The 72,089-nt window shown below is 32.5% G+C and overlaps 1 protein-coding gene and 2 long non-coding RNA genes across 3 annotated transcripts in view; 1 reads left to right on the top strand and 2 right to left on the bottom strand.

Moving 5' to 3' along the window:
* The window catches only part of LOC143052121 (uncharacterized), a 16,930-nt gene extending 14,833 nt beyond the window's left edge, over positions 1-2,097 (top strand). The window contains exon 2 of the long non-coding RNA XR_012970994.1: positions 1-2,097. This exon is cut by the window's left edge and continues 560 nt beyond it. This is a non-coding gene — a long non-coding RNA (uncharacterized LOC143052121).
* Positions 2,098-32,323: 30,226 nt separating this feature from the next.
* Positions 32,324-53,350, bottom strand: LOC143051127 (uncharacterized). The gene is made up of 3 exons (XM_076224140.1): positions 52,908-53,350; positions 34,311-34,541; positions 32,324-33,190 (listed from the first exon to the last, which is right to left on the bottom strand). Exons 1-3 carry the CDS (start codon positions 53,086-53,088, stop codon positions 32,517-32,519), a joined length of 1,086 nt encoding a protein of 361 aa, XP_076080255.1. The 5' UTR covers positions 53,089-53,350; the 3' UTR covers positions 32,324-32,516.
* A 3,690-nt stretch (positions 53,351-57,040) lies between these two features.
* On the bottom strand, positions 57,041-60,747 carry LOC143052120 (uncharacterized). Its single transcript, XR_012970993.1, has 3 exons — positions 60,631-60,747; positions 58,111-58,207; positions 57,041-57,600 (listed from the first exon to the last, which is right to left on the bottom strand). It is a non-coding gene; the product is annotated as an uncharacterized LOC143052120 (long non-coding RNA).
* Between the last annotated feature and the right edge of the window lie 11,342 nt (positions 60,748-72,089).

Below are 72,089 nucleotides of genomic sequence, written 5' to 3'. Positions count from 1 at the left end.
AACTAAGTTTTACACAGCTACAGAAGGGCATGTTTTAGAGGTTGAAAAAAAAGCCAAATCATATTTGTTAAAGCCAGTAGAAGATGTATACACAGTACACGAAGCCTCGAAAATCGTACATGGATACATTGATGAAAAGGAACTAACAGATAACAGAATCGACGAGCTGATGGAAATTGTTGAACCCTTTATTTATGGAAGGACACCTTTGTATACATCAATTGAGGAGGCAACGAATCTTTTTTTACGGGATAAGTATAAAGAACATAAGAAACTTTTGTTCGTCCTATCAGATGGGGATCCGACCGATAAAGGTGAACTTCCGAGAGCCTTGTCTAAATTCAAAAATCTAGATATAACAATTGTTACTTGTTTCATTACGAGATCAAACGATCTTACACCGCTTACTCTTTTCTGTGAAGAAAGTCCACGGTGGGATAATGGTGCAAAATTCTTGTACCGATTAAGCTCAATTATTCCTACAGATCGATTGTACCGTTCAATATTTGTAAAGCGTGGATGGAAAATTGATAGCTTTAACAATGAAACAAGATTATTCTTACAAGTAAATCACCCAGACAACATCCACGACGCTTGCGATTTAGCGAAATCCGTTGTTTGTTCTCAGGATGCACTTTCAGATCTCTTGGTGAACGTTTCACTAGATGTATATATCAATAAAAGTACCAAGGAGTTAGCAGCAGGGAACCAAGGAGATGATGAGACTTGCTATGCGTTTGTTGCGGCTACAGTAATTCATCTATCGATGTATCGAATCTTAGGAAGAGAGGGCGGCTACCCAGATTTTAAAACCATTCTGCGTGATATCATACAGTGTTATGGAACCAAGGCAGCAAGTACATTGCGTGTTTTGAAGGAAGTATGTCCAAAATACCGTTTGCAATGCCGACATATAGAAATTGAAGGTGCATTAAAAGCAATAACAGAAAAACGACCAGTTGTTGCTACTTTCGGGGTTACAGGTGATGAGCATCAAATGTTTTGCGATTTCTTTAACGAAAACCCTATGGGTAATCTTTCAAAAGAGGACATTGACATTACAACAAGAGACCCAATGATCAAGTCTTCCGAACTCAGTGGACATGCTGTTGTCCTTACCAGTTTTAACGCAGAAAGCCTCCGGTTTATGTCATCTTGGGGTGAGAAATGGGGAGATAATGGTTTCTTTAGAGTCGAAAATGCTGATGTTCTGAATATGCGATTTATTGATGTATTCTGGGATTCCAACAACCTTACTCCCGGCGAGAAAGCTTATTACAAGGAACATGGGAAAAGAAAAGCCCATGAGATGATCGAAAAATATATCGGGTTACAGAAGGCAGAATATGAATGTCCTTTATGTAAAGTCGTATCCCTTGTCACCGAGTTTACCGGATCGATACTAGAAGCAATGTGTCCGGAATGCGAAGGAAAATTCCGATGTGATAATATCGGAAACATTCTTGCAATGAATATTTATCTAACATCACTAGCTGCAAAACCTGCTGCATGTAAGAAATGACGCATTCTTAAACCTTTCTGAATTAATATTTACTCAATAATATTGTGCTAAAAGTTAGATTTTCTAAGGGTAACCCGAATAATCTTTTTTATTTAGCTTCAGGAGATGCACTTCTTATATAACATATCGTGTAGTTGTAAATCTGACACGTGTTCAATATGTTTATATCACGTGATGATTAATATAGTTATTTGAGTGGATAACCCAATTTGCTAATTATCCTCATTATTTAAAGGCAATTTAAAATCATAAACGACAAATTCTTATTACTCTATACAACTTATGTGTAATCTACATTATTATATCATTTAAACATAGTACAAAAAATTAATGAAATCATTCCCCAAACTCATATCCCAGTGTTAAGATTAACATTCAAAATAGTCTTTTATGAAGTGAATCTTAATCTCAAATCCAATTTAAATAATTCTTTGGAATATTCGTTAAAGCGTCAGCCCAATTTTCCGATTGTGATCATAATGAGTACATTGTATTTATGATATATTTAACATTATAAGTTATTTTGCTGTATTGAAATTTTATATCCGCATAATCAATAAATAAATTAAAATGTTTTCTACCAGTACACGAAAACTGAATGTTAACTAACTATACTAATCGTATTACATAACACCAAACAAATATCGGCATCATATCCTCTTTTCGTGTTTTTCTGGTGTATTTGTCTAATTTTGAAAACCAGATATGATTACTGGTAGATGTTGCAGGTGTTGTTGTGTCGTTTTTTTGCTGTCTTAATAATTTATTCCAAATCTCCATTTGTTTTCTCTGAAAGATTAAAATAGGGGGGAATCAAGAACGAAGTTTTCGGCAGAAAATACTTAACAAATCTCATGATTGTATAAAAATTTAACAAATTGTTGTTTAAAGAATCACATTCCGACGGATATAACAATAGACGTAAAAATGTGCTGCATACACATGTCACATCTCGGACATTTAACAAGATGCAAAACGAAATACACAGTTCAAGCGTTTATTATGTTTTATCACAAAGTATTCACACATCATTCAACCTCCGTCTATCTTCAAAATTGCACCACCTGCAAGAAAAAAATGTTACTGTTATGAAAAGTATCACATTTGTTGGTTTCCAATTCTATAATAGAATCATTAATATATAATGAAATAGCAAGTTCGGGTTGATAGTGTTTAAATGTTTTTTTGTATTTATATTGAAGTTTATTCACAGTCAAAGTTTACCATTACTGCAATAACGTTTTAAAATGCCTATTGGGATCAGCAAATGCTCTAAATACATAAACTTATGTATCACTAGCCTGTCAACACTGAGGTTGTGAGTTAGAGAATTTTTCTATGATTTATAACTTCTGTTATCATCTTCGTGCTTAACTGACCCATACAATGACAAAGTGTAAAATAATATAACAGTGTTATATTATTAGGAAATATAAATTTCACTAGCTAAAAGTCGAGGGACTAAAAGATAGGTAAAACATTATATATCGTTATCTGCTCGATTAAATACATGATGATTATGGTCACAGTCTTATTCAACAGTTACCGGTTACAAGAATGACAAAAGACAGTGGTTTAAATCATAGTAAAATACTCTTCTGTTTACATCATGAGTACCAGGTATGATATGGAGTTGTTTGGTTGAGCGAAACAGCTACATTCAAGAAGGTTTAATACATTTTGAGTCCATGTCGATTTTGTTTGTTTGGTCATGTCAAGTACATTCGACGTCAAACTGTATTGATATCTATACTACTAAAATAACGAGGTACAATCCGTTATCCGGCAAGACGGACAAACGACGAATCAAGGAATTCCACTGTATATACTAGTATAAAACTAAACTAGGACAAGTTTTAAAAATTATTCCATTCCAGGCCGTTTTGTTTTCCACATAATTATTATTACCAATTATTTACATGTTGAATCCGATACCGATACCAATAGTTTATGTCACAAATAGTTTTCAGTTATAGTACAAAAATAAGGACGGGTTCAAACAGAAAGAATTTGAAAGCATAGAAAACTGTGGGTCTTGTTATTTCCATGACGTTATCAGATGACATTACCAATACAAAGTGTCCATGCTTAAAATAAGGTGTAAGTACTTTAATTCATTCATGGACACGATATATCGCATGTTCTATGTGGTTACATGGAGACCTGAGTGTATTGATATAAGCACTGTGAAGACTGGACATTTATAATACATACCATCAAACAGATTAAAGTACCAAGATAATAGTTCAAATATGGTACTATCGAAGCAGTATCTGCTCCACTCCCTGTAGTTGTTGATATTTTTTCGTTTGAAGATTTTGTTGTTCCTGCAGTTGAACTAGGTGTTGTTGGTTTTTTTGTGCTGACAGAAGGTAAACTAGGTACTGTTGTGTTTGGTTTGGTTGAAATTGTTATTGTTGTGTTTTTTGTGCTAGCTGATGTTGATGTATTATCTTCTGTCGAATTTGATGAAGATGATACTGTTATTGTAGGAGGACTTGTAGTAGAAAGTTGTCTTTTCTTTCTTCCCTCTGCTAATAGAAAGATAAAAAGAATTACTATATTTACCAAACATGATTTGGAAAGTATTTATTATTTGTAACAGTGCCCGAAATATGTATTTGTCTTGAACATGACATCAACCATGCTTCTAATGTGCACATTTTTCAAAATATTTGAAATTTGCCACTGTACTACACGCATAAATAAACAGAAGTCAAAAGTAATGCGTGCATTTGTTACATGTTTCTATGGAGTGTTGTTACAAATTCAGTGATATCCTTTACGGACATTGGCTACTCTGTTTTTAAAATAACAAGTTTTTAAAGACTTTTAAAAATTGATACTGAATATATATATGACTGAATAAATGGTCAACGATTAATTTTACAGGGCGATGGCTCATGTAATATGATTCTGTACACTACAAAATATAATATATAACAAGTCAAAAAGGGTACAACATCACCATTAAATAACTATGAAATGAACAAATATTAGATATTTCGGATACCAGATATCCTTCTCCAATAATAGCACGATGTCAAATGAATCATGTCAGTATATTCAAATTAAGACACTATCAAAATCTTGAAAGTATATACAATTTAAGCGGACACCACAGACTCTGGTACAATTTTAAAATTTCCATACACGGCGCAAAGATTACAAAGATATGCCAAATAAAAATGGTTATTTGCGATGTGAACTGGCACAACTCTAAATTGCCAAAGGTTGTGACAGTTTAGATGTTATAACTGCATGGAGGGCAGTTCTCAAACAAAAAAATCAAAAATGCCCCAACCGATCCAGGTTGGTATAATATCTCAAATTTGACAACGGTAGGGTAATTGCAACAGAAACTACATATTTAAGCCTCCCAAACGAATAGCAGTTTAATAATGGTTAGAAAAATAAGTTTTATCTAATAAGGTGAAATAATTGAACGTACTTATACATCCATCCCAAATGAATGGAGCCCTGTAATTTAAACTGTTTTTTTTTTAAATATTCAAACTGTGAAGTCAGTACGGAAGACGGAGTTACTGGAAACAAGTGATGACAGGAAAATGAGTGACTCATTCTATGTTTTTTTTTTCATTTATGCTCTCTTGGAAAACTGTTCTCAACTTTCTTATCCAAAATCTTTCCCGAGCGACTCTGTCGACCTTCGACCAACCCTCGTTGTGGTCTATGATTGTGATGGTAAGGTTTTTGAGATCAGCTCGGGCTTGCAAGTGTAGTCACTTCGTTGACCATTTATGCGTTTGTTGAATGGTTACTCTGTCTCGCCAACATACTGCATGCCACATCGACACTGAGGGAGGTATACAACATTCTGGGTTTTGCAAGTTACATTGCAAAATATAGTGTACACAGACCCAGTCGAGTGGCAAGTACATGTTTGAGTATTTAGTATTTATTGACAAGTCAGACAACGTCTGTTACCACATGACTTGCACCATCCTGCAATTGAACAGCTTTTTTTTAAGGAACGTCAGCTCTTACAAATAAGTCTTTCAGATTTGCTGGTCTCTGAAACGGTAAGACAGGAGGATTGGGAAAGATCTTGGATAATTTAGGGTGTTTGGCAATAATTGGCCAATTGGCACGGATCAAACGTGAAAGGTTAGTAAAGCCTTGATTGTATGTTAGAACAAACGGGACTATTTTGCTGCGCCTCTTCTGTTTTTTACTGTAAGAGGTCATTGCCGCTGTTATTGTTAGCGCGCAAACCCCTTATCTATGTCCAATTTTTTGTAGCCTCGTTTTGTCAAAAATCCGCGAGGTTCCTGTAATCGTTTCGTGACATCCTCCTCAGAGGAGCAAATCCGCTTTACTCTGAGAGCTTGACTGTACGGTATACTTTTTGTACAGTGTTTGTGGTGACAGCTTTGGGGAGAAAGGTACTGATGTTTATCTGTGGGTTTACAGTAGAGGTCTGTTGATATGACACCGTCCTTTATAGATGTGGTTGTGTCTAAGAAAGATATTTTAGAGTCTGAAATTTCATACGTTAATTTAATTGAATGATGGGCGTTGTTTGCATGTCTGATGAAATCATCCAGTTTTTGTTGGAATTCAATCCATTTCATGTCAACATCATCAATGAAATGGAACCAAGACAGAGGTTTGGATGAAGATGCTGCAATAATTTGTTTTTCTAATTTGCCCATGAAAATATTGGCGTAAGACGGTGCCATTTTTGTCCCCATCGCTGTCCCGTTTATTTGAAAGTAATGATCACCGTTAAAGGTGAAATTGTTGCATTGCAGGACCAGAGTCAGCAGCTGGACTAAACATTCAGTAGGTGGTTCTAAAATGTTGCGAAAGTCCCATATTTCCCAGCAAAATTGTATGCCGTCATCATGAGGTATGTTGGTATACAATGAGGTGACATCTAAAGTGACAAGGAGGGTTTCCGGAGGAAGAGGGTTCATGGAATTCATTTTACGAAGATAATCTGTAGTGTCTTTAAAGTGGGAAGGAAGATTTTCTACATGAGATCTTAAATGAAAATCGACGAATTCCGAGATTTTCTCAGTCGAATGGCCGTTTGCGGATACAATGGGTCTACCAGGGTTGTTAACCTTGTGTATTTTGGGAAGGCGATACAATCGACCAGGCTTGGCATTCTCTGGTTTTAAATAACCAATTGTATCCTCATCTATGTGACCGTCATCGTACATGGTTTGTAACGCAGTGATAATTATGGAACTAAACTCGGAAGTAGGGTCATAGTCTAGCTTCTTATAAAATCTCTCATCAGAGAGCTGACGCACTGCTTCCGCGATGTAGTTACCTTTGTCCATTATCACAATGGGACTGTCCTTGTCTGCTGGTTTTATCACAATATCATCTCGGTTTCTCAGCGATTTTATGGTTTTTTCTCGTCAGGAGAGGTGTTATAAAATGACGAGTACTTGTTGCTAGCTAGATGAACAACATCCGATTTGATTTTGTCGATAACATCTTCCAGTGTAGCAAATTTAATAGGTTTTGAAATCCATTCTTTTTAAAATGCGGAATTCTGACTTCTTCCTCCGAGTCAGGCGTGTCTGAGTCTTCCTCATTATCCACCTCTTTATCCTTGTTACCAAAATATTCTTTGAATCTGAGGGTTATATATATATACATATCACCGAACCACAAAAATATTGAAAAGGAGGAAAACAAACTCATCATAGATACCAGGATTAATTTTTGTATTGACGCCAGACGTGAAATGATTCTTTCTAGACTGTATTTTTTTAACATTGAAACTTCTTTTCTTTTATAAAGTAGTAAAACATAATGAGGATTTAAAAAGATTTTCAAACATGGCGCTTAAAATTTTTAACTAACTATATAAGTAAATAGTTATGGACGATTTTATCAAATATCGTATAAATGCAACATTTATTGCCAAAAAAATCAAACTGTATAAGCATTATGCTTGAAATTTATTAACAAATAGGATATTGATAATTCTGCTGAAAATGCAAGAAAATGGCATTTCAAATATTTGTTGTCATAAGTTGTGTTACATGTATGTGTAATATACAATAACATATTGTGCAAATAAAAAAAAACATGTGCATTAATTGAAACATACCATTTCCTCTTGGAGCATGAACACCATTCACTATACACATATGTACCGTACATAACAAGACTATATAATATGATGTTTTCTGTAAGTATAATATTTGCATATATAAGCATGAACTAAATTCGGTGTAAGGTATATGTCAAACATGCCAAAGCCACAAAGAACGATGAAGAGAATAAAAAAAAATTAAGACATCTAGAGGCCAACACAAGAGCATCATATAACTTATTTTTTTTTTATCATAACGATAATTAATACTGTTTGAACTATAATATAAGCCTTCCCTTAAGAAGCATATGTACAAGCGCTATGTTTGAGACGGATGGAATTATAAATACGTTTTGTCTTTCAGATGAATTACATTTAATTTTAAGTGTCCTTAGTTGCATTTTTTTTCTCTCAAAAAACAATTATAAATTGTGATTTGAAATATGAGACGTAAATTGTATGCCTATCTAGTAGAATAATAGCGATAATTAACTTTCACATACTAATGAATAATGCTTACCATTATGACATTAAAATCAACAAAAACTCAATTCATTGTATTTAACGTTTTTACCCTATTTATATCATGCCGTTTGATTTCTCAAGTATGAAAATGATACAGCATTCTTCGTGTGTGATTATCACAACTTAACAAAACAATAGTAGTATAAGTCAGATAAACATCACCTTAATACTATCTTTATCCAAAAGGATATTGTTTAATTTAGTTAAGTCACACCACTGCTTAGATAGTAATGAATAATATAACAAATCAATTTTGTAACGACATGTGGATTATTTATATGATTAAATAATTAAATAATCGTGCGATTGCGGGAGATATCATGTGTGTCTGATTTATATATGCACGGTAAAATTTCAAACTTGCATAGTGTTTGCATGGTTTTGTCAATTAATTTAACTAAATTGAAATGAATGTTTATTCTAGTATTTACATGGTCAAAATAATAATGAATTATTGTCCTGATCCATAATTTTGCACGAACATTTGGTGATTTACTGGCATGAAAATGTTGACCGAATTCTTTTCGCGTGGACAAAACAATTTTCAACAATTTCATGTTAACCCTTTCCTGTTTGTTACTGTTTATGTCGTCATCGTATAGATTTACTAGATTAAATGATTGGGTTTTGATTACTTAACGTCCAATGACAATTAACTGTTACACTTGTATTACATTTTAAAAGAAAGCTAGGGTTTTCCCAAACTATTGCACGAAATGCATTACATACATCTTGTGTTCCATCTTTTTCGTATCTGAGAACCAGTCCCCTTCGTCTATGTATTCAAAGTAATTTTGTAACATGACTTATGTTTTATATACATTACATCAATAAAGGAAATGTTCTTACAATTTACAACATTAATTATTAAGGTTGTCCATCTTCCAACTGAGATATTCTATATATTTCTACAGATATGCATGCAAGTAGATTATTAAAGACATTTTGAACTAATGAAAATATTTTTTTAGATTCAGAATTGATAGAAGTATTTAAATAGATATCTAGTATTAAACTCAAACTATTAAACTCAAACAAGGTTTAATAAGTTAAACATGAATCGCGTCAATTTCCCTGAACTATATTGAATTGTTTGGAGGTAAACTGGAGCCTGCCTCTAGGTGTGGGATTGTCATGCTGCATTGAAGTCCCATTGATGACCTTTGTGTGTTGTCTGCTCTTTGATCGGATAAAAAATAGATATAGGAAGATGCGGTGTGAGTGCCAATAACTCTTCATCCAAATAACAATTTATAAAAGTAAACCATAATAGGTCAATGTACGGCCTTCAACACGGAGCATTGGCTCACACCGAACAAAAAGCTATAACGGGCCCCAAAATTACCAGTGTAAACCCATGCAAACGGGAAAACCAACGGTCTAATCTATATAAAAAAGAAGAAACGAGAAACACGTATAAATAACATCAACAAATGACAACTTCTGTACATCAGATTCCTGACTTAGGACAGGTGCAACCATTTGCATCGGGATTAAACGTTTTAATGGTACAAAACCTTCTCCCTGTTTCTGAAACAATAGCATAACATCACAACATAGAAAACCACACGATAAAATATCAATTGGAAGGCTTAACTTAATCAAAAAACGTAAATTAACATACCAGGGTTTTCGATATCACAAACTGGTCAAAACATTTACTAAATTTTATCACCGGTATAAGGAAATAATTCGTAAATATAACTCAACATGCAGACATCTTATACGTTCAGGTATTTCACATCCAAAATTTTATGGAAATATTCTTTATAAAGCACAAAAATGTCAGTATTCTCCTCAGAAACTAACAAAACCTTTAAATAGACTTATTAAAAGGGGATATAGTTACGATACTGTTGTCAGGTCATTAAAGATTGCATATTTTGGCTTTAACATTGATTCACTGATAGGGTCTTTGCATCGGAACTAAACACATTTATTTCTAAAAAAACAGTTGTTGGCATGACACGGGTTATGTTCTTCTCATATATTTTATGATAGTATGATACTAAACCCCTAACGGGAGGGATTGTACCTGATATTCATATGATGAAGACATAATCTTTCAATCAGTTTAATTGAGGTCTGGAGCTGGCATGTCAGTTAACTGCTAGTAGTCTGTTGTTATTTATGTATTATTGTCATTTTATTTATTTTCTTTTGTTACATCTTTTGACATCAGACTCGGACTTCTCTTGAACTGAATTTTAATGTGCGTATTGTTATTCTTTTACTTTTCTACATTGGCTAGAGGTATAGGGGGAGGGTTGAGATCTCATAAACATGTTTAACCCCGCCGCAATTTTGCGCCTGTCCCAAGTCAGGAGCCTCTGGCCTTTGTTAGTCTTGTATGATTTTAAATTTTAGTTTCTTGTGTATAATTCGGAGTTTAGTATGACGTCCATTATCACTGTACTATTATGCATATTTTAGGGGCCAGCTGAAGGACACCTACGGGTGCGGGAATTCTCGCTACATTGAAGACCCATTGGTTGCCTTCGGCTGTTGTTTGCTCTATGGTCGGGTGGTTGTCGCTTTGACATATTCACCATTTCCTTTCTCAATTTTATGAACGGATAAAAAAGACAGTTTTATATCTAGCTTGTAAGAAGTTGTTTAGTTTCTAAATGTGACACTCTAATTATAATCTTCAAATGGTCATATTACAAAATGCAAAGGTTAAGTATGATCCATAGTTTTGCAAATATAATGTGCGTAATGGCAGAAAATGCAAAACGAACATGAAGACAGCTTGAAAAATGTTGTATCTGATTAACATTTACTGCAGGTTTACTTATCTCTTGGTTATTCATTCTCATTTGAATACTTAAGGTGATTCTGATATCCGCATTGTACATACAAAAACTATTTGCCTATATACCAAAGGGGGACATATGTAGTAAAAAAAGCGTACACAATGGCCAAAAAAACACTTGTGGTGCAATATTGGCTTACACAAATGTTTTATTTAAGAATATGCACAGTTAGAGCAGCATTGACAATTAAGGAGGTTCGCTACTGAAATTCAAAATAACAAGAAAGTTTTCCTGTTGTATTTTTTTAAAACTCCTTTCATATTGGAGTGGAAAAATGAAAAAAAAAAGTATAGGTCAATGCGCTTTATTTTTCGTAAGGATGGCATTTATGGTCACTCATAATGTCAGTATTGCAAAATCCGGTATTTTCAAGGAATTGGAACATCTGCATTGAATTTTTAATTATAACAACGATTCATACAAATGTAAATATATTTTATTTTAATATCAATAAAAATATACCTTTATTTTATTTTCTACAAAAATTGTGCATTCAAGGCATATAGTCAATGTGTTTTTCCCGTAATAAAAAAAATAAACAAAAAAGTACGGGAAAGAGAATGACATCCAAATGAAACCTTTGATTTAACCTTTACAAAATAACAAGAAATTTTCAAAACAATTTAGAAACTATTCACAAGACTTTATTCTAAGATATTATTAGTAGAAAAGTATAGGTCTATGTGCAAAATTTTGAATTAGGGCTGAAAAAAGTTCAAAATTCCATGAAAAACAACGGGAAATTTAAATTTAGACATTTTCCATAACATATATGTCAATTTACCAAATACTTTTATCTTTTTTAACCAAATTATTTGTTTTAAATCTAGATCACTACATACTTGGCATAACAAAGACCTTTTTTTCATTGAAATCTTCAAATATATGACTACGGGCTGAAAAGCATTCAAAACAAAACCAAAAAGTGCATGAAAATGTCAAATTTTGACATTATTCTTTCAAAGGTAATTTTTAAATAATCTATTACTCTTTTTGAACAAAATAATTTGAAAAAATCTGGAGCACTGTGTAATTGATATAAATAAGGCATGTTTTTTTTTTCTTTATATATAACAAATATGCAACATTTGTAGAATAAAATTAATGTTACAATTTATGAAGCAAGACACTAAATAAGGTGTGATATACTAAACTGAATTGTTCTGCATTAAGGTAACACGATATGAGATTATCAAGGTCAACATTAACCCAGTGGTTCAGAATCAGCAATCTTTAGAATTACATCTAATTATCTTAGTATCTGTAAGACCCACTTGAACAAAGCCTATGTAATCACTTTTAACCTGAAATTTTGCAATTATAATTCACATGAATATTTAAACTAAGGCCAAATACTTAATGAAATATGTATATGGCAATGAAACGGGGTAACAGTCTGCTACAGAAAGTGACATTCAGTGACTGATCACCAACAAAGTGGGAACTTTAAACTTGTTACCCTGATATTTTTCTTCTAAAATAGACCTGATCACAACAATAAAACATGCTGGGTTGATCACGGTTTACAACCAATTACACACCTGTGAGGTTTTTGATGTTTTTTGGTCATAAATTTTACTAGAGAGATATTCTCAATAAGTGTATTAAATTAACTTGATGAAACTAACTTGATGAAACTAACCTGTAAAAATTAATCAGGTTTCTTGATCGCCTGGATTTGTTTTACCCCATAAATAATGAACAGGTAGTCATTTTATCCCTACAACCAAAGAGTGGGAACCACTATCACAGTGATCAGTCATGGTTAGTCTATTTCTGTTCTGTATTGTAATGTTACTTATAATTCTACATTTATTTCAGTTCACCTTCTTGAGTCTTATTTATAGACAAATTATAATTTTCTATATAACAAATATACTATATTCACAGAGAAAATCTACTGCTCCACTGAGCTACAATTGGTAGATTTTAGATTTAGTAAAAACTCTGAAACCTGTCTTATGATCTTTTCTGATTTTGTGACACGTACACTTGAACCACACTTTTCTGTGAAAAGATCTTTGATACCTTTACTACCATTCCTAGAAAAGGCCAACTTCAAGTGCTCTAAGCACAGTCCACTACTGGCAACAATTCGTGCCATTCCTAATGAAAGTATCTTACGGTCAATCAACAACTTCAAAGAAGACAAATTTTTATGCATTTTTTTTCATAGAATTGAATTTGTCTGATATGACATATTCTGGTATATATAATTTTTCAAAGTGAACATTTAATTCAATTTTTTTATTGACAAGTGTGCAAAGTGCATCGACATCTTCATCAGCCCTGTGGGTATCATATGATTTGCTCATAAATGTTTCAAACAAATTGGTCTGTGAATATGAATTCAAACCTGGATGGGAAAGTTTAAATAATGGCAATGTGTCAATAAAACCTATCACAGTTGACTTGAATTTATCAAGCAAACTACATTTCTGAAGTGACGTGTACAATAACACACAGTCATATGTTTGAACATTATGGCCTATTAAAACATTGTTCTTAGTTTTTTTCAAGAAAAGAAATGAAGTCATTGAGGCACTTTTTGATATGGACAGCAGGCAACACATTTCCGTTTGATAATAACTGCCCATTCTCAAATGTCAATCCAGTAATCTCTGCCGCCTTTGGTGTTATTTGGTGCTGGGGTAGGACAAATCTGGCTAGTTGTGTGATATGGGATGATCTACCTACAAAAGCAATATAAATACAACTTATTCCAGTTCCTTTATGATTACATAAGCATTACATGTATCAGTAGTTGTAAAAGGTTTTGTATCATTAAAACAAGTTTACCAATATCATCACACAATGTAAAGCAATGAGTAGTGATACTATTTAGTTCATTGCATTTATATCAAGGAACAAATATACCAAAACTACATTTGTTTTATTTCAAAGTACATGCCAGTGTTCCTATATAGTGAAGAATGCTAAAAAAAAAATCCCATAACTCTCTGAGGAGTTGCATTTACAAAGTGTTAGCATAGTGTAGAATTTTCGAAAACATTAGGGTCCAATATCTCCAATCAGTTGTGTCGAATCATTATGGCAGGTGCAATAAGATCAAGTACATATGGTGACTAACAATTCTGCAAAATTTGAATGAAATCATATTAGTGAACTCTAAGGAATTGACCTCCCATTACGTTGTGGCGTAGACAATAATTGTATAGCAAAAAATATTTGTAGTATAGCATACTTAGCCCTGTAGCTTCTATATCAAAGAAAATTTCTGTAACAGAATCATACTTGGGTGAGGCTTCTATTCTTCAAGTTCTTGGAAGGGGTATTTCAGTTATGTTTTCTGGATCCAATCTAGATTCGTCCATGTCTATCACTGACTGGTTACTGATTCCTTCCCTCACTTCACAGCTTGATATATCTTGATTACAATAAAAATATATTTTCAAACATGAACATTAAACTCTACATTTTTCTCAATTATACATTGATCTTAAAGAATGCCAGGTTGTTTTGGTAGTTTAATTTATTGCAGTCAAATTTGAGGATTTAATAAATAGGTAGTATAGATTGCGAGAATTTTCAGTCAGACTGAATTCAGATAGTCAGCTTTAAATGTGTTTATTATTTTTTCAAATTAACTTGGATTTTCATAAAACTATACACCTATTTCAGTTATATATGGATCTTACTGAATCCTAGGTTGTTATGAAGTTAAGTGTATTGCTGTCAAATTTAAGGATTTAATTAATCTAGGTCAAAAAAGGTAGAATGTGCAGTTCCCACAAAATTCAGATAGTAATCTTTTCAGTAATTTCAAAGCAACTTGGATTTTCATCAAAATATACAGCTATCTTCTGTACTGGAGATCTCTTAGCGTGCTTACTTTTGATGTGTGAACACCAGGTGAAAGACCAGCTGTTATATTTGCCTGTAATGTACAATATATATTTATATATATATATATGTTCATTCATTGGTATGGGTTAGTAAATTCCTTCCAACTTATATGAAAAATGATATATTTATATTTTTTACTGAATGTATTATGCTTAGTTAACCTGTCATGAAAAGAGTTATCTCCCGTTGAATTGTGAACTGAAAAACTATTCTATTCTAGTGTGAAAATATTCTTTCTTGTTATCCATTACAAAGCAATATATACTGATTTCAATGACATTACAATTATTTCAATAAAAACATATGTGTTCTGTAACATGTTATGTAGTTTATTATCCAATGTCATTTGCCCAATATGAGAAATTTGAACTTCTTGTAATCCAATATCATAAGAAATAACATGCACAAAATAATGAACATATAATAAATCAAAGCGCTGTAAGCGCTGAAGGCAGTTAACCAAAAACCAAGGCAACTGTAATTATGAAAACTGTGGCAATGTTGCCTCAACATTAAACATTCATATATAGTACATTCATGTTTATCTAATGATTTATTTATTAAGACAAATAATTTATATGTTATCAAGGTTTCAAAAGCAATGCATATATCAATGTATATTTTTTTATGGTGAGTCTGCAGTGGTACGAGTTCCCAATGATTGCAGTTGTTCTACTTGGTAGTTAACCTTGGTTTTATTTGACTGCTAGAAGTTCAATTTGACGTAGTATAAACATGTAATAGTATGAATGGACTGGTTTCCCTGGAAAGAAAACTGAGTTTGTGTTCTATAGTACAAAAGTTATGAGACACGAATCAGACAAATGTTCACTACAACAGGGATCAAAGATGAGGTCTGACTGACTTGCCCATAGTAAATGTAAATGATTTGTTATTTTGTCCCATACATATGAATATATATAATTTAGGGGTGGGGATCTCAACGGTTTTCAAGTTCTCAAACAGGTAGGGGTAGGCAGAGGATTTAGGGGGCAGGGGGCCCGGCCCCTTCTTTGTGGGAAAAAATGTGTTGCTTCTATATAGGGAATCACTGAAGCGTGACTGGAGCGGGCCCCTCTTCGGTCAGTCAGTGGGCCCCACTTATGAAAATTTCTGGATCAGCCACTGGGGGTAGGGTGACCCTAGGGACTTCCCCTTCATTTCATTTTATTGGTTATATTGTCCCATACATGAATATATATTGTTTTGGTGTGGGGATCTCGACCGTTTCAAAGTTCTCAAACAGGAGGGTTGGGATGACCACAGGGACTTCCCTTATATTTCATTTGATTTGTTATATTGTCCCATACATGAGTATATATGGTTTAGGGGTAAGGATCTTGACCATTTCCAAGTTCTCAAACAGGAGGGTGAACAGTGACCTCAGGGACTCCCCCTATCTTTCATCTGATTTGTTATATTGTCCCATACATGAATATATATGGTTTAGGGATGGGGATCTCGACCATTTTTAAATTCTAAAACAGGAGGGGTGGGGTGACCCCTAGCGACTCTTCCTATATTTCATTTGATTTTTCATATTGTCACAAACATGAATATATATGGTTAAGGGGTGTGGATCTCGACCGTTTCCAAGTTCTAAAACAGGAGGGGGTGGGGTAACTCCAGGGACTCCCCCTATATTTCATTTTTTAATTATTATATTGTCCTATACTTGAATATATGCAGGGGCGGATTCAGACGGGGGAGGGTTGCGGGCTTGCACCCCCCTTAAATTTGCAAAAGCATGGGTTGTTCTCAGCTTAATAAAGAAAATTCCGATAATTTTACCTCAATTTTTTTTTAGCCTCGCGCCCCTCCTAACCTAAAATCCTGGATCTGCCCCTCATATGGTTTAGGGTTGGGGAGCTCGACCGTTTCCAAGTTATCAAACAGGAGGGGTAGAGTGGCCCAAAGAATGTCACCTATATATCATATGATTTACTTACATTAAGGTATATATAATATAGTTGCATTATTTGTGAAAATAAAGAATGAAACTTTCAGCTACTTTAATTGACCCTTCAAAATTGAGAAAAAACAAATAACCCCTCGAAATTGCAGTAATATGTTTACACTTTAAAAGCATCTCACATGCATTATCATCATTTATCATTTATAAAGAAAATTTAGACTATGACCATGAACATGTATATTGTTAGATATACTGTTCCCAGCTGTCACGTTGTATTGGATTTTTAAATTAAAATTTATCAAAAAGTAATTTTTAGTTTCTGAATAAAATATTTGTCTGCTTTTTCTTTCTTTAACATATATCTTTTGGTTTACAATACTAGTGTTTATATTCATTTACCATGCATAGATGTATTTTTCACCTGCTTGGATTTATTTTGTAAATGATCGTCAAACCCGGAATTACCCTTATCCGCTTCCGGAATCGGATCCGATTTTGTAAAATTTTGTCTTCACGGCCGCCATTGTTATGTGTTTACAATGTTGTTTTTGTCAATCAGATACGATTTTACTCGAATTTATACAATATTTGTTTGCGATTTTCTGTATAAAGCTAGCGGTTGAACAAACTGAACATCGCCGTCATGAATAATAATGATAAAAATAAGTTTTTTAGCTCGTTTAATTGGAGACTGGTGAACATGGTGAAAAGGTTTGCAAAGTAATTTCTTATTTTCTTTCAAATGTAAGGCGACTACGTCGGGCGTAGCTAGAAACCAACTATCCTAGTTGCAAAAGTGGAAGGTCTCGGACCACTGCTAATTTGCACACCTGCCTCCAAATTGAAAAGCTACGAAAATTTCTTTTTCTAATTTGAAATTGCCGCCAACAGCATGAACAGTTGAATTATATAATAGACTACTGACGTAGTTGTACTACGTATTGATGACAAACAATATTCCTACGACTTTTGTCATTTGGGAAATCTAAACTGCTTGTCTTAAGAGATTTTCATACAATTGTTCTTTGACATCTTAGCTAAAAGCACAAACTATAATGAACTACACAAGGATTTTTAATAAGCACTACACTTTATGTGTAACTTTAAAACTTTTGGATAAATCGACGATCATTTAAGGTTTTTCTGGTCATTTTTTTTGTAATCCAGAATAAAAAGTATTAAAAAAGTGTTCAATTAGTTATATATAACATAGTAACAAGCTAGATAATAACAATGGCAAGTATTTCAGGATTTATTGGGTAGAACGCAAATCTAGGGTGCTCGCATAATGCAGCTTAACTGCATAAAAATGCAATGTGGTAGTCAACATATAAATTGTCAAATTGTTTCATTTTGACAAAGGAAAGGAACGAAAATTGGAGTAAAATGTAATTCCTCTCATTTGATTGGTAAACATTCTTTCAAACTTTAAAATAACTTATATAGTGTTCAAGACAATAAGCAAACATTCATTAAATTCTTTTGAAAACTAAAAGTAGAAAAAATATTGCTATCCTATTTCTTCCTTATTTTCCTTTGACAGGTATAAACAATAAATGAAAAAAAAAAATAATAATAATAAAATGCCAAAATCATAATAAACAGATTGACTAGGAGCAAATATATGGTACCCTATTGTCCATGAAATGATTTTTTTGCGGTTTTATAGGAGAAAAAAGTCAAACTTTAGTTTTAGTTAGTATTAATCCACAACAATTTTACAATTTAGACTGAGTTAACAACTGACAGACAGAAATTGTATACCATAGTATTACCTGTCAATAGATGGGAAAATAAAGAGTCTCCCAAACAAACATGAATTGTGATTATTTTGTTTTCTATGCCAAACTGTTGAAGTAGCAGACCCATCTAAGAATTACAAATTCGTGAAATAAGTGATTTAGTACCCATTGATTCATATATATGTTATAGCTCTATATGTAGTTAAACTAAAACAATAAAATGTATTTTAAAGTGGCAGGTCTGCTTGATTATAGGACATATTTGACCTTTAAATATGAAATATAAATATTCTTTTTGTACTTTATTACAAATTTGAGAGTTATCTCCCTTTGTCCAAGTTTATTGAAATTATTTGTAGGCTATATATCAATAATGTAATTCCTATTGCACAATTCTAAGCTGGGGAGATACTTAATTTTGTATTGAATATTTAGGCAAATTAATTTTCAAATATTTACTATTATTACTAAATAGTTTGCAACAGCTTGCTTATGTATGAATCAAGTTCCAGTGGATCTAAATGGTTACTTTTTACATGTATTCATATGTTTCTAGAAGAAACATATGACAATATGTTTCTAGAAGAAACATATGACATTCAGTTTTCAAGCTTGTTCAGGAGACTAACAATAATGCAATGATGCTTTCAATTTTGTTATTATCAACGAGGTATGTGTGACCTTTATTTTTTTTAACAACATTTGCGGCAATCCTATAGCCAAGACTTCAAGATATACAATAATGTCTGGGTTTTTGGTGCTTTTGAAGCCACTGTATTGTTGAAGCTTTCACTGCCTTGTGTACTCTCAAGATTAGCTAGCTTTTCAGACTGCGTTATGTAATTACTGAATAATGTTCTCAATGAGGACTGCAGTTGTTAGTCTTTTAGAGGTTTACCATATGGTAAAGAACGAAATTTCATACCAGAGTCTTCAAAAGACTGACATCAGCCGGGATTTCAACTGGTGTGGTCACCAAAGGGGTGTTCAGATAGCGCAGGTAAATTGTTCTCTATTTCATCTGGTCTTCCTCTAGCTTGTGCAACCAAGAAATTAAAATCTTTCATTAAATATTAAATGATCTTTGTTGTAAGGCGAGAATGTTTATTTCTCAGAGCAACAAGACTCTTTCCCAGGGTTTTCTTGACATGATTACTATCTGAAAGCTTTATAATTGACTTGTCGACTTTATTTCTCAGTCTGGCTATGACTGTAGCATCCTCATCTCCAACTATTGTCATAGTGTTTGTACCTTTTGTTCTTGCATCTGCTACCATCTGTACCACCATGTCAGCATCCATTGCTTTTGAACTCCCACTGTAATTTTTTCTACAAATATGTACTTTAGGTATATTTTTCATCCTTCTAGCTGTGACACATATTCTGCATGTTCTTGATCTCAAACTATAGTCTAAAATCATGCCTGTTCTTGTTCCAATCAATGAGCAATGACCAGTACAATAATTCATACAATAAATCAATTCATTCAAATTGGAGAATAATTTACTTTTTATAAAAATAAAAGAAGACTGTATCGGAAGGACATAAATGCTCCTGTTTAAAAACCGTACAGGGTATCAGACTGAAAATCAAACTTAATAATGATCATAAGAATTGTTTTCAAATTCGAAAACATTTGATGATATAAATATAAATAGACAGACAATGTAACAGACAGACTGATGTGTACAGTACAGCCGACACTTACCAAAGGACAAGAATAACACTAAATACAGCCTAAGCTGAGAGACGGGGCATAATTATTTGTATGAAAATTTTAATGTGGAGTAGTATTAAGAAAAACATTCCTCGGTGTATGTACTGTTCTCCATTGCTTCTGGTTATAGGTGTATCACTTGAAAATCTATGTAGTTTTCTTTTTTATCAAGTTTGTGTCGTTCAAAGTAATAAAACACATGAAAATTCCTTTAACTTACCTGTGAAACTGTCATAAGATCTGCCACTACCTCTCTTTTGCCACCCTGCGTCAACTGCTACGGTTATGTCCTCGTTTCCACTACATCTTAAAGTAAAAATATTGGAAATTAATAACACATAGATACATGTATATAATTTTATGGCAGCTTGGATAAACTATAATCAATACTCTTTAAATAATTTCAAAACATTATGTTATTGTATGCATACACCATTTTTAAAGAAATTTTAAAAACAGCCTATTTATCAAAATCTAAATTGACTATAAACATTGATTTATACCCCAAATTTGGATGTGTTGAATAACTTGTTCTTGTCCTGATTAAGCATGCAAGAAATGAGTGACTAGATATAAAAGAACCACTATTAAATATGAATTTCCATCAATAAGAAGACTAAATAATTTCTTTCATTAAAATTGAAGTACTAGGTACTGTAATTTCTGAAATTATTGCACTGTTTTTATTAATGCAAAAAATTCGACAGGTTTAGTAATTGCAATAATTCAAACTCACATTTTAAAATTTATTAAAATTATGTAAAAAGGATTTTTCTCAACATCGCAAAAATTTAAATCACATTTTAGTCTAAAATAACAAAATCGCAATAATTTCTCAAACTCCAAAATCATTTCAATTAGCTTACTTTTGCGTCATACTCTTCTCTTTCTCTGTCAATTCCTTCATAGATTTCTCAGCAATTTCTTCAACAATCGTTCCAATCTCTTTTTGTCTTTCATCAAACATTCTGTGGCTGACAGGAGGTATGTTCAATGTTGATAAAAAGATGAATTGTTGGTGCATTACTAGATATACCAGTATGCTAATTGTGATGCAGCCATCGCTTGTATCAAAGTTTACAACGAAAACTTTTAAACAATTGCGTATAAAAACGTTGGAGTTTCTGAAAAATACGAATTCCTTTATGTATTTAAGGCAAACTTCATACATGAGCTTCTCCGGAAGAATGAAAGAAGCTAGCATTATCCTAATCAAACTTGAAATAAAGGATAGTTTTTACCACAGCTACACATTAATAATGAGAGTCAGTTGAAAACAAAACTCGAAGACAAAAGAGATCATTATATCAGCTTCCCAATTGTGAAATTTACATTTCTTAGGATGTAACAACATTCCAGCAGCGCCTGCATATGGAGTATACTTTTAAACAATGGCGTATAAAAACGTTTGGGTTTCTGAAAAAAATACGAATTCCTTTATTTATTTGAGGCAGACTTCATACATGAGCTTCTCCGGAAGAATGAAAGAAGCTAGCATTATCCTAATCAAACTTGAAATAAAGGATAGTTTTTACCACAGCTACACATTAATAATGAGAGTCAGTTGAAAACAAAACTCGAAGACAAAAGAGATCATTATATCAGCTTCCGAATTGTGAAATTTACATTTCTTTGGATGTAACAACATTCCAGCAGCGCCTGCATATGGAGTATATCTCCAAGTTGTTATGATATCCAGAGCTTTTAATTCATATCATGCATGATTTCCGTGATATAGGGTTGCTGCTTACAAAGAAGATATTGAACCAATTGTTCCAAACAGGTAAAGCTGAAGTCATCTCTTCGGAAGTTTTACGGATGCCATCATGAGTTGGTTGACCGTTATGGAATATCGGCGACACAGATAACCATGGATATGTTCCAATTGTCGTAAACACAATCGTAACATCCCCGAATGTGTACTAATTTTGTGTCATGGATGGATTCTTTATCCTTTGTTTTTCTATTACATGAGCAAGCATCACGAACAGTGCCACATGTGGAGCAGGATCTGCTAATCCTTCCTGAGCACCCAAGAGATCACCCCCAGTTTTTGGTTTGGTTGGTGTTGCTAGTCAGTTTTCTATGTAGTGTTTTGTTGGCTGTTGTTTGTCTTTTTGTTTTTTTTCCTTTTTTTGCCATGGCATTGCCAGTTTGTCTTTGACTCACGAGTTTGAAAGTTCCATTGGTATCATCCGCCACTCTTATACATAAAAGCAAGTTCCAATTACTTAAAATAACCATATAAGTTTGTTATTTTTTATTACCAATTTCGGACAATAATTTATTTGTTTCATCCTCGTGTTCACCAGAGTTGCTCTGAATACATACTACATGCATTTGACCAAGGTCAAGTTTTGGTCTTAAATTATCTCAAATTTTCAATTTCCAAAATCAACTTACGATAATTAAAAGTTCTTTTCTCACTAAAAAGATTTTTTAGATATTCTGTTGGTTCTTAATGTACCTTCAGATAATAACAATGTCTTTGGATTTTTTTTTATCAATTAGCCTTTTTTTCCAATTAATTTTTTATTGAAGTCGTTTGGAATAATGCCACCGGCTACAACTGACAGCAACATGCCCTTAAAGGAACACACATTTTTCTGGTCAAATAACAAAAGACAACCAGAGACAAGGACCCAGACATTGAACAGGCACATGAACTACTACTGGAGTTTAAATATGGTTAGAATGTATTAAAGTTTCTTAGATATCAAAAATAACATTCACTGAAACCTATCTCTTCAAACATGCATACATAGATTTTAAAATTGATTTGATTCAAAGCTAAATAACCGAATTAAGAAGTATTGTGAACAACTCTTAGTTATCAATTTACAAGAATCTTTCTGTAATATTATTTTAACTAAGGTGACAGGATCTACAAAGATAGCCTGCATATTTCTGATTATATCAATTTAATATAATCACAATCGGCAATCCTCGGGGGACTTCGCCGAGTTGTGACGATTGGTATAATCAGTGACGAAAGAATAACATTATTTTGATAACTTAAATGGAACTGATCTATATATCATAATTGGTTTCAATATAGAATATAACTAGATGCACTCAAGGGCCTGTGTCGCACACCTGGATCTACCGGTATTTGCATCAACAATGGCCACTCGCCAACATTGTAGATTAGAATATAATTCATGACTATAATCTCTTTATTGTTGATCTCGTATTTCTGATCATTTGTTTCGGTTTAGTTTTCTCTATCTACAATAATTATAGTTTTTGCCCAAAACACAGAAAAGGGTAAAAATTGCCACTCAAGGGCAATAATTCCTGTAATATGTGGACTAACAATTCCCGCCTAGTTTGACTTATTTGTAGATCTTGTCTTTCTTATCATTTTTGCTGTATCTCATATAGTTTTCTCTAAAAATACAAAAATATGGTAAAAATCATCACTAAACGGCAATTACTCCTGTAAAGAATTGCCTGAAAATTTTGAGTAAAATTGATCTTTTTGTAGATCTTGGATTGCTGATCATTTTTGCTGTTTCAGTTAATATTTATCTACTTAAGTTTTCGTTGAAAATGCAAAAACTGGGTAAAACTCATCATTCAAGGGCAATAACTCCTATAAGGAGTTGACGGACAAATTCAGCCATTTGACATATTTGTAGATCTTGTCCTGCTGATCCTTTCTGCTGCTAGTATAAAGTTTCTAACTATTATAGTGTTCAAGATTAAAGGCAAAAATGTTACAAATTGGTAAAATATTGTCTTTTAAGGGCAACTACTCCTATAAAAAGTCAACTAAAGATTTCGGCCATGTTTGACTTATTCGTTGATATCGTCCTGCTGATAATTTTTGCTTTCAAAGTTTCTATCTATCTATTATAGTTTACAAAATATTACCAAAAATGAAAAAAAAACAACAAGAAATGAGCTGTCAAATTGACAGCAAACCGAGTTTTCTGTATTATGAAAGTAGCCGTTGTTGATATTAGGAGCGCAGCTAGTACCAATGAAAATGATGTATTTTAATGTATGGCGCTTTCAGGCTTGTTTGACCTGCCACGTTCTGTGCCTATCTTCCAATGTACCAGGGATCATATATCCTGAACGGTAGAATTGAAAATAGTCAATATCGAACTTCATTTTGTTACAGTAACAACATATTAAAATTTGAAAAGCATTGGTTGAATGGTTCATAACTTTTAGCACATAAACTGTTGGCTGCAGCCATCCCCCATCTGCCCGCCTTACTTCACTATTTTAATAATCAGATTTTTCTTTCGAAAAACCTGGTTCAAAAATGCAAAAGTCATCATTTAAGGGCAATGAATCCTGTAAGAAGTTGTCCGGGAATTTTTCTCAAAATGGACAGTAGGCAGATCTTAAAATTCAACATTTTTCTGCACTGTCAGATTTTCTCCATCTATAACAGTTTTCAAAAATAGACAAAACTTGCATTTTACCCCTATGTTCTATTTTAGCCATGTCTGCCATGTTGGTTGGCAGGCGAGATCGTCCGACATATTTTTAAAGCAAGATAACCCAATAATGATTGTAACCAAAAAACGAAAAATAAATATGATAGAAAGCAAGCACTGAATTACTGGCTCCTGACTTGGGACAGGCACACGTAGAATGTGGCAGAGTTAAACATATTTGGGAAATTGGGAGCGCTCATTACCCACCTGCTAACCTGGGACAGTGGTGTAACAGCACAACATAAGAACAAACTGTAACCAGATGCTCCGCAGGGCGCAGCTTTATACGACCGCAGAGGATGAACCCTGAACGGTTGGGGCAAGTATGGACACAATATTCAAGCTGGATTCAGCTCTAAATTTGGATTGTGATTAAATAGTTGACACAGCATAGGTTTCTGACACAGAATGAATGTGGTCTAATGAACTTAAAATTTTTGTTTTGCCTTTGAGCAATTCACTATGCTGTTGAATATTGATCCTCTCAAAAATATGTTTGAAGAAATTATCTTTTTATTTACTAGTACGAAATCTGAAATGAGAAAAATTGAACCCCCCCTCCCAATTTTTTTTTCACATCCCCCTTTCCCTTATTCCAAAACTGATCTTAATTCGATTTTCTAATGGAGTTTGCAACAATAACTACTCATTTAAATACATCATAAAATATTAAAATGTAAAAAAACTGCTTGTTATCACTGAATGGTAAAGATTGTTTTAATTTATCAGTTGGTAGTAAAAGTGAATATACATTGTATATTGTATAAAACAATGATTTAAGTTGATTCAACTACTATTCTGGACAAAGAAAGATAACTCATAAAAAATTTGAAAATTTCTTGCTATTGCACAATATTGTGCAATTATATATTTCTTGCTATTGCGCAATACTGTGCAATTGAAAATACTTGCTATTGCACAATACTGTGCAAATGAAGATTTCTTGCTATTGCGCAATACTGTGCAATGGAAAATTTCTTGCTATTGCACAATACTGTGCAATAGAAGATTTCTTGCTATTGCTGAATACTGTGCAATTGAAAATTTCTTGCTATTGCACAATACTTAATATAATAATTTTGGATCCTGATTTGGACCAACTTGAAAACTGGGCCCATAATCAAAATCTAAGTACATGTTTAGATTCAGTATATCACAGAAGCCCAAGAATTCAATTTTTGTTAAAATCAAACTTAGTTTAATTTTGGACCCTTTGGGCTTTAATGTAGACCAATTTGAAAACGGGTCCAAAAATGAAGAATTTACATACACAGTTAGATTTGGCATATCAAAGAACTCCAATTATTCAATTTTTGATGAAATCAAACAAAGTTTAATTTTGGACCCCGATTTGGACCAACTTGAAAACTTGGCCAATAATAAAAAAACTAAGTACATTTTTAGATTCAGCATATCAAAGAACCCCAATATTCAATTTTGGATGAAATCAAACAAAATTATATTTTGGACCCTTTGGGCCCCTTATTCCTAAACTGTTGGGACCAAAACTCCCAAAATCAATACCAACCTTCCATTTATGGTCATAAACCTTGTGTTAAAATTTCATAGATTTCTATTTACTTATACTAAAGTTATGGTGCGAAAACCAAGAATAATGCTTATTTGTGCCCTTTTTTGGCCCCTAATTCCTAAACTGTAAGAACCAAAACTCCCAAAATCAATCCCAACCTTCCTTTTGTGGTCATAGACCTTGTGTCATAATTTCATAGATTTCTATTTACTTAAACTAAAGTTATAGTGCGAAAACCAAGAAAATGCTTATTTGGGCCCTTTTTGGCCCCTAATTCCTAAAATGTTGGGACCAAAACTTCCAAAATCAATCCTAACCTTCCTTTTGTGGTCATAAACCTTGTGTTAAAATTTCAAAGATTTATATTCACTTTTACTAACGTTAGAGTGCGAAAACTAAAAGTATTCGGACGACGACGACGACGCAGATGACGACGCCAACGTGATACCAATATACGACCAAAAAATTTTCAGTTTTTGGGGTCGTATAAAAATCTGTTTAAAAGGGCTGGACTCGATACATAAAAAAAAAACTAACAAAAAAGACTAAAAAAGTTAATTAGATTTCAGCCAAAGAAAATGTCTTCTATTTTTTGGTAATGTATTGGGAATTTCCTTATTTGATCAGAATCAATGGTATCCACAATCATCCTGAGGATCACTTGCTGTTGTTTTTTGTTTTGTTTTATTTTCTTCAACAGTTTTGAGTGTTGATGATGAACCACAGCACTCGTCTCAACTCGGCCAATTCCGTACCCTCCTCTTAGGAGAGTAGCGGATTCTACCGAGGATTGCCGAATGGTACCACAGATGTCATATGATAAAAGTTATCTAATGACCTCAGACCTTAATACTTTCTATAGTTGAGATGCATTTACAACATGCTATGTTTATGATAAAGTACTTGTGTTCTATCATTAATACATGTACCATTCAAGTGACAGTGTTTAGCAAATGTTGAGTATTAAACTTTGAGTTGACACTTCCTTTATCTTAAATTTACAACAATCTTTGAGTTGACACTTCCTTTATCTTAAATTTACAACAATCTTTGAGTTGACACTTCTTTTATCTTAAATTTCATTTTTACGAATAATCAAACAAATTAGCCATGAATAAAGTACACAATATCTAGTGTAATGATCTTTTATTTCAATGACTAAATATTTATTATATTCATTTCAGATTAAGGCTGAAATTCATTTCCTTTCTGTACAATTAGAAACAGGAGACTGCACAGTGGGGTCTAATTCGTGTTATTTGGCACTCTGTCAAGTGCATGAATTTACAATGAAACTTCATAAAAACTAAATAGAAAATATCTTATTAAATCTTTGTAGCAAATGAATAAATCATACATAAACAAATGCTTCATTCTATTTAATTGGTTTTTTTTAATAAATCAAGAGGCTCCTAAGAGCCTTAATCGCTCAACTGGAATTTTTTGTGTGGATCTTGCATCAATGATTATTTTTGCTATTTAATGTACTTATTTAAACATGCCATTTTTTCATCCTAGTTTCTGCAAAATAACAAATAATTTGGTAAAAATCATCTTTTAAGGGCAATAAGTCCTATAAAAAAATTCTGGGAAGCCAAACACTGCATTTTACCCCTATGTTCTATTTTAAGCCATGGTGGCTATGTTTCTTGATGAAATTGAATAAAAATCACAAAATTTATACTAGATACCCTAAGGACCATTTTCCTTGGATTTGGTTAAAATTAGTTCAGCAGTTTCAGAGAAGAAGATCTTTGGAAAAGTTTACAACAGACGACGACAGACGCCAAGTGATGGCTAAAGCTCACATGTCCTTTTAGGTGAGCTAAAAAGTGAAATCAGAACTTTTTATTTTCACAACTTGTCAATTTTGTATACCAAAGTACACATGTACTGTAAAGACATTTTCGGGTTCTCTGGTTTGTATTTTTGAAGCTAATGTCCATACGTGCTTATGTAAAATACATAAAAAAGTCTATCAAGCAAATAAAAATATTCGAATGCAACTGAAATAAGTTAATAAGATATTAAGGAACTGTGAGTCCCCTTACTGCAATACTCCTTTGTAATGAAATTGAGTCTACTTATATTATTATGATCATGTTATTACTTTGTACTTGTTTGGCTTTATAAATATTTTGATATGAGCGTCACTGATGAGTCTTATGTAGACGAAACGCGCGTCTGGCGTACTAAATTATAATCCTGGTACCTTTTATCACTATTATTAATGATTTTATGATATTAAATTTTATCTATTCATATATATATATATATCAATATATGCCAACAAATTGTACATAGAGATAAAATTATTGTTAAAAAAACTTCAGAGTAGAAAAATAATGCAATTGGCTGACATGGATTGATACTTGATATGTAAAATAAAAGTTATATGTATATATTTTAAATAATTACAATGTTTGACGAAAGAATCAACATTAAAAAAAATCCAACAAATATTATCAAATAAAATCTCAAAATACAATGAAATAATAAAATCATTGCTTAAACATAGTCGTTAAAAAACAGGTTCAATATACATTATAACAGTATGTATACACCTTTTATTTAATATGTATTTACATGTGATTAAACTCATGAAATTTTTAAATTTAAACTATACAACATACATGACATACTACCATTTTTCAAACTTAAGGACGTCTGTAATATCTGATAAGGTACAAAATAAATGCAGAAATTCAGATGTTGATGGGAATGATTTTTTACACCTGGCACCATTTTTTCAACAATATATGAATTCAGTATATGTAATTGTTTACTTTTCATGAACAAAATTATTTTTGATTTTCCAGTGGCGTAGCTTGGTCATTTTTACGTGTACGCCCGAACCTTGGCGAGGGATATGAGGGGCGCCAACTGCTCAATGTTAAATCACCTGTTGGTAGTGGTTTTGAAAGGGACGAAACCCCCGAAAGCTATCGAGAATGAGATACCGTAAATGATTCCTGTCAGTAAAAAAATCATTGATAGCAACATACTTTAGAATCTAAATGGTTTTTTTGTTTTGGTTAAATTTTGTAATACGTTAACTTATTCATCGTGTTAAACTGGAAGCTAGCCTAATGGTAATTGGTTTTAGAGAAAACGTCCAAACCAATATTACTTTTAAATAAGTTTAAAGGGTGCCGTGAGTGAGCATACAATCGACAAAAGCATCATTTAATGAACACGAAAAAAAAAATATTTCCAAGAGGTGCAATATAAAAAAATCTGGAACACTTAGGATTTCTTCCCACAAAAAGTGAATCAATTTATCATTCCTTTAAAGGGATTGAAAAAAAATAAAAATTTTCTTTTGATATTTTTTTCTTGATTTGGAATATTTCACGACAATCTATGAAGGTTTATAAATTGAGCATGTAAAACAATTAATTGGGTAAAGAAGAGTCCGGCTATCTGTCTATCAGAAAAGAACAGAAAAATGAACGAAAACAAATGCTTTCAAAATTTTAGCTTTAGACATTAGTCATAGAAAAAGCTTCTTCGGCATTTTCATGAAATTCGATGAAGGTTCGACAAGTAGTTAATGTAATTGAGAAATAACAAAATGTAAGCCTAAACTGCGACCACTTATTAATTGCAGAAAGAAATACATTTTGTCCTTAAAATGCGGGAAAATTAAAGATATAGTTGCATTTTTATATTGCTCTGAATACTCTTTTGATCATAAACAGTTTCTGTCCAACTTTCGTAAAATTTCACGGAGAGTCATTCAAAAGACTTTCTCCACATTCGGAACCTAAATATTGACGCTGTTTTGTCTCGCTTTTGGGACATAAATCACAGGCTCGACAAAAATACAAACAGCATATCGAATATGAGCAGATAGTGAATTGCTTTTAATATAAGAAAAGTACGTAGAATTCATAGTAGATTCAGACTTCTACAAAAGATTCGAATAAATATATTAAATGATCTATTTGAGTAAAGTTAGTCCCTTTTTATTCAAAATTACAATCCATTGAAAAAAGAAGCACAAGGCTGATGTGCTTTTGACCAGTTTTTCTTATTCTATGTCGATTATTTGTTTTATTTTCAAAATTCAAGTGTTCGCCCGGGCGTTTTGACGTAAAAGTAGCTACGCACATGTTTTCTAAACTACATCAGTAACATCTACTGAAAAATTTACCTCAATTTGGCAAAAATCTTGTTTTGAAAAGATTTTATAAAAGTATCACTTAAGCTTAAAATGTTGAATGATCAGATTTGGACAATAAAAGGCTATGTAATATGTGTCCTTTTCTAAGAAAAAGTAGTATGAGAGTCATCCTGAAGAGAAAATCACAGGATAATAAATTACATTTTTTTTTAAAGAAGTCACTGAACAATGAAAATGAGTAAAAAAGCAATGGGCATACATGGCATATGCCAGATGGAAAATTCAGACCATAACTTGCATTATAAGACATCTATATACCAAGCTCCTATTCCTTCTGAAATACAAAGCTTTATACAAGGAGCTAACATCACTTCTACCAAATTCTCTCAATGTATCGCATTGGCAGAACAAACATAAATCATTTATTATTTTAGAAAATAAGTAAGTGTTATGCAAAATTACAAGCTAACAACTTCGAAATGTGGTTTCCTAAATATGATTTAAAGAACCTCTCTACCTGAGACTGTACCTACATGTTGACAACCATACTGCCAACAATGAAATTAAGGTGGTACCTAACACTACGGGGAGATAACTCTGTAAAATCACCTAAACATTTTAATTGAATTGTGTTGTAAAGGGATTAACAAGCTTCTCGATGATCAAAATTAGTGTTTGTCAAACTGCTATATAACCAGGGTAATTTTTCAGATAAAATGGTTGGTTCAAAATTTTTGAATTTTTTATATTTTTGTTAAAGGTTCAAAGTAAGTACTTTGACAAAATTTTATGAAAATTAAACGAGCCAAATTAATTTTAGTGAAAGTGTTAGGTACCACCTTAATCAAACTATGCAACATAATTGATCAAATCCACATTAATCTTTGTTCATTTACAAATTCAAAATGGCCAACTTTCAGTCAAGCAACATATTTGAACCTGGCTTAGTGAAAACACAATATTTTATAAGAATTTTTACCCTAAAAAAATCAGACCTACTTACCGGGGTATGCTATAATTTTTAGGAGAGTTTGTTTGGCTTTACTTCAAATGTAAGAGATAGACTTAACTTAAAAGAACCTCACATACCCCATGCCCAAGATAAAGGGGAAAAGCTAATATTGACCTGATGAAAGTTTTTTTCTTCTTTGCATTAAAATATGATTTTGGTTCATGATTTCAGACAGTAATATTGTGTTACACAACTCCATATTTATTAACTTTGACCTTGGTGACATACAAATCAATAGGGATCTTCCTCTTATTATATGTGACCATATATCCAAGTTAGGTTGCAATCCCATATACCGGTATATAAAAAAACATTTGTATTAGATTTAGCATCCTGAAACTTCTTGTCTGCACAAGTTTCAGAATTTCTTTAGTAACTATGACCTTGACCTTAGACGTAGTAACCTCAAAATCAACAGAGATCTTACTCTCATTATATGTGACCATATATCAAAGTATGGTTGCAATCCTATCAGTAGCATTTGATGAAGCATTTTGAAACAACTTTTCTGCTGAAATTTCAAGCTATTTATTGTATCTATGACCTTGAATGTGGATGTAGTGACCTCAAAATCTGTAGGGTTCCTCTCATTATATGTGACCATATATTCATGTATGGTTGCAATCTGATATAAAGTACTGGAGCATCCCAAAACGAAAATGACTGACAAATGACGATACTGATTGACGGACAGCACAAAAATTTATATACCCCTGCTACTTTGTTGTATGGGATCTAAAAAAAAAGTTATAGATAACTTAAACTATCTACAAGGGCTACAGGAATAACTTCTGTAGCCAGAAATATGACATTTGGCAGGGTGGTTTTAATGTGTTATGCAACAATTAACCAACATTTATAACGTTATCACATTTAAAAAAAATTTAAGTTTATCAATTTTTTTTCTAATAACATTCCCCCCCCCCGAAAAATTCCATTCTGTCAATTTAAATGAATTGTAACACCATTTTACTATCAGTATATGAAGACAAAAATAAAAATTGCTTTGATAAGTCATTTTTTAACATATGTTTAATGGAATATCTAAATAATTATTAAATCCACTTTTAAAAAATGAAAAAGGCATGAAATTTTCTGTAATAAACAGTTCAAAAGAAACAAATCTTTTGTAACACAATCCATATATATCTGAATAGAACACATTTTTAACTCCATATGGTCAGCAGTCAATACCATAAATGTAGATTTGTCATTTTTCTTCATCATTACTGGAAAGAGACTTTTGTTGTAATGGAACACTCGGAACATCCAATTCAAATTCCATCTCCTTTAATGGGTAAAATTTTTTTTGCATGGAAATTGTTTTTTCAATCAAATTTAAGCGTTTTGGAGGAATACGACATAAAAAATCACACGAGCCTTTTAAACTTTGTACCTCATCTACCGAAAGTTTAGGCTTTAACGTAATATGATTTAATGTCATCCAAATCTTTAAAATGTTTGATAAATTTAATGTTTCACCCTCTGCACTTAATTTATTCTTATTCCAAATAGGAATAGGATCTCCTTTATTTCTTAACAGGATGTCATTCTGTGTATCATACATATAAATATCAAAGTAATCAGAATTTGCAACAATAGTAGGAATTAAAAAAGCTTGAGGAAGTTTTTTGCCTTTATTTAGCTGACATACCCTCTGGTACATTGAATAAGTAATTGTCTGTGCAACAACTTGCTCAATTGTTTCCTTTTTTCGTAATGTTGTTGATTTAAATTCAGTTTCAATTATCTGATTTTCTGCTTCGTCTACATCAAACTCTATGTCACCTGTACTGCAGTCTTCTGGATATATAATATTACAGCTACCTCCTGCCATAGTGAACAACATGATGTCTGGTCTTCCATACCATAAATATTCACTCCCTTAAATAACATAAACAATGAATTAGAATGATTAGAATTTAAATAATCAATTCAAATCTTGGCCGCTGTGCAGAAGGCTTACATATATAGCTATTATTTATCTGCTATTTTCAAACCAAAACAATGAAAACTTCAGCCTTCTAGCAGACACAATACCAAGCTTAAGGCCAATAGTAAAGTAATAATTGTGACAAGATTCTGTTATAAAGTGTCCCAAATAAAGTCCATATTAGATCAACATGGCAAATAAAAGAAGGCTCCCATTTCAAATTATACGGCAAATCCAGCAATTTTTCCATTTATAATGGGACATAACTCGAGAACGATGTAAGTGTCGCAACCCCAATTCAAACTTGATCTGTGTTTGGTGGTAATACACATTGTGTATATTAGTTTCATAACATTTAGTGGAGGCAAACTACAGTTAGAGTGTGGAAACGGCAAATTTAGCAAATTTTCAATTTATAAAGGGACATAACTTGCGAAACATGTATAATATTCAATTTTGAAAGTTTTTTATTTCTTTTTGCATTGCTTTGATATTGTGATTTTTTCTAGTAATTTTAAAATTATTAGTATTCAACTTATAACTTTAATGGTACCAATGTTTACTGCACCAGTAAATTTCAAATTATTTTGATTTTTGTGCTTGTTTAACGATTCAATTTTTAAACAATTTCAATCATGAAATTTAATATTTTCAAGCTGATAAATATGCTTTGCAATCATACCATATCTTCTTTTTTGTATTTGGGCAGCAATCACTCATTTATAGAAATTCTTTGCTTTGAACAATAAGTAGGCCTAAACAATAGGACATAAGAACATGATTTACATTCATTCTTTACGATTAAGACAAATCAAATCCTGCAATTTCATTAGTCAAGAGCACTTTGCTATATTCAAAGTTTGCATACATGTTAAATTCATGTTTATCTGTAAAATCATTCATTTCATTGGCTAATCACTGTACACTTTTGTACATGTAATTACATCGATCAACATTTAAAGTTAAAAAGGGGGAGGGTTGACATTTCAGAAAATCTGGTTTAATCTTGTCACATATTCATGTGGCTGTTCAAAGAAATATATTATATGCCAATTATGACAAATAACTCACCAATTCCAGTATTCCAATAACTTATCTGCTGACTACATTTCATGCAAGGACAAACATCAAACTTATGATAGTCATTTGTTAAAAAACAATGATGTCCAGATAACCGAATAGTAAGCCTGGAAAACAGATGATTTGCTAATAATGTGCAAATATATGATTCATCATCTTTTATAGGTCTATCTCTTTTTTCAGGTATTCTATGCATGCATCTCAAACATTCCTCATGGAAATCTGCAAATATATATACATGTTTGCATTAGATATGTAAATAGTTAAACAAGAGGCTCCTAAGAGCCTGCATTGCTCACCTGGAATTTTTGTGCAGATCTTGTATCAATAATTATTTTTGCTATTTAATGTATATTAATACTTGTTTAAACATGCCATCATTGTTTCCGCAAAAAAACCCACCAAATAATTTGATAAAAATCATCTTTTAAGGTCAATAACTCCTACAAAGTCTTGACTTATTTGTAGGTTTTACATTGCTGAACATTTTTACCATTTCATAGTTTCTGCAAAAAACTAGAAAAATTGGTAAAAATTATCTTTCAAGGGCAATAACTCCTGTAAAGGATCAATCGACGATTTCATTCAAGTTTCACCTTATTTACTAAGGTCTTTAATCTTGCTGAACATTTTTGGCCATTTAAACTTTCTGTCTATCGATCATAGTTTCTGAAAAAAACTAAAAAAAAATGGTAAAAATCATCTTTCAAGGTCAATACTCCTACAAGAGGTCAATTGAAAATTGAAAATGTCGGTCATGCTTGACTTAATTGTAGGTCTTTCTTTGCTGAAAATTTTGCCTATTAACATTTTTCTCTATCATAGTTTATGCAAAAAACTTTAAAAATGGTAAAAATCAACTTTCACCATGTTCATGGGCAATAACTCCTCTGAGGGATCAATTGAAGAATTTGGTCATGTTTGACTTTTTTTTGTAATTATTTTATTTTTCAAGATGAAACATGTGAAATTACATAATACAGTATTAGACACAAGGTAAAAAAAGTTAATTAGTACTTGTCAGATCGATTAAATCATAATGGTATAACAAGATATAAATATTACAATTGATTTTGTTAATTAAATGCTGCTTCTAACAATTGCCACTTCTGATCCATTTTTATTTTTTGTGTAGGGGTTAAGAAACATACAGAGTATTTTTCTATTGTAATCCAATACTTTAAATATTCTATCCCACCATATTTTGTGGGCAATACACTCTTACATCTACATTTGTATATATAGTATTTAAATAACAACAAGATATTATTAACTGTTTTACTGTTGACAGAATCCTCAGACACACCTAAAATCACCTCTTTTGCACTAAAAGGCAAGAAGATTTCATAATTTCTAATCCAATCTATAATGGATAACCAGAAGTTTTGTGTTACTTTACATTCCCAAAAAATGTGAAAAATATTTTCTTTAACTTCCGAACAAAATGTACATAGTTCAGTTTCTTTTAATTTACATTTATATAAAAAGGACATGTTTGACTTATTTGTAGGTCTTCCTTTGCTGAACATTATTGCCCTTTTAAGTTTCTCTGTGTATATCATAATTTCTGCAAAAAAACAAGTAAAAATGATAAAAATGTCTTTCAAGGGCAAAAACTATAAGGGATTACGTGACGATTACAGTCATTATTACTTATTGAATGTCTAACTCTGCTAAACATTTTGCCATTTACAGTCTCCATTTATCTATCATAGTTTCTGCAAAAACCTTTTAAAATGAATAAAATAGTATTTTAAGGGCAATAACTCCTATAAGGTTTCAATTGACGATATCCGTCGGTCTGACTTATTTGTATATTATATATATCTTACTTTGCTGAACATTTTTCTGTTACTGTTTCTTTTTATCTACATATGTATTATTATATTCAAGATAATAACCAAAAATTGTGAAATTTCCTAAAAACTTACATTTCAGGGGAAATAACCCTGCAATGGTTTGAATGATTCGTCAGAAAATTTCTTGGCAGATAAATCTTGACCTGCTGATCATTTTTACCCCTTCGATCAGTAGAGTTTTGCTTTAACTGCTTTAGTTTTTGAGATATATATACATATATAAGACAAAAACTGCATTTTACGCCGTATGTTCTATTTTTAGCCATAGTGGCCATGTTTCTTGAGGAACAAGATTAAAAATCACAAAATTTATACTAGATACCTTAAGGATCATTTACCTAAAGTTTGGTTAAAATTGGTTGACTAGTTTCAGAGGAGAAAATCTTTGAAAATGTTTACGAAGGATGATGGACTTGTGAGCTAACAATCATGTTTCCGAGACTAAAATATCAATCAGTAATTAAAGAACCTTTGTCAGCACGCTCACATACCCTATGCACCCACATTGTCACTTGACACACAGAATCTCACCAGATTCCCAAGTTCAAAGACTAATAACTCTACAAACGTCAACTGATAAAAATTTTCTTGTGGATATATCTATATATGCACATTTTCATATTATGTCCTCATTAACTAGAAAGTTTCATGAAATTCTGTTGTGTGGTTTCAGAGAAGTTGCGATGACAAACTGTTGCAGTAGTATATTTAGGCCAAAATTCTAAGTTCAAAGGGGCATAACTCCTAGAAAACAAATTATATCCTAATTTCTTGTAGACATGTACATCTTCATAGTATGTCCTTATTATATACAAAGTTTCATGAAATTCTATTGTGTGATTTCAGAGGATTTGCGATGACAAACTTTTGCAGTAGCATATTTAGGCCAAAATTCTAAATTCCAAGTGGCATAAATCCTAGAAAAAAATTCAATCGTAAATTCCTGTCGATATGCACATCTACAAAGTATATGCTCTTATTATCTACAAAATTTCATGAAAATCTATTGTGTGGTTTCAGAGGTGTTGCGATGACAAACTGTTGCAGAAGTATATTTCGGCCAAAATTCTAAGTTAAAAAGTGTGGTTTCAGAGGAGTTGCGATGACAAGATTCTAAGTTAAAGGGGTATTAACTCCTAGAAATAAAATGCTTCGCAGGGCGCAGCTTGATACAACCGCAGAGGTCAAACCCTGAACAGTTGGGGCAACAAAGTATGGACACAACAGTTACATGTAAGCTTGATACAGCTCTGAATTTGGATTAATTGTGATTAAATATTTGACACAGGCTCACAGCATAGGTTTCTGACACAGAATGAATGTGGTCTAAGAACTTAAAAAATTGAAATTGGACATTTACCTATTATTGTCCAATATCCAAAATCTAAATACATGGTTAGATTCAGCATATCAAAGAACCCTAAGAATTCAATTTTTGATGAAATCAAACAAAGTTTAATTGTGGACCCTTTGGACATCAATGTGGACCAATTTGATAATGGGGCCAAAAAATCAAAAATCTAAATACATGGTTAGATTCTGCATATCAAAGAACTCCATATACTCAATTTTTGTTGAAATCAAGCAAAGTTTAATTTTGGACCCCGATTTTTACCAACTTGAAAACTGGGCCCAAAATCAAAAATCTAAATACATCTTTAGATTCAGCATATCAAAGAACCCCAAGAATTCAATTTTTGTTAAAATCAAACTTAGTTTAATTTTGGCCCTTTTGGACCTTAATGTAGACCATGCAGCAATTTTAAAACGGGACCAAAAATTAAAAAATCTAAATACACAGTTAGATTCAGCATATCAAAGAACCCCAATAATTCAATGTTTGATGAAATCAAACACAGGTTTAATTTTGAACCCTTTGGACCTCAATGTGGACCAATTTAAAAACGGGGCCCAAAATCCAAAAACTTAATACACGGTTAGATTCAGCATAATAAAGAACCCCAAGAATTCAAGAATTAATCCACATTGAAATTGGTTAAGAAATAAGCAATTTATACAAAATATTTCAAAAGTATTGTTTTTGGCCCATTTTTGGACCCTAATTCCTAATCGGTTAGGGCCATAACCCTCAAAATTAATCCCAACCTTCCTTTTTTGGTATAAAACCTTGTGGTAAGTTTAATAAAGATCCATAGACTTATACTTAAGTTATTGTCTGGAAACTAGAAAATCCTTTTTTTTGTTGCCCTTTTTTTGTGGCACCTCATTCCTAAACAGATGGGACCATAACCCCCAAAATCAATCCCAACCTTCCTTCTGTGGTATGGAATCTTGTGGTTCAATTTCATAGAGATACATACACTATACTAAGGTTATTGTCCGGAAACCAAATGTCTTCATACGACGACGATGACCACGACTTGATAGCAATATACGACCACAAAATTTTTTGCAGTCGTATAAAAAAATTGAATCATCATTTCTTGTTGATATGTACATCTGCATAGTACATGTATGTCCTTATTATCTACAATGTTTCATGAAATTCTGTAGTGTGGTTTCAGAGGAGTTGCCATGACAACAACAGGACTGACAGACAGAGGGACGCACAGAGGGACGCACAGACAGACAGACGTGTCAAAAACATTATACCCTCTGCAACTTTGTTGCGTAGGTTATAATAAGTTTTCGACAGGTACAACCAAACTTCCAAACCAAATCTTGTTATCTATGAAAGAATTTTAAAATTAAGGTTTTAAGTAAGTTGTGTTGACGAAATCCCTGACTTAATAATTCACCAGTGATACATATATTTGAAGATCAGATGAACCCTGCCAGACAGACATGTACACCTTAACAATCATTTCATTCACCAAATATAGTTGACCTTTTGCTCATAGTATAGTACATGTATGTATCTGAGAAATGGATCTACAATAGTGTACAATAATCACATAAACTTAACATTGACCAATGAACCATAAAAATGAGGTCAAGGTCAAATGAACTATGCCAGACACACATGCATACCTTACAATAATTCCATACATTAAATACAATGTATAGATGACCTACTCTTATTTGAGTATCTAATCCTAAAAACTTAACACTGACAAATGAACCATTAAAATTAGGTCAAGGTCAGATGAACCCTGCCAGACAGACATGTACATATAAGTGTACACCTTACAAACATTATATACACCAAATATAGTTGACCTATTGCTTATATGTGTAGCATCTGAGAAACACTTACAAAATAACCATTAAAATTAGGTCAAGTTCAAATGAACCCTGCCAGACAGACATGTACATATGGGTCATTTACAAAAAATGTCGAATATTTAGTACACCCATGCTAATTTTTTGTATTTCTAATGAAAATTTCAGTTGTAATGGTTTAAATGAAAGCTTGTGGAATTCATGATTCAGAACATTAATAATAAACACAATTTACATCTATTTTGATAAGATTAAAATGTATTTAAGTCCGATTTTGGGGGTATTTGTGTGCGTACAGTGTCAGAAAAATACATTTCAAATGATTTTTTTCCGATTTTCTGATCGCCTGGATATCTGCAAAAGGGAATTTTTAAGAACATGAATAATTAATCTAACGCAAAATGGTAGCTCCTTTGTCATTATATATATAACATATTATCTACAAACTAAATTCAATCAGCGTACATGAAGTTCATGTCCATCCTGTTATCGCTACTTAAATCAGCCGTTAAATTGTTCTCCTTATGAATATAATTGAATCAGTCAGTGTTGATTTCAAAAGTGCAAAGTAACCTTTACATTTAAAACGCCATGTTTCTCGACCGACAGTGTAAAGAAAACAATGGAAAAGAAATTTCAAGTCATTTAGTGCAAAAAATAGAGGGTACTTTTTTTCATGTCAATGCTAGAGCTGTTACCACCCTCATGAAAATATTTTTCTGAATTTTTTCTGAACTCGATGCTGAAATTTTACTGAACACATTTAGTAAACCCTTTTCTTAAAAATAAAATTGAGAATGGAAATGGGGAATGTGTCAAAGAGACAACAACCCGACCAAATAAAAAACAACAGCAGAGGGTCACCAACAGGTCTTCAATGTAGCGAGAAATTCCCGCACCCGGAGGCGTCCTTCAGCTGGCCCCTAAACAAATATATACTAGTCCAGTGATAATGAACGCCATACTAATTTCCAAATTGTACACAAGAAACTAAAATTAAAATAATACAAGACTAACAAAGGCCAGAGGCTCCTGACTTGGGACAGGCGCAAAAATGCGGCGGGGTTAAACATGTTTGTGAGATCTCAACCCTCCCCCTATACCTCTAACCAATGTGGTAAAGTAAACGCATAACAATACGCACATTAAAATTCAGTTCAAGAGAAATCCTGAATTTGGCACGTTCCAGCAAGTTTTCAGCACATTTTCAGTAAAAATTCAGCAGTACGTTTTCAGTAAATATTCAGCAATATTCAGAAATAATTCAGCATTAATTCTGAATTTTTGTGAACACCTTGCTGAATTTTACAGAATCTATTAAAAACCTTTTGCTTAAAAATGTCTGAATTTGGCACATTCCAGCACATTTTTAGCAAATTTTCAGTAACAATTCAGCAAGTCATTTTCAGTAAATATTCAGCAATATTCAGAAATAATTCAGCATTAATTCTGAACTTTTCTGAACACTCTCTGAAATATTCAGAACCTATAACCAGATGCTCCGCAGGGCGTAGCTTTATACGACCGCAGAGGTTGAACCCTGAACGGTTGGGGCAAGTATGGACACAACATTCAAGCTGGATTCAGCTCTAAATTTGGATTGTGATTAAATAGTTGACACAGCATAGGTTTCTGACACAGAATGAATGTGTTCTAATGAACTTAAAATTTTTGTTTTCTCTTAGAGCAATTCACTATGCTGTTGAATATTAATCCTCTCAAAACAAGAATGTGTCCTCAGTACACGAATGCCCCACTCGCACTATCATTTTCCATGTTCAGTGGACCGTGAAATTGGGGTAAAAACTCTAATTTGGCATTAAAATTAGAAAGATCATATCATAGGGGACATGTGTACTAAGTTTGAAGTCGATTGGACTTAAACTTCATCAAAAACTACCTTGACCAAAAACTTTGACCTGAAGCGGGACAGACGGACGGACGCACAGACCAGAAAACATATGCCCCTCTACTATCGTAGGTGGGGCATAAAAATGTTTGAAGAAATTTTCTTTTTTATTTATGAAATTTCAAATGAGAAAAATTGAACCCAATTTTTTTAATCACATCCCCCTTTCCCTTATTCCAAAACTAATCTCAATTAAAATTTCTAATGGAGTTTGCAACAATAACTGCTCATTTAAATACATCATAAAATATTAAGATGTAAAAAAAACTGCTTGTTATCACTGAATGTTATTTATTATAATTTATCAGTTGGTAGTAAAAAGTGAATACAGTAACATTGTATATTGTATATAACAAAGATTTAAGTTGATTCTGGACAAAGAAAGATAACTCCAATTAAAAAAAAATCTTGCTATTGCACAATATTTTGCAATTAGATATTTCTTGCTTACTATTCTGGACAAAGAAAGATAACTCTAATTTAAAAAAAATTTGCTATTTCACAATATTGTGCAATTAGATATTTCTTGCCATTGCACAATACTGTGCAATTGAAAAGACTTGCTATTGCACAATACTTAATATAATAATTTTAGATCCTGATTTGGACCAACTTGAAAACTGGGCCCATAATAAAAAATCTAAGTACATTTTTGGATTCAGCATATCAAACAACCCCAAGATTTCAATTTTTGTTGAAATCAGACTAAGTTTAATTTTGGACCCTTTGGACTTTAGTGTAGACCAATTTGAAAACAGGACCAAAAATGAAGAATCTACATACACAGTTAGATTTGGTATATCAAAGAACCCCATTTATTCAATTTTTGATGAAATCAAACAAAGTTTAATTTTGGACCCCGATTTGGACCAACTTGAAAACTGGGCCAATAATCAAGAATCTAAGTACTTTTTTAGATTCAGCATATCAAAGAACCTAACTGATTCATTTTTTGTCAAAATCAAACTAAGTTTAATTTTGGACCCTTTGGACCTTAATATAGACCAATTTGAAAACGGGACCAAAAGTTAAGAATCTACATACACAGTCATGACAGTTAGATTCGGCATATCAAAGAACCCCAATTATTCAATTTTGATGAAATCAAACAAAGTTTAATTTTGGACCCTTTGGGCCCCTTATTCTGTTGGGACCAAAACTCCCAAAATCAATACCAACCTTCCTTTTATGGTCATAAACCTTGTGTTTAAATTTCATAGATTTCTATTTACTTATACTAACGTTATGGTGCGAAAACCAAGAAAAATGCTTATTTGGGTCCCTTTTTGGCCCCTAATTCCTAAACTGTTGGGACCTAAACTCCCAAAATCAATACCAACCTTCCTTTTGTAGTCATTAACATTGTGTTTAAATTTCATTGATTTCTATTTACTCAAACTAAAGTTATTGTGCGAAAACCAAGAATAATGCTTATTTGGGCCCTTTTTTGGCCCCTAATTCCTAAACTGTTGAAACCTAAACTCCCAAAATCAATCCCAACCGTTCTTTTGTGGTCATAAACCTTGTGTCAAAATTTCATAGATTTCTATTAACTTAAACTAAAGTTATAGTGCGAAAACCAAGAAAATGCTTATTTGGGCCCTTTTTGGCCCCTAATTCCTAAAATGTTGGGACCAAAACTCCCAAAATCAATACCAACCTTCCTTTTGTGGTCATAAACCTTGTGTTAAAATTTCATAGATTTCCATTCACTTTTACTAAAGTTAGAGTGCGAAAACTAAAAGTATTCGGACGCCGGACGACGACGCAGACGACGACGACGACGACGCCAACGTGATAGCAATATACGACGAAAAATTTTTCAAATTTTGCGGTCGTATAAAAAACCTTTTGCTTAAAGATGGCTGAATTTGGCACATTCCAGCAAGTTTTCAGCAAACTTTCAGTTACAATTCAGCAAGACATTTTCAGTAAATATTCAGAAATAATTAGTATTACTTCTGAATCTTTCTGAACAACTTGCTGAAATATTCAGAACCTCTTAAACACCATTTTCTAAAAAAAAAACCAGCTATAATTTAACCCGTTCCAGTGGGTTTTCAGCAAATTTTCTGTTAAAGTTCATCTAAGACTCTAAAGGTAAACTTTTTAGCATTTCTTTCTAAAATGTTCATTTTATCAACAAACAAAACAATATTTAAGCAAATATTCAGTAAAAATTTGAATTAATCTATACTCAGCCAATATTCAGTCTTCAGCTATTGTTCAGGATGGGTTCAGACCATTTTCAGCTTTAGCTTACATTTTTCAGGAAAGGTTCTGAACTTCAGATGATTTTCAGTTATAATTCAGGAAAGTTTCCATTGGTACATTTTTTGTATTTAGACAATATGAGCTTTTTAATATTCTGTCTGAAAGACACTATTTATCCAAAACAAATAAACATTATTTAAGAAATACAATGGTGTCATATATGAAGTAGAATAATTAGTTGTGTCTTTGTCTTTTTTATTATTGCTTTTTATTTTGTGTCTTATATAGTTGAAATCAGATCAGTCAAGCCTTTTACAACTGATGATTAGTTTGTTATGTTGTGACATCAATGACCCAGCATTGTGACATAAGAAATTTATGAGAAAGTGGACACATTTTGAAGTCGGTTATACATAATACAGTATAGATTTTGCCCATTTTAATCTTTAACTGACCAGTAATGACTGTTTATTATATCTATGGGTTTTTTGGTTTTTTTTTATCTATGACTTGTTTGCTCAGCATCAATCATGCCACATCTAATTATTTTTATATTTTGTATAATAAACTTATAATTGTCCCAAGTGGAAGCTTCCATGCTGCTGTTGATACTTGGGCCAAGTATTGTACACCGTTAGGTTACCACACGAAAGGAGCACTACAGTAAATCTACATGTAATCTCACGTCTTTCACTTGAAACATTTCGTATCTATAACAGTAACATTAACAATATGCGTCTTGTTCTATTTTTCCAACTAAAAACCAGGTGTTCCGCAGGGCGCAGCTTTATACGACCGCAGAGGTCGAACCCTGAACAGTTGGGGCAAGTATGGACAAAACATTCAAGCATGATACAGCTCTGAATTTGGATTGTGATCAAATTTTTGACATTACATGGTTTTTTTTTACACAAAACAAATGCCAAGATTTTACAAATCAATTAAAGATTTCTTCTTCAAACTTTTTAAATCTAAAATTAAATAGTTGACACAGCATAGGTTTCTGCCACAGAATGAATGTGGTCTAATGAACTTAAAAGGTTTTTTTTTTGCCTTTGAGCAATTCACTATGCTGTTGAATATTAATCCTCTCAAAAAAATGTTTGAAGAAATTTTCTTTTTATTTATGAAATCTGAAATGAGAAAAATTTAACCCCCCCCCTTTTTTTTCACATCCCCGTTTCCCTTTTTCAAAACTGATATCAATTCAAATTTCTAATGGAGTTTGCAACAATAACTACTCATTTAAATACATCATAAAATATTAAGATGTAAAAAAACTGCTTGTTATCACTGAATGGTAAAGATTATTTAAATTTATCAGTTGGTAGTAAAAAGTGTATATACATTGTATATTGTATATAACAAAGATTTAAGTTGATTCTGGACAAAGAAAGATAACTCCAATTAAAAAAAATTCTTGCTATTGCACAATATTGTGCAATAGGATATTTCTTGCTTACTATTCTGGACAAAGAAAGATAACTCTAATTAAAAAAAAATTTGCTATTTCACAATATTGTGCAATTAGATATTTCTTGCCATTGCACAATACTGTGCAATTGAAAAGACTTGCTATTGCACAATACTTAATATAATAATTTTAGATCCTGATTTGGACCAACTTGAAAACTGGGCCCATATTAAATCAAAAATCTAAGTACATGTTTAGATTCAGCATATCAAAGAGGCCCAAGAATTCAATTTTTGTTAAAATCAAACTTAGTTTAATTTTGGACCCTTTGGACTTTAATGTAGAATTTGAAATTTGAAAACAGGACCAAAAATGAAGAATCTACATACACAGTTAGATTTGGCATATCAAAGAACCCCAAGGATTCAATTTTTGATTAAATCAAACAAAGTTTAATTTTGGACCCTTTGGACCTTAATGTAGACCAATTTGAAAACTGGACCAAAAAACTTCAATAATCAAGAATCTAAGTACATTTTTAGATTCAACATATTAAAGAACACAACCGATTCATTTTTTGTCAAAATCAAACTAAGTTTAATTTTGAACCCTTTGGACCTTAATGTAGACCAATTTGAAAACGGGACCAAAAGTTGAGAATCTACATATACAGTTAGATTCGGCATATCAAAGAACCCCAATTATTCAATTTTGATGAAATCAAACAAAGTTAAATTTTGGACCCTTTGGGCCCCTTTTTCCTAAACTGTTGGGACCAAAACTCCCAAAATCAATACCAACCTTCCTTTTATGGTCATAAGCCTTGTGTTTAAATTTCATAGATTTGTATTTACTTATACTAACGTTATGGTGCGAAAACCAAGAAAAATGCTTATTTGGGTCCCTTTTTTGCCCCTAATTCCTAAACTGTTGGGTCCTAAACTCCCAAAATCAATACCAACCTTCCTTTTGTGGTCATAAACATTGTGTTTAAATTTCATAGATTTCTATTTACTTAAACTAAAGTTATTGTGCAAAAACCAAGAATAATGCTTATTTGGGCCCTTTATTGGCCCCTTTTTCCTAAACTATTGAAACCATAACTCCCAAAATCAATCCCAATCTTTCTTTTGTGGTCATAAACCTTGTGTCAAAATTTCATAGATTTCTATTAACTTAAACTAAAGTTATGGTGCGAAAACCAAGAAAATGCTTATTTGGGCCCTTTTTGGCCCCTAATTCCTAAAATGTTGGGACCAAAACTCCCAAAAATCAATACCAACCTTCCTTTTATGGTCATAAACCTTGTGTTAAAATTTCATAGATTTCTATTCATTTTTACTAAAGTTAGAGTGCGAAAACTAAAAGTATTCGGACGACGACGACGACGACGATGCCGACGACGCCAACGTGATAGCAATATACGACGAAAATTTTTTCAAAATTTGCAGTCGTATAAAAAGAAGTCTTTTGGACTCTTTCCTGTCCTTCAACCCTTTGAAATTTTCTTGTGTTAATAGGGAAAATCATCAATCCAATTTCAACGGCCTGATAATTATTTCAAATAATGTGAATCATGAATTATTCATGAACTTTTTATTCTATAAATTCAGAAACTGAGAATCATTTGTATATTAAATAAAAATCAGATTATAATATATGTAAACTTCTCTTTCTTTCTGTATTAATCACAATTGAAGTTTCAGAGCTTCAAACTTAGATCAGTTCAATTTCTGCTTGAATTTCAAAAAGTTTCTGTGGAAGATGCAGGACTTTCACCTGCAAGAAAATACAATCCACAAAGAATCCAATGTCTTACTTATTTCTAAATTCAATATGAATTATGATTTTTTTATAATGCCATTTTTTTAATTGATTGATTTAATATCATGAAAAAAATTAATTTTAGAAGGGAAGCGAAAAAAAGTATAAACATTTCTTAGAGTTTTCTGTATTGAAAGGTGCAGATCCATGATTTTGTTAGAGGAAAGGGCGCCCCTTTTTTTTAATGATCAATGCATTTGTCGATTTGAATTGGGACATATAGTTGCCGCACCCCCACTTTTTAAAATGTCTGTATCCGCTCCTGTTGGTGTGAATACTTGTAAAAAGTCTATGCAATTATCATATATATATGAAGCTCCATATGTGGGACCCTGGCACCCTGTATCTGCCATTGATTGATACTTTCATAAAGAAAAGCAATGTGTCATATCCAAGTTCAGGTTAGGGGCACAATATAGTTCATTTCCGAAATCCTGCTTTTTTGTATTTTTTTCCCATTATTCCTCTCACATCTGACATCCTCCACCTCACTCAATTTCATATCCCCACAATCCCCTATAATTCACATCCCAAAATTTGCAAAAGCGTGCCCCCCTTTTTGTCCCTGAAATTAAAAAAACTGCTGGTTCCCAAAATATGGTTCATTTACCAAATCCGGTTATTTTGTAAAAAAAAATCATGAATTCTCTCACATTCTCCCCCTCCCTTTGTTCCATATTCAACCCATGTATCTCACATACCAAAACTTGCAAAAGCATGTCCCCCCTTATACTTTTTTCCCCATTAAAGTAAAAAAACAGCTGGTTCCTAAAAAAAACCAAGAACATTCCCCTTCCTCCTCTGATTTTCTCTAAATACATGCAAGTTGAATGGTCAGTGCATAATGATGTGCACAAGTTCAATACAAAATTTCGAGGATTTTCTTCATTTTTATTTATTTTCTGGTGTTGACTTTCTCAAAAATGGTATTTATAGATTGTCTCAATAAACTTTTATCTTTAAATATGATTTAAAATAGCAATAAACATTTCAGTTCAAACTGCAATATACTTATCTGATAAATATAGCCATCATTTCACAAATCGTATTTAGGGCGCCTAATAGTTTTTTGTTGACGTAATTTATTATGCGTTTCCGGTTCAGAAAGGTTTCAATTATTAAACTGGTATCTACTTTCTACGAACATAGTGTAGTAGCCAGCAGGGGACCAGCTTAGATCATGAAAACGTTTTAACTCCCTATATAACTGACTGTACTATCAGTGCTTGTAAATAACACTGTATTTGTTTACAATTACAACGATTGACTAATCTGATATTTTTCTTAGTTCTTTTTTTATGCCGAAATACAATTGAGTAAGGCATATTTAAGAACTTGGAGAGAGATTCAGAAAACTTCTTCTACAGATAAAATTAACACTGGCAGTGCACCAGCAAAAACGGATAGGCTATCGAACAAATCGCAAATAATTTCAACGCAAGTTCCTTTTTCAAATTTTGAATTTTTATAAATACTTCGACACCAAGACACATTGACACCTGGCATGACCTCCGGTGTCAATATTTTAATATAACATAGGTCCTGCAGTTGCTGTTATTATTTTGGTATGCCTCTCAAGTCTTCATATAAATGAATTCTAGACATTCCGGCACCTTGTCAAATCGGCACCGTTATAGACAGTTCGGCACAAAGTCAAATCGGACCTGGTTAATTCGCCCCCAAAATTAACAGATTATGTTTTGCAAGTTGGGGAGTCATGACTTTTAATGAAAGGAAATTTATTATAGAAAAAACAAACTTGTTATAAATTGTAATTGATATAAGATCTTCAGTTTTTAATGTTATTACCAATCATAACATTATTAATAGAGTACTCATGACTTTAAACAGAAAGCCAGCTTTTTATTGTTTATTGTAGATTTCACAGGTACCTGTGGACATGATTACATTTGGGTGCCCCTTAGTGGGAGAATCTTAAATGCCACCCCCCCCCCCCCTCCCGTTTTTGGTACATGTAGTTAATGATTTTGAGATTTTTTAATTTGTTTATATAAACTATTTTCACTTCGAATATATTTTGATTTTACTGATTGGCTAATATCTCAAAAAGATACGACCCAAATTCTGAAACTTTCCCTTAAAATCATATGTCACAATGCTTATGTTATATCAATTACTCTGCTCTGAAAATTAATTGTTTACGTTGTTAGTGCCAATTGACTTCAGATCAACTCATGTAATTAAAAAAACAACTTCAGTTTGGTGGTCTTTGGTGTACATGTATTCTGCTCTGGTCTGATATAAAAGTTTGAAAAATATTTTTTATGCCCCACCTACATGTACGATAGAAGAGGCCGGTGGCATTATGTTTTCTGGTCTGTGGGTCTGTTCGTCTGTCTGTTTGTCCGTCCATTCATCTGTCTGTCTGTCTGTCCCGCTTCAGGTTAAAGTTTTTGTTCAAGGAAGTTTTTTATGAAGACTTGAAGTCCAAGCAACTTGAAACTTTGTATACATGTTCCTAATGATCTGATCTATCTAATTATAATGCCAAATTAGAGTTTTACCTCAATTTCAAGGTCCACTAAATATAGAATATGATAGTGTGAGTGGGGCATCTATGTACTGTGGACACATTCTTGTTTGTATTATTTTCAGATTTCAGTATTCTGTCTGAACAGTTCAGCATCTGGCAAATCTGTTCATATAAGCTCTTAGAGCTGTTCTGAACAGTTCAGCTTTCTATCATTTCAGAAAGTGTTTTTTTAGCTGTTTTGAACAATTCAACACTGTCTGAATAGTTCAACACATTTTCAGATGTCTCTCTGAAAAATTAAGCAAGTATTTATTCTGTTTAGAATGATTTCAGTATTGTTTCTGAACATTTCAGGATCTTGAAAATCTGTTCAGAAAGTTTTCAGGGCTGTTCTGAAAAATTCAGCACTGTTCAAAGATATCAAAAAAATTTCAGCATAGTTTCAGATGTTTGTCTGAGGAGTTCAGCAATAACTGAACAGTTCAGATTATTTTCAGCTTCAGTTCAGCGATGTCTGAATTTTTCAGCACAGTCTGAACTTTTCAGAAAATGTTACAGCACTTTTTCAGCAAATCTGAACATTCCAGTAAGTTTTCAGTATTTGTTCAGAATTTGGAAAAAGTGCTTCAGCACGTTTTCAGATCCCAAAATTTGGTTCAGCATGCATTCAGCTAGGGTCCAGAACCTATTCAGCAAAACTCAGCAAAAATTCAGACATTCTTTTTCATGAGGGCAACAATTTTGATTAATTACACCAACAGTATAATTGTAAAAATTGCAATAACATGTTGGAAACCAAATTCACGACAGAAAACCATAATCACTTCACCGAAGGGAGTAGTTATTTCACAACAGATTTTAAAAATTAAGAAATGTCTATCCTGTTACTATGGTTGCTATGGTTACAGTAATAGGATAGACAATTGTAAACAGAAACCACATTTAAATTTCAATCTTAACATATATAGTTTCAAAACCAAATGAAATATTTTGTTGTTTGAACTCATCTTAAGGTTATAACGTCTTAATCTTCCCAATTAAGCATTTAATTACAGGTGAAATACTGATATTGGTAACAGGATAGACAAAAAGGTAACAGGATAGACTTTTATATAGTGATTTATTATATACTTAGAAGTTAATACAGATAAATTGTATGTGTAATACAATCAATGGCAAGCGTGCTGTATCAGCCACCCGTGATGATATCGATATCTGAGCACGGTTGCAAAAGCTTTATCACACCTTTAATATGTATGACGTCACGTCATCGATTGCAGTCACTGTTGCAAAGACTTTATCAAAACCCTAATCTGTATGACGTCATGTCAACCCTATAATCTGTATGACGTCATTTCAACCCTATAATCTGTATGACGTCATTTCAAATCTCCTTATCTGTATGACGTCATGTTGCATAAAAAAACATCTACTTGAGGTACATGTATATAATAAAGTGTATATGATATGGCTTTTTCAATATCACACACCGTATCAACCCTTAACCAATATAATCCCTCGAGCAGAGCTCTTGGGATTATATTGGTGTCTCGGGTTGAACTTGATACAGATGCGATATTGAAAAAGCCATATGATATTCTCTATATATATCATAAATGTACGTTCCTGTTACCAATGAAATAAAGAGAAAAGTAAACTACACTTATGAAAAATGTATGAGGGATTTACTTGATGTTGGGTTTATTTGAAAGAGAGAAAAAGTGCAGGACAATATGAATTGCTACATGTATCTTAGACTTGCATTACTCATGTTACTGGTGGTAATTTTTACAACCTTTAAAAACCAATTTTTCATTACAACCTGGACAATTGGCAAATAATCTATTATTTCACAGAATAAATATATATAGAAGTTTATTCTCTTGAAAACCATCTAATTGGCTACGTAAAACAAGCTTAAAATTTTATCTAAACCTTTTCTTAATAACCCAAAATTTCTTTTGAAAATGGTAACAGGACAGACAAAATATTGTACCACCTATCAAACAAGAGGCTGTCACAACGACAGCAAACCGGATTCATTAACATTTATTTGTGTCCTGCCAATATCACAAGAACCATAACTGATGAACGGTGAAAGTGAAAATCGTCAATATCAAATTTGACATCCATTTTGTCATCAGTATCAACATATTAAAATTTGAAAAGCTTTGGTTGAACAGTTCATGAGTAAATGCATGGACACGACTGGAAAAGCCATTTTTCAATCTTTCATATCGGTATCGGATTCGACCCGGAACTTGTTAAAAAAAGTTTTAAAATACATATATCCTTTGGAATTTACCTGTCAACTACTACCATTGACTACTCAATCATTAAGAATGATTTTCAATCTTTTATGTCGGTTAAAAGCTCATTAGAGCTTATGTTTGTCTATGTTTTATATACCATGCCGACTCTAAATAAAGCTTATTTATATTATTATTTATTATAAGAACCATAACTCCTGAACGGTAAAAGTCAAAATCGTCATTATTGAACTTGACCTCCATTTTGTCATCAGTAACAACATACAATGTATTAAAATTTGAAAAGCTTTGGTTGAACAGTTCATGAGTAAATGCACGGACACGACTGGAAACACCATTTTTCAATCTTTCAAGAACCATAACTCCTTAACGGTAAAAGTCAAAATTGTCATTATTGAACTTGCATTTTGTTGTCAGTAACAACATTTTAAAAGTTTAAAAGCTTTGGTTGAATGGTTCATGAGTTATTGCACGGACAACATTTGGTTGCCGCCCGCCTGCACGCCGTACATCACCAAATCAATAATCAACATTTTTGTCACAAAAATCCGGTTAAAAATGAAAATTTCCCTATATATGTCAAGTATAAATTTTGTACTAAAAGAGTTATCTCCCCTTAAATAGCTTATTTGAAAAATTGATTCTTAAAACACAAATATTTGCAGTGGTATTTGTTAAAACATTCATGACATTTTTGATAATGCAGTGAATTACTAAGTTTTCTTTCTATAAATAAACAGTGTAACCAATAAATTGCAAATCTGTCTCCAAACTTGCATATTTGGGCAAAGAAAGACCGCTTATGTACTGTGATTGTACAATTCAAGATGGCGGTATACCCTGAAACTACATGTACCTTAATCTGTTAATCAAAATTTAACATAACTTTTAAAATTTGATCATTTCTTCTAACAATATTGGTATACACTTAGTCCAAATACATGTAATTATAAATGACGTCTTGAAAGACTACGACATCGTCATACATGTAGCGAAAAATTAAAATAGCCTTTCAAGACGTCATAATTATTTGGACTAGAATACACTCATATTCCAGTATCATAGTACATGTAGTATTTTTGAGAGAAAAAACACAATACTCGAATAAAATTTTATACCAGTAATGTTAGCAATACTGGTACATGCACCAGTGTACATTCTATACCAGTATTGTGATCACTAAGTTCAGGTGATCACAAACCTTTCTCAAGGAAATCATGATGGGAAATGCAAGCCCTGGAATAATGTATCAACTGGGAGATAAATACTCCATATGCAGGCGCTGCATAATATTTACAAAAAAAAGGCCAAAAAAAAAGGGTGAGCAATTTCCCCAAGCACTAGGAATTTCGCATCATGAGTTTTTCATTTGGGGATTTTGACATACAGAATGTATACAAAAACTACAATTTCTTACATACCTTTCTCTTCTAAGAATCCTAAAATAAAAGCGTCCGTAACGAACTGAAGACTTGGATCTGAACATTTCTTTCCTTCGATGTTTAGTTCAAGAGAACGGAAACCATCCTCAAACATGGACTTGAATGACACTAGTTTAGTGAAAACCCCTTCACCTTGTTTCATGATTTCCTTTGCTTCCATTATATCAAGAACTTTTCCGGATTTATCTTCCAGATACTGTATAGTATCAACATTAGCCCTGGAAAAATTTCTACCTAATGCATATTCTCTTATTCGTAAGGGTTGCAATTCTGTGTCTTCGAAATCACTGAGTGATTCTCTTATAAGTCTGGAACTAGACGCGTTCCGTGATAATGCAGATCCTTTGGAATACAAACAAGAAACTGGGGTATACGTCAACTGTAAACGAGCCTTGTTGCACAACCTCGAAAGAATACTTGTCGCCATCAGGGGAATATAAGTAAGGGGGAGGGAAACCAATGCTAATATGCTGGGAAGATCTTATTCGAATCTGTTGGGACTTTACCATATGAAATGAGTAAATATCAGAGATAATCGAAAAATAAATCGTATCGTGCCATTGGTTTAAAAACGTTTACGTCAAAATGACAATAACTTACAACATGAATATTGATATATTTGAACTCTATTATTCTAAAATTAAAAGGTCAATACACAGTTTGATTACAAACTAACGCGTATTAATTACATCCATGCGCTTGTCCGACTCATGATATATATATATATGATTATAAAATGGCAACCTTCAATTTATTTGTTCTGTTGTGCACACATTTTTGAAGATTATAAACGATTCTCAATAACGATTCGAATCTAGTGACAGGTAATTTGCATTCTACCTGCAATGCACCTTTACGCGTGCACATGTCACCAGGCCGTTGTATTATTATTTGAAGTGTTCGATGGTTCTTAACTTTGTTACTCTTGAGTCAGTGATGATTATTTAATTTGTGTCATTTTCATCTTTTATAGACTTTTCTTGTTCTAAAATATGAATGCAAATTTAGCTATTTATAACAAAAGCGGCTTGTTAGTAATGTGCTTATGACAATGCCATAGACAACTAGTATATTTTATTCCAGTTTTCTGATTTTTCTATACTTTTTTGGACAACTCTGTATTTGTCAATGTGAAATGTGAAATCATTTTCTTTTCATCTTATCATTAAAATATATTATGATCTTTTATTAAAGAGTTTATAGAAAAATCGTAAGGGTTACGCGGAACCCAGTGTCTCGCCTACTTTTGTTGTAAAAGAGTGTAAGCACAAAATGTAGTAGAAAGTAAAATCACAAAAATACTGAACTTAGAAGAAAATCAATTCGGAAAGTCCATATGGCAAAATCAATTAACAAAACACATCAAAAACGAATGGACAAGAACTGTCATATTCCTGACTTGGTACAGGTATTTTCAAATGTAGTAGGCTCTACAAAATACAGTGGCGCATCCATGGGGGGGGGGGGGGGGTTCCGGGGGTGCGCACCCCCCTTTATTTTTGCCGATCAATGCATTTGTATCGAGACATATGTTTTGCACCCCCCTTGCCCTGGGTGCCCTGGGTTAGCACCCCCCTTTCGAAAATTCCTGAATCCGCCCCTGAAAATATAAGGAAAAAAGATAAAAAAAAAAATCGCAGTCTTTTATATATACTGTATAATATATTTTGATTCTGTCTATGTGTGGTCAAAATCCATATAGGAATATGAATCCAAGGATTTGTATACTATACAAATCCTTGATGAATCTAATAAAAAAAACTTTTAATGCACACTGTATGTCATGTGAAAAAAATTCCATTTAAAAGTAATTAATATACGGAAAAACAGGAAATAAATTATCATAAAATATCCTATAATCTAGATTCTATCCTAGTTATGTACAAATCCAGGATAGTAAGTTAAGTGTTATTAAAAAATTAAAAAAACAAGAATGTGTCCCCAGTACACGGATGCCCCATCCGCACTATCATTTTCTATGTCCAATGGACTGTGAAATTTGGGGTAAAAACTATAATTTGGCATTAAAATTAGAAAGATCATATTATGTGGGACATGTATACTAAGTTTCAAATTGATAGGACTTCAACTTCATAAAAAAACTACCTTGACCAAAAACTTTAACCTGAAGCGGAACAGACGGACAGATGGACGAACGCATAGATCAGAAAACATAATGCCCCTCTACTATAGTAGGTAGGGCATAAAAATCCAGAGTGAATGAAATGATAACTGGCAGAAAAACTAAGTCCATTTAATTATAAGTAAAATACGGATTACCCTTTTTTTTCAAAATTTAATTCTGGATGGTTACTTTCTTTACATCATAAACAAGCTTCCTTCAAAGTTTGGTAGAAATCGAAAACAGTTTCAGAAAGTTATTAAAATTCCACAAACTTTAACCAAAGAGTGAACATTTGTGGACATAGCACCGCCGACGACGAAATGTAGGATCGCTTTCTCGCTTTTGATACAAAAGGTAGGCTTGACAAACACAAAGTCAAGTGGAATGGTTGTCAATGAGACAACTCTCCACAAGATACCAATATGAAAAAGAAATTAACAACTATATATAGGCCCCGGCCCACCCCCCTGGATCCGCCTATGGGTTGCTTATATAGGGAATCACTGAAGCGTGACTGGAGTGGCTCCCTCTTAGGTCAGTCAGTGGGCCCCCACTTGTGAAAAATCATGGATCCGCCACTGAAATGTACAAAATAATGAACGAAAAACAAATATGAAACATAGGCGCCTACCTTCCCCTAACCTTGGCTATGGTAGAATATTCCAATATAAGAACAAACCATTAAAATCAGTTTGAAAAGACTCAAATCATCAGATGGATACAAATAGAAATACATCTAACTAAAACACAGACTGTACCATCTATTCTTCTTGCATGTTTAAAATATTTAATAAACAAGATAGCATTATCTTTTGACCACAACCTGTGATATATTCCAGGCGAGGATCCAGTCATTTTGAAAAGGAATTCCGAGCACAGGAAAACTCCCTGGATCTGCTAATGATTTCACTGGGTTCATTGTGTCTATTTTTTTTATTTGAGGAAATAGGCAGTCGAATTATTTGTTGGTTTTCTTGGCATGGATTTCAATTGTGTTATCTCAGCAGGCAGATGCATGTTAGGAGCACTATCAACATAGTTTGTTAAACTGTATTCCCCACTTTGCTTTATTTCCTGTCGACTCATTCTTTTATATTTTTGTGTTCCAATAATTACAGAATACAAACCAGCTAACTACTTTTTAATGGAATATATGTCTCTGCTGGGGCATAGCATATTGCATACAAATACACAAAATCAAGGATAACAAATTCAATAAGGTAGCAGTAATTTAGTTCCATTAATTATTGCTATCATTTTGATGAACTCTTTCAAATATGAAGTCACAAATAATAATTTATGTATGATATGCATTTTGTAGCTCAATTTCCAAATTTTTATCATCAGGTTAAATCTTTGCAATGTTGCAAAGCAGAGAACAAATTTTCAAGTGTTGGGCAGCCTGAATATTCCTGTAAGATTTGATTCCATTTCATATATTCTTTAAAACTGAAACCATGTGTATTAAACCTACACAGCTACTTTTGCATAGGTACTATTCTTGTACAAAAAATCTGTAGTTCTACTTTTAATTTTCAGTACTATTGTGTTACTTTAAATTATTGTAATATTTAGGTACATGTATCTGTATTTTACAGTACTTGATTTGTACCCATGCAAAAGTAACAGTGTAGATGAAAATTAATTACTATAGCTATTGAGTTTTCATGTTGACTTTCATTGCCTTTGATGGTATTTTGAATTCCATGTTGACCCAAAATAGTACCTATTGTGAATATGACTTTAATTGGCTTTTATGTTTAGTTTCAGTGAGTTGGCTGGTTTAAGAGGAATCATTGATAGTTGGTTATCTTGTTTGAATTATTTTACACTCTGTAATCTTTGTGTCTTTCATATATTGCTACACAATGTCAAACATAACTGTGACTTGTATTTTCTAACATTTACTTTGGTCTCTGGTGGAAATTTGTCTCATTGGCAATCATACCACATCTCCCTATTTTATATTGAAACAGTTCCAAGAAAATAAAAGCTACAACTATCATTCTATTAAACATACAAAATTTCTGACAAAGGCAATTCTGTACTTTTGGATATATGGTATGTTAAATCTAAACAATTTTATTAACTTTGAAGTTGAACTTTCACATAGGCTGTTGATTTTTATGTGAGCTTGTCTGTTTTATTTAAATGGTTGACAATATTTCATTTATCCATTTCATAACTTTGTGACATTAAAATATTCTCAGCATACATGTCACATGACATAGTCACACATACTTCTTATATTTGTAAATACTAATATATAGTATATATATAATAACATGTCTAATAACATCTCGACTTGGTTAAAAATATTCTTTGATTCTATGAAAAGGAATGCTTTCCTTTTTTACATGCAATTTTATGATCTGGGGTGTCTGCTGTGCAGCTACATCTTTTTTCCTGGTATTTTAGAAATAATTGCATGCAGCCACAAAAGTCTAGACCTGGTATTATTCTTTTTTCTATTTGTTGATGCTCTTGTTAACAGTTTTCAAATTTTCAACATATTTTTTGGCACATGTACATGTAACTCATTTTTACCTACAAAAGAGAAGAATCATATAGATAATAGGATAATATAAATCAAGAATAAAACAAAATGTGTAACAGTATGTTATTATATAAAGATCATAAGCATATACATAAATAGTCATCAGAGGGGGCCCACTCTAGTCATGCTTCAGTGATTCCCTATATAATCAACCAAATTTTTCGCACAAAAAAGGGGGGAGGTTCAGCCCACTGCCCCCTAAATCTGCCTCTAAAGATACAATTTTCTTGTGTTAATGATGATTAATTTTAATATCAATTGTATATTCAACAGGGGAAAACAGTCCAATAAAATTGTGATTTTCTAGAAGTATGATATTGTAAGATGAGTAATGTACTATCATGACTATCAACAAACTATCTTTTACATTTGCCTTGCTTTATACACAAATTTTAAAAAAATGTGACTTTAACTGAAATATTGAACTCTAATAAATGTTTTTACATTCACTGATAAGCTGATTATCTAATAATTATATCATATATATACAATGTACTTACACCTTAAGTTCAAAGCAGTCAATGTATGTTCATATATATCTCTTTTTTCCATTTCAAATACCTCTGCAAACTGAACAGCATCTACAACACTGAACATCTAAAGGTTTGAAGAAAAAAAAGGGGGAATTTTCTTAGTGCAATAATATCAAACATGTCAAAACAGCAAAGATAATCAATATAAGAGATGTTTCATTTTGCACTCATACATGTAAGATCATGTAACCCAAGGGGAAACTCCTTTCAAAGCAGCTATATTATTTAATGTTTTATTGCATAAAATACAAAATGGGATAATGGGATGCAATGATTAATTTGTTATTTACAAAAAGGTTGGGATCCTGCTAACATGTTTGACCCAGCCACTATATGTATGTATGTGCCTGTCCCAAGTCAGGAGCCTGTATTAAGTGGTTGTCGTGCGTTTATGTGTTGCATACATGTATTTGTTTTTCGTTCATTTTTTTAAATAAATAAGGCCATTAGTTTTTTTGATTGAGTTTTTTACATTGTCATTTCAAGGCCTTTTATAGCTGACTATGCCATATGGGCTTTGCTCATTGTTGAAGGCTGTACAGTGACCTATAGTTGTTAATTTCTGTGTCATTTTGGTCTTTTGAGGAGAGTTGTCTTATTGGCAATCATACATGTACCACATCTTCTTTTTTTATATATATACTGAATAACCTTTACATTCCAAAAAACCTGGTGAGTCACTCTGAAAGTAGAGGGCACATTAGAAGATGTACTTGAATTGGTTCATATTTACATTTGTTGTAACCAGTATTTTGATTTATAAACTTGTACTATAAAAGAAATCATTGCATGCATTAATGCTCTATCTATATAGCATAGAATGGTCAAATATTAGAGTACAAAGGCTTGGAAATTTCAATGTTTAGCAAAAGGGTACATAATCCTTTAAAGAGCTTTAATTAAGAGCTTATGGTCCTTGTTATTATTAAATATTTATATACATGTATATATAAGCATAATGCCCAGTGATATTGTTTGCCTTAAATTGGTGGAGAAGAATTAAGGCTTTTTCCCCTGGAGAAGATTCCCAATTTGAAAAAAATGGCTTAAAATTATTCCCAAAAAGACAACTTTTTTCTCAAACAGTGCAGTCATATATAGTAGTAATTGTGCATGAATACAAACTGAAAGACACTTGTTAATACATTTTTCATGCCTAATATGACCATACGTGCAGATATGAGGGTCTATTTATGTATCATTTATGATTACTGACAAAAGGGGTCTTATTTCAAAGCAGGATTTGACTGATCCTGAAAAGGGGTCTGTAATTTGAAGTTTCAGTCAAATTCATGGTTTATTATAAATTTCCCAATTTGATGTAAATTTCGCATATTTTCCCAATAAAAAAGGATAGAGGTAGTTTTGAAAAAGCCAACAATATCACTGAATGCAACCTGACTTCAAATAAAGAATACTTATTAACTTATTTAGGCCTTTTTCAACAAGTTTTTTATAGTTCCTTCTTATAAATGCTGTATTGTAACACCACTGTCCCAGGTTAGGGGAGGGTTGGTATCTAGCTAACATGTTTAACCCCGCCACATTCTGTATGTACATGTATATGTGTCTTTCCCTTCTGCTTCTGCCTGATAATGGCCACAATCAACGAGCTGATTACCAAGTCAGGGGTCTGCAATTCATTGATTGTCATTTGTTGATGTGTTACATATTTGTTGTTTTGCTTTTTCTGTTACATAAGTTATTTAGTTTTCTCACTTGAATTGTTATACATTTGTCATTTTTCTGCCTTTTATAGCTGACTGCTGTATGGGCTTTGGTCATTGTTGTAGGCTGTACAATACTATATATTGACATATATACATGTAGAAATGTTATAATTTATGTGTCATTGTGGAGAGGTGTCTCAATGGCAACCCTACCACATCTATGGTTTCCTTTATAAAATGACCAAATATGCTTACCATGTGCAATACAACAATTTAAAAACTGACCAGACAATTAAACAATGACTGAGAGTACAAACATGGTACATTTAAAAAAAATACTTATTTATATATATGTTTATCAAGAAATGCAAATTATATTAAATTTAGGATGTTATTCACTTACATTCTGCCAACACTTAAAGTAGGAACTATATCTTGGATTCGTCATGACTGTCTGGTAAATATTTTCTGACGTGGTGTTTGATTAGCATATCAATAGAACAACAACAATGTCAACATGCAACTGCAAACTCGTTATTTTGTTGTTTGATTTATTTTTTGTCTTCCAATATCGAGTAGTAGAACTTTAAACACCATGTATACAGGATATTATGTAAAAAAAAATGAATAGTTAAACTATTTGTTTCATTTTCTTGAAAAAAGTTGAAATCGCAAGTACCTTGCGATTTCCTTTCAATAATTTTCTATAGCACAACTTTTTGATCGTCTGATTTAGATAGTTATTTCGGTGCGATTATTATTGTCATATAGATAGATCGCCAGCTCATGTTCTTAAAATATTATGTGGCTGACTTACTTGTCATTCTGATATGTACGATCCGCTAAATCAACCTTTTCGTACACATAAAAAGACCATTCCTAGCATCAAGATGGCGCTTCCATTTTAGTAATAGAGTTGTTTCCCCCTACTGTCGCCATTCTGTTCTGTCAGGGGAATATAAGTAAGGGGAGGGAAACCAATGCTAATATGCTTCTTCTTCTTCTGTATGTATAAACTTCCAATTATGGAACACCTTCGCAACGGATATTATCCAGACGGGAGTTAATTAAAACTTATATTGAAAATATGCACTATAGACACTATAGGTTTTCAACAAATAACATAAAAAATTTAGATTCACTGTACACGGATAAAATCTAAACTATTTAAGGACTGATAAAATAATTTACGCCGAATTAAAAGGTATCTAGGCCTTATCAATATTTATTTTACGATGTACTGTACACAACTAAAATCTAAAAATATAGGGTGCTTTATAAATACAATGGAAAGCGCAGAAATCCAAAGTTTACGGATTGGAATATAAATGTAAATAAAAAACAAATAAAAACTGGATAGGATCACGTAAGCTTTATACAGTAAAGCTGAGAAGATCTTATTCGAACCTGTTGGGACTTTACCATATCAAACGACTAAATATCAGAGATAGTCGAAAATAAATCGTATCTTGCCATTGGTTTAAAAACATTTACGTCAAAATGACAATAACTTACAACATGAATATTGATATATTTGAACTTTATTATTCTAAAATTAAAAGGTCAATACAGTAACTAACTAATGCGTATTAATTACATACATGCGCTTGTTCGATGGGTCTTAAAACTTTGTTACTCTTGAATCAGTGATGATTTCATTTTCAATATCGTCTTCATCTTTAATAGACTTTTCTTATTCTAATATATATGAATGCATAATTCAGCTATTTATTACAAAAGCAGCTTGTGAGTATATATATATATATATATATGTGCTTATATGACAGCACCATAGACAAATGATAGACAACAGAATAAATTTATTCCAGTTTTCTGATTTTTCTATATTTTTATGGCCCACCGTCTGTATTTGTCAATGTGAAATCATATAATATGTACATAAATAAACATACGGTGACTTTATATTTTCTTTTCATCGTGAGTTATTAAAATATAGTATGATCTAAAGAGTTTATAGAAAACAATCGTAAGGGTTACGCGGAAACCAATGTCTGGCCTAATTTTGCTGTAAAAGTTAAGTACCAAATGTAGCAGGCTCAACAAAAAATGGGGGAAAACATATTTTTTTCTCTTTAGATACTCATTTGTATCTTTAGATTCTGTCCAGTCGGGTCAAAATCCATATTGGATTATGAATCTAATAAATGTTTTTACAACTTTTACTGCAGACTGTGTATATGTAATATGAGGGGAAAGAATCCATTTTAAAAGTAATTAATATACGGAAAAACAGAAAATAAATATTGGATTATGAATCTAATAAATATTCTGGTTAAGAAAATCCCTCCTTCAAAGGAGCACTTCGCACAGTTATTTCTCCAAAAAATGCTTTATTTTATAGTTTAAGAAAAATACATCATTTCAGATTGGTCACAATTAGAAGATAACAGCAAACAATGTCATTTACCCTTTGAAACTGTGTTTGCCAGATGAAAAATCTGCCTAGGTTTAATGAAAAATTCTAAAATAAATTCCTTTCTGTTACTATCTACTATACTAGAATTGCACAATGTTCTGTGCTGTTATCAAAACCAAAAAAAAAAACTATTTTTTCATTCAATATACTGTATATTACTTTGAAATTTACTTAATATGGTGATGATATAACTTATATTAAATGAAATGGTTGACATATAGTAGATTAACTTTTTGATTCATCAGTGAAATTGTCTTGAACATCCTTCCTGTTACTGATGATGGTTATGCTGTTACTTTTTATCAGGTAACATGACAGAACGTAACAGAAAGGAATTACGCAGTATTTTTTGTTCATTTACTCGAATTGTGTAGAAGTTTACTTTCATCTACATATCAATTTGATAAGACACTATAAAAACACATATACTAATATAGTGCTGACAATAACATATTCTCAGAAGGTACACAAAAAGGCTGTAAGAGGAGAGAACAACAAAATTATTTTTCTCAAAATTCTGATCTTTGTGGAGTTCAGTTTTTTAAAGTGGCTGCTATTCACCTAAACAAATGGATTCATACATTCAGGAAATGATGCTCTTCACATTACATTACAAGAAACAAATTTTTGGTCTTTCAAACATGTCCACAGGTGGAAAAAACCCAGCGGTAACAGGAGGGAAAGTACCCCTGGGGACAACATTCAAAAGACCCTTAAAAATGCAAACTTTTCTTACATGCTTTAGTTATAACAAAATAAGACCAGTAATGGAGAAGTATATTATAAAATCTTTAAGATTTGTGAAAATCGGAAGGCTGTTTACTTAATTTAGATATTCTTTGAATGATTTAATTTTCAGAAAATAACAGGGGACAACATGATTTTTTGGGGGGTTGACCATTTAAATTATAATATTTCATTAGATGAAATATTAAAAAGAATGTTTAATTGGTTGCAGTTGGTGCATTATAACTCTAGTTAATACACTGACAGAAACTTAAAATTTTCCAAAAAGATGCCTGAATAAAAAATAATTGTTGGTGAATAGCGGGACATGGAAATTATACTTTTTCAGATATGGTCTCACTGTAAAAAGACATACTAGGTATTCTCGTGTAATGTGTTTTCGTACTAATAACAATTCTCAATGCTTACGGTTTTCACTGTTGAGTTTTTATTCACGTTTGTGCTCAAAATTTTAAAGCATGTTCTGTCGAATGTTTTTATAGGTATTTAAATTTTTGATACTGTTTCCGATTATTTTGCGAAAATCGTATGTCAAGCGTCATATGTTTACGTATGAAGTAAAAACTGGATCAGTACACGGACAGGAAACTTGAATGCAATTTTCAAAATTTAGAATTAAATGTGAAAAGCTAAGACTGTTTTCATCTTTATGTATTAAGGTTAAATAAAAAGAATTGTCAATAGAATATTGAATGAATGGAGGTTGAACAATCTACGCCCCTCTGTTAATTTTAACTCGCTGGCAGAGACATATGTCTCTGTCGCTGGTTAGTAATTAAAACGGCGGAGAAAACACATGACAGTCACATGTCTTGAAGGTCCGTTGTCTAACAGGCAAAAAACATATCTGGACTTTATTTTAACCCTTCAGAATTTTTTTCACCAACTATTCTAGTGATGCATATTTTTGACATTAAATAAAACTGGCTAAATAGGTCAGTTTTATTAAATTTGTTTTAACGTCTTTAAAAGCGACTTTGAATATGGTTTAAATTTGTCAAGTTGTAGTGGTGTTGTTGTTCTAAATATAGAAACCGAAAAACCCTTAACAATATACGCGTGTGCAATCGAAACCTATGAAATATGGATGATACGCCTCGTGAGATGAGTACGTGTTGGTTACTGTCAAAGACCCTTACGCTTGCTTGGTTGAAGGTTTTTAATTATACGAGTTCGTAGTCCATGTAGAGCAAAGCAAAGCTTCCTCGTTATGTATTCTACATTGTAGCAGGCATTCGTGCATTTACATTTGCAACCACAGGCACATATAAAGCTACTAGGGTCCAATATAAAGTTAGTGTCTAGTGTGATGTTACTATGGGTACTACATTTCATGCACACATCAATACTACATAAACAATACATTTGGATGCGACCTCGAACTTTTACGTTATCGATAGTGGACATGCTAAAATAAGTCAGTAACTTTAACATGTATAAAAAGTTTTCCACACAGAATGTGGCGCTGGACAGTTGCTTAATGTATGTTCTAAAAAAAGATTGCGTGAAAACCAGGCTGTCTAATTTATGAATTCCCTTTTGATGAATTACTCTACGTGGTTTTAGATTTAATTCAGTCCTGAAGAATTTTCTGTAAATTCAACTTCCTTTGAAATTCATTATAGAATATAATAATGTGAATAATATTTCAGGGGTTGTGTCCGATAATGGTGATGATGATGTAACCTGATACGGGCTGATAATGTCATCATCAATATTTGACAAGTTTTGACTTTTCGAAAACGAGTCTGCGGAATGTCACTGTGAACAATTTTTAGCTATTTAAAAAGCTGAGCCAGTCCTTGCAGGAATTCACGACATATGAATTTAGTCGGGTTAACCCATGTTGATTATTTGGACATTCACATTTTCCTTACTGTAACAATTCATATATTATATTACATGTATTCGCCACGTTAGCGATGATAATCTTAAACAAACTTAAATGGCCTGATCCACTGCCAAATATTATAAACTACAGTAGAGTTTAGTTAAAACATTCTAAAGAAAATGTATTATGATGATAATGAACACTAAAGTTTAAAAAGAAAAGACTTGTGTTGAACATAGACTGTAGAATGGCTTAACAATTTTAACTCTATGTCTGTTCCTATGATTAAAATTCGATCTGGTAAATAAGAGGATGAAGAATTTCAAATATTTTTTTATATATAGAATTTTACCACCATTTAAAATTTGTCATTTGCTAGATATATACAATAAATTTACATTTTACAGGAACCTGATTTTTTAAATTATTTTGGCGTGTGGAACTTCCAGTGTAAGAAATACACTTTCTTCTTCTTCTTCACAATATTGTTTATTCTGTCGGAAATAAAACCCAAGGAAAATTTCTTTTAAAGATTTCTCCCGCTAAACGATCCTATATGCACACTAACAAACGGTTTGATGGTCTCCTCATTAACCGTAATAAGAGAATAAACGGGTAAAACAGGAGGATCTTAATGTCATTGCCACCCGTGGGTTTATTCAGAGATACATAATATTCAATTATGGCCCACATACCCAGTGCTAGAAAATGGAAATAACACTTTGTAAATGTGCTGCGGCCGAAGTGCTTTTCTGGATTTACCTTTATCAGGAACGCTGAAAACCCAAGGATGTACATGTATAAGAACATGAACACGTGAAGAGCTATATGACAAAAAAGGGCCAAAACAGAATGATAGTCAAATCTATCTAAGGTCAACTTTGCCTGAGGGAGTTTTAACCATACTTTCTTATTGTTATGCGTTTACTTTACTACATTGGTTAGAGGTATAGGGGGAGGGTTGAGATCTCACAAACATGTTTAACCCCGCCGCATTTTTGCGCCTGTCCCAAGTCAGGAGCCTCTGGCCTTTGTTAGTCTTGTGTTATTTTAATTTTAGTTTCTTGTGTACAATTTGGAAATTAGTATGGCGTTCATTATCACTGGACTAGTATATATTTGTTTAGGGGCCAGCTGAAGGACGCCTCCGGGTGCGGGAATTTCTCGCTACATTGAAGACCTGTTGGTGACCCTCTGCTGTTGTTTTTTATTTGGGCGGGTTGTTGTCTCTTTGACACATTCCCCATTTCCATTCTCAATTTTATTTCTTAATTTCTAAATTTATCAACGGAAAAATAAAAAAAAAATATGTTATAAATTATGTCAGTGTCGACGCAGTGACTACTGAGCTGATATTACCCTCGGAGACTAACAGTCCACCAGCAGAGGTATCGACCCAGTGCTTCAGTACAGATGAAAATTGTACAAGTAACTTTTTTTTATTCGAGCGTCACTGATGAGCCTTTGTAGAAGAAACGCGCGTTTGGCATACAAAATCTAAATCCTGGTACCTCTGATGAGTTTATTTGTAAACTTGATGCGTCCGAAGCGCTTTTCTGGATTTACCTCCTTCTTGCAGGAACGCTCAAACTCATTTACTTGTTGTAATTGGGTTTCAACTAGCTTTCAGTAACTCGATCATAGATCAGTACTTTGTGACTTTATTCTTTTTGATATTAGTTTTTCTGCTTTATGTCGATCTGATGAGTAAAGCACTTTTTAATTCATGTTTACAGTTTGTTCTTATGTTGTGCTGTTACATCACTGTCCGAGGTCTTTAATCAGTGTGGTGTTATTGACAAGGAGACCATGTTTTACCATAATGTTTGTGTCTTTTTTAACCTGTATGCCTTATGCAATTTTGCTAGGACATCAACTGCAAAAAGAAGCCTTTTAATGTTCCATGGTATATATAGTAGAACATAATTAGTGTACCGTGATTGGAAGAAAATTGTTATGAAAAGCACCATTTCCGTTTCCCTCTGCTCCATCGTATGGCGTTTACACGTCACAATTAATAAGTTACGCTCGTGCAAGTTTACACTATGCTTGACTTTCCCGACACAGAAACTGCTAACAGAGTTAAAAGGATGAACGAATGAAATCGACATTTCATCAGTTTAGTGTCACTATCCAGAAATGGTTGACAGATACGCTGTGTCTGTGCCTCTAATCACTAGCGACATGTTTTCGCGGTCTTAGATTTTAAATACAGATCAGTAGTCCGATTTATAAATTTATCAATTGTATCCTCTTCCGATCGTGACATTTTGAATGAGTGTTGATTTGCACCTGCGAGTGATGTATGTATAGTAAGAGACTCTTACCCTGTCGACACACAAGGTCTCGCTCCCTTTATTCTCTCCGTTTTGTTATAAACCTTGATTTCTATCGTGTTAGGCCAGGCAATTGCGATCGTTAGTTTGTGTTTGAATTATTTGTCCGTCACGACCTGCCTTAAGAAGTTCTGCTAATAATGAAGACAGCGATAGTTTATTTCTATGTTACTTTGTATTAATTGTACTTCTTTCTGTGGCGTAATTGAAAGGAAAGAGTAAGTTTCCACTTTTTTTTTTTGCAAGTCAAAATTAAATGACGTTTAGATTTTAAACGTGTGTAGGCGTCAACTGAAAGAAAAATTGACTTAGTTATGTCCCTTAGACATTCAGATTTTTTTACTTATATAAGTGAAAAAGTCACCTTATCTTCTTTTCTTAAATTCTTAGGATTTATTTGCTCTAATAGAATTCTAATGCGTCTGCCCATTGCAGATGTCTTTATTAATCATTTTAGTGTAATTTCATGGACAATGAAAATCCCATGTGTCTGTTATCTTTAGGACACTGGTCATTTACAAGCCCCAAAGGAGCAATTTTTGAAGGCTTTGCGCAAATACTTAAGATCTTTGCGCAGTCAGTTTCTTTGTTGAATTAATGAGATGAAACATTGAACTCTAATAAAAAATTATGAGCTAACCTGGGGAAAATCATTAAAGGCATGATTTTATATCTCAAAACTTGAGAATTTTAGTGTGATTGTAAAAATAATCTACTTGTATAAGTAAATTTTTGAGAAAATTAAGGGGAGATTATTCAAACATAATAAAAATTACTTGTACAAGTAGTACCCCTGACTGACAACATTAAGATCATTTTTGTATTCCCCCTTTTTCAGCTTATTTTTTGTTGTGCATCACTATCATATTGTTATGGATAGGAAAGGACGATCGCTAGTTTGTGTTTGATTTAGTTTGTCCGTCATAACCTGTCTGATGAACTTCTGCTAATAATGTAGACAGCAATAGTTTGTTTTTATGTTTCCTTATATTAATTGTACATGTTTTTGTGTCGTAATTGGTAGGAAAGTGCAATCGTAAGTTACTGATATTTTTTGTGACAAGGGAAACATGCTGTTTAGAATTTAAACGTGTGTAGGTATAGGAAAGAGAATGACAACAATAAGATCATTTTTGTATTCCGCCTTTTTTCACTTTCATATTGCTATGGATAGGATTTCCCCTGAAACAAATCAACAAAACTATAGACAGATACCTTTTTTCAGTCCAACACATTATATTGTACGTTATCGTTTAATGTTGTGACCACTGCATGTAATGTTTGGACCACTGCGTATAATGTTATGAGCACTTCATATAATGTTGTGAGCACTGTATATAATGTTGTGAGCACTGCATATAATGTTGTGAGCACTACATATAATGCTGATCATTAACATAAGGCAGTTATGGCGTTCCATAGTTTACAGTCATTAGTATTCATATAGGAGCACTTTATTCAGGAACAAATACAAGTCAAGTCGGCACCTGGTAAATTCGGTACACATAGAAAAACTCCAATCGACATCTGGTCAAATCGGCACCCATAAATTTTGAAGCACTGGCACTTGTTTCTATATCCACGGGAAGGTCCACTATCAGCTTATGTATGTGAAGTTAGCAGCCGGTTCGATATATTCGATATTCGATATTCAATATCCAACCGGCTGCTATCAGTCGGTTGGATATTCAAAATTAAGTTGAAAATCATAAGAAAAGAAATACTTAATAACACGATGATTTTCATAGTTAAGATCTGATAAGATACGTAGAAAATTGTGTCATGACCTCTTCAAGCTGTCGTAAGTTCTAATATAAACCCTTTTCTAACTTGCATATTTGTCCTTATGTAATATAGATTGTTGTCAATAAAATATTTCAAAGATGTACTTTTATACATGACATTTTTTAAAACAAAAAGAAAAACCGCTAACTCTAAAAAACATTTAGGAATATAAATAGAATTATGTATGGAAAGCATACAAAAGAAAAATACTGTGAAAACCTACCTGAGACCACCCCTGGTCTTTCAATGTCCATAAAATGTAAGTAAATCATAAACTAAGTATATATAAAGGTTGTATTAAAAGGATTCCCAAGAATAATGTATATTCGATATCTATGGAGGGCTTATATTGTCATTTTTCAGCGAAAAATTATCAAAATGTTAGGACAAAGAGCACAGGGCGATAGTGATATAGCCCCCTGATCTCTCAATCTGCCTAATATTGAGCAGACATTAAGTCAATAGGTAGATACAAACGTGATTAAAAGGAATTTAGTACACTTCCTGTCTTTCATGTTTACGGAGCGCCCAAAGTGCCAGTTTGATATTCTCAATATATATAGTGAAAAACTACCAGAGACCGCTTAATGAGGGTAAGACCCCCTGTTCCCTTTGTCCTTAAATTTTGACAATTTTAAGCTAAAAAGTGACAATCTAAGCCCTCTATAGATATCAAAGATGACATTATACTGGGAAATCCTTCTGATACAACCTTTATATATACAGAGTCTATGATTTAGTTGAATTTTATGGACATTGAAAGCCCAGGGGGGGGGGGGGGGAGTCTCACCCTCATTTAAGCGGTATCTTCACCATATATTTCTCTTTTGGGCTTTCCATAAATATTTATATTTATATTCCAAAATGTTTTTAGCGTGATCGGTTTTACTTTTTGTTTTAAGAAATATCATACTAGTATATAAAAGTACACCTTCGAAGATCTTTTATTGACAAAAATCTATATTACATAAAGACAAATATGTCAGTTAGAAAAGGGTTTATATTCGGAACAACGAGATTTTACGGCAGTTAGAAGAGGTCATGAAACGATTTTCAACTTATCTTATCAGTCCTCTTAACTATGAAAATCATGCTTTATTGTTATTTTTTGTTAAGTATTTCTTTTTTCATGATTTTCAACTAAATTTTGAATATCCAACCGACTGCTAGCAGCCGGTTGGATATTGAATATCGAATATCGAATAACGAACCGGCTGCTAACTTCACATATATTATCAGCTTTTATATACATGGATAGTTGACCTTTCCATGTATAGAAACAAGTGCCTGGGATTTGAAGTCAATTCGACATGCAATAATATTTCCTATATGATCATATATAATATATATATAAATAATTCTAAAAATCTATAAATTGATCTTTCTATTTCTAATTATTAAAAAAAGGGTTTGGATTTGATCATTCATTACATCGTTAAGAACATGAATAATCACCAAGCAGTTAGAATTCAATTAAAACCCATGGTTAGACATGTTAGAAGAATTACATAGCCAGGAAAATATATATTTACGGTGCAGACAGGTGTATCCCCGCACCTAAGACTTATGACTTCACCATGTTCACTTCATTCAACTAATAAAACCAATAATTGGATACTATTTTGTGAACGCATTCATAACATACAATAATTTTTGTTTGTTTGTATGGTTTCACCCTCAAGATTAAGTGAAATGTGTGTCCAAAATTAAGGAAAACCCTGTTCTGAGAGTTCCTCCAATGTCCAGTGATTTCGCACATGCCTTCCAAAAATAGCTTATTTTGAATAAAGAAAAGATTTTCTACTACGACATATAGCTGAATTTGAAACAAACACCGTGACAGGGATGCAGAGCAAAAATTATTTCAACATGTTCATTTGATATAAATTTGACTTAAGGTAGCACAATACAAGAGCAACTAAATTTTATCAAAATTTCATTTTCAGCTGTTTTTGTTACTTCTTAATATTCCAAAACCACAGAAGAAAAATTTATTTAGTGACCATATCTTGCACTGTTAGTGAGTTTTGATGATAATTAGCTTTATAAACAAATACACGTGTCTGACTGATACAAGATAAGAACATGTGGGCAGTACTTTTTAATTGTGGTTAATCAATAGAATCATTTGATAGCTTTATGACCACTGACCAGCAATAAAAATAACAGTTATGAAAAAGAGGTGGATTAGGGGTTAATGGAAAAATGAAGATAATGAATTCATAATAAAAATAAATTTCTATATTGGTGCTGCCAGGAGAAAAAAAACAAAACAATAAATTGGAGATATAGGGGGAATCAAAATATAAATATACAGATATTTAACAAATGTAATTGTACAACAATTAATGTTTCTGATGTGTGTACTAAAATTTCGTAAGGAGAATGTTTAGATATGAATTCCTTTTAAAAGAAAATACAAATTAAATATTTCATTTTCAAACTGCAAAAATGAAAAATATCTACTTTGTGTAACACACCATTTTGTCATTGTATACAATTATAATTCTAGAAATCCCCCATAAGGATCCTCTAGAATGACCAACTGATCATTTTGTGCCCACTTGCATAACTTACTTTTAGTAACAATGAAAAAAACGAAATATATTATTTTATGTACGAAATGAATAAAATTCATATTGAAAAAAGTAAATGCAATGTGTAATAAAACTTCTGAGATCATTAACAATAAGGTTTATCATGGTGGGAGGAGTTTTGACCACATCAGTAGCAATTGACTTAAAGCAAGGTCAATAATGATATAACATCTCCCGCCAGATCTGATTTCTGATGCATAGGGTGTGCATTTTCTTTATATATTTAGAATTGCTGAAATGAAATGCTTTCTTACTGGTCAAATCCTTATTGATTTATGATTAAATGCCAATCCTGAAGTATCCCCATGGTACATGTGTAAATTATATTGAAGTTAATGGGGTACAAGTAGGAAAATCCTTATTTATTCAATTGTGACACATTCATTTTTGTCATGAAAATGTAGTTTTAAATGAATTTAGCTCCTAGATGGGTGCCCCTATATTCCTGATTTTCACACATGTTGTTCCTTGACCAGTTATCTTCAAAAGGGTGTCTCAGATTTCCAAAAACACCAATAGAACAAATGTTATACCAAATTAAAT

Source organism: Mytilus galloprovincialis, chromosome 11, assembly GCF_965363235.1.
Source record: "Mytilus galloprovincialis chromosome 11, xbMytGall1.hap1.1, whole genome shotgun sequence".
Classification (NCBI taxonomy): domain Eukaryota; kingdom Metazoa; phylum Mollusca; class Bivalvia; order Mytilida; family Mytilidae; genus Mytilus; species Mytilus galloprovincialis.
The sequence above is the reverse complement of the archived record's forward strand: the minus strand, read 5'-3'. Positions and strand labels throughout refer to the sequence as shown.

What these genes read in the sequence shown, in the direction of transcription:
- LOC143051127 (XM_076224140.1), bottom strand. Translation starts at nt 53,088, where the DNA reads ATGGAAGCAAAGGAAATCATGAAACAAGGTGAAGGGGTTTTCACTAAA. An exon ending in AGGATTCTTAGAAGAGAAAG is followed by an intron (nt 34,542 to 52,907) that starts GTATGTAAGAAA and finishes ATATATTTGCAG; the next exon opens with ATTTCCATGAGGAATGTTTG. An exon ending in TTATTGGAATACTGGAATTG is followed by an intron (nt 33,191 to 34,310) that starts GTGAGTTATTTG and finishes ATGTTATTTAAG; the next exon opens with GGAGTGAATATTTATGGTAT.